The sequence below is a fragment of the Talpa europaea genome (genome assembly GCF_964194135.1).
Source record: "Talpa europaea genome assembly, chromosome: 7".
NCBI lineage: Eukaryota > Metazoa > Chordata > Mammalia > Eulipotyphla > Talpidae > Talpa > Talpa europaea.
Genome location: NC_140074.1, coordinates 120,668,328 through 120,739,401, shown reverse-complemented (window position 1 = coordinate 120,739,401; position 71,074 = coordinate 120,668,328). Strand labels below are relative to the sequence as shown.

The following is a 71,074-nucleotide window of genomic DNA, read 5'->3' as shown; positions in this document are numbered from 1 at the left end:
CAGAGACCAGGAACACCAGCCAGCTCAGCCTTTAGTGGGTGGGGTAGAGGGGGGCGGAGAATTGGGGATGCTAGGGGTGGATCAGGGAGACAATGTGGATTTGTTTTCCAGCAGCTGGGACTGTTTCCTGACTATTACCCACCCATTACCCTTAATCCCTCCCTAGCCCATCCACATTGTCTGAACTTAGAGAAAGGAGGGGCTCTCCACCCTTTGGTGGAGTGTGGGTAAGTATAAACTGGGAAGCTGTGAAGGAAGGCGCAGAACTCCATCTCCTTTATATCGGGCTACCAGGTAATTCTGGGTGAAGATGGACATAGAGGTAGAGAATTTAGATCTTAGGGTGTAGGAAATAGTATAAAAGACCATACGCATGTACGGGCAGGGAGAAATGATTGCAAAAAGAGACGCAAAATGTGCAACTGAAAATCTGAATGATCCTAAGAGAGGTTGGGACCTTCCTGCACTCAGAACAAGGAAAACACCCCTCCAATGCCTCTGTGAGTGATAAAAATCATGGGATTGGCAGAATGCTATAGATAGCACTTGAGAGTACTAAACCAGCTATGGCAGGTGGAGACTACAAGTCCCAGCATGCCCTGTGCCAGGTCACCTTGCCTGCTGGGAGGTGTAGTTGAGTAATGAGAGCCAGAGGTGGCTTGGTGCCCAGTTTGGGAGAAGAGGTGGAGCCAGCATTGCCTCTTTGTCCCTGCTAATGCTATTGACTGGGAGGGAAGGAAGTGGGGAGGGGGTGTTCCTAGTTTTCAATGTAAACCAGGAAACTCTGGGGGGATGTTGATGGGAGGGAAAAGGAAAGAAGTTGGGGGCTGGGGAAGGAATTTCTGTAGCAGGTGGTGCAGAGCTACCAAAGGGTCAGTGCGTGCATGTGTGTGTGTTTTGGAGCAAGGTCAGTACATGTTGCCTCAAAATTTTTTTGCAGATGGGATTTTCTTACAATTCTGGGAAACAACCTTCAGAAAACCCTTTAGAAAAATTCCTTTATTCCTTTTTCTGAAGTCCCTTAAGAGAGTCTCCAAAGAGGAGATCCAGTTATGTTTTGGGCTATGTTCCCTTTCCCATTCCATGCACAGCATCCCCTGCCTTTGGGGGGGGAGTATGGGTGTGGGAAGAAGGGGGTGACCCTAAGATTCTGGAATGTTGCCATAGAGTCAAATCTTGGAAAATCTTCCTGGAATGGAGAACAGTGCTGGTGCTTGGTCCTCCCAGGGGAAGAGGGAGGAACTGGCTCCCAGCTCCAGGATGTCAAGGAATCTGGGTTCACCATCCTGTTCCTGGCCACTTGAACTTCCATGGTGGGGGGGTGCAAGAATGGAAAAGTAATCCCTCCCTTCCCTTCCAAGGCAGGGAGGCCAGAACCAGAAGAAATGTCCAGGTCAGGTTGGGGAGAAAACATGTTCTTGGCTCCAAGTCAATTCTTCCTCTTCCCTTCCTCAATTTCTACACTGGAATGGGGAGTAAGGTGTGCCGCTTGGGCAGGGGGCCCAACTTGACAGGGCAGGGATGTTTGGTGGTGGTGGAGAATGACCACTCGGGCTGTCAAACAGTATAAAGAGGACAAACAGTGTAAGCATGTGCCTCAGACTGTTCTGCAGTGGTCTGAGGTCTGGGCGAGGCACCCCCTTTACCTTGACTTCAAAGCACTGTCTGGGGAGCCTCCTGAGCCTGGCAGTGGACTCACCCCGCTTCTCCTTAAGCTAAAGAAACTTCCCCAGCCCCTCTGCAGTTTGGCTTGGCTGCGGCAATGTGTGACTTAGCTCACCAGAGGGCGCTCTGTCCATTGCCAAAGTTACGCTGTGTTCCCTGCACGCGAAGGTTGCGCAGCGGTTTAAACGCATGGGCGCCGGCCAGCGACAGTATCGGAGGGCTGCAGAGGCTGGACCGAAGTGCAGTGATACTGCTGGCCAATCTCTGACCCAAAGCTCGGTCCCCGCCTCGACCTGTCTGTGCAGTTACCATCCACTCAGCACTTACCTGGCGCGCAGCAGGTGTCCCGCTCTGTGCCAGACGCCGGGGGTGCAACTGTGACCAAGCGCGGGCTGCTTATAGCTCCCCAGGAGGAGCAGCACCCTGACGCGGTTCGCCCAGCGTCCCCCCACCCCAAGCCCCCCGCGCAGCCCTGCTATCTGCCCCTGCTCATCTCTTGGTTCTGCCCTCCCTGTAGGATGAAGTGAAACTGCCAGCCAAACTGAGCATCAGCAAGTCCCTCAAAGAGTCGGAGGCACTGCCCGAGAAGGAGGGCGACGAGCTGGGCGAGGGCGAGCGGCCGGAGGAGGACGCGGGGGCCCTGGAGCTGTCCTCCGACGAGGCGGTCGAGGTGGAGGAGGTCATCGAGGAGTCGCGCGCAGAGCGCATCAAGCGCAGTGGCCTGCGGCGCGTGGACGACTTCAAGAAGGCCTTCTCCAAGGAGAAGATGGAGAAGACCAGGGTGCGCACCCGCGAGAACCTGGAGAAGACCCGCCTCAAGACCAAGGAGAACCTGGAGAAGACGCGGCACACCCTGGAGAAGCGCATGAACAAGCTGGGCACGCGCCTGGTGCCCGTGGAGCGGCGGGAGAAGCTCAAGACCTCGCGGGAGAAGCTGCGCAAATCCTTCACCCCCGACCACGTGGTCTACGCGCGCTCCAAGACCGCGGTGTACAAGGTGCCGCCCTTCACCTTCCACGTCAAGAAGATCCGCGAGGGCGAGGTGGAGGTGCTGAAGGCCACCGAGATGGTGGAGGTGGGCCCCGACGACGAGGAGGGCGGCATGGAGCGCGGCGAGGCCGCCGATCTGCTGCGCGGGAGCAGCCCCGACGTGCACACGCTGCTGGAGATCACCGAGGAGTCGGACGCCGTGCTGGTGGACAAGAGCGACAGCGACTGAGCGCTGGGCACGGGGCTGTGCCCAGGAGGCCGCGCCCCCCACCCCGCACCCCCGCCTCTCCCCGCCCCTGCCCCGGTCTTTTTCCTCTGAACTTTCTCTTGCGCATTCTGTCTCGGCCCCCAAACTGGCTGAGACATGTCCAAATTGACAGCCCCAACCCGCAGCGAGCACGCCTCCAAGCTGTTAAGACAGGAGTGGGATGCAGCCTCCGCAGGGGACAGCCCGGATTGGGCATTGCCTGGATGGAAATGGAAGGGGGAGCAGTCTGGTCCCTATCCAGGTGGTCCAAGTGGGGGATCCTAAAGGAAATTGTCATTTCCAGAGTTGCCCCGGCCCTAGCTGCCTTCTCCCCACCGTGCCTCTCACACTCACACCCAGCGCTGTCACCCTGCTCACTTTCTCATCCTGATTCCTGGAGACTCCAAAGCCAAAATGACCGTAAAAGGAGAGAGCGTCCCAAAGAGCACCCTTGCCTGCGGGGAGACTCCGGACTGGAAGGACTTGAAAGTGGCTTTTGGGAGAACCTGGGGCAGTGGGGGAGAGAGGGCAGTTGCCATGGCCCTGGATGAGGGGCGAGCACAGGCTGTCAGCTATAGGTCCCTGCAAGATAACCTGAAGCCCTGCAGAGCCCTGGAGGGGGTGGGGTGGGGAACACTTGCATGTTAGGGACCTGCACATGGTTATGGTTTTGGGAAGGAGGAAGAGAAAATAGAAGGTGGAAACTGGTGAAGGGAGGAGAAATCCTCTCAGTAGCAGCCTGAGAAACACAGGGCAAAAATCCATCTTACTGGGGTTCTCAGTGGTAGCAGGACAAGGGGAGTAGATGGTGTGAGAAAGCAAAACGATCCAAAGAGAAAGAGGTAAACGCACCTAACCCTCAACTGGGAGGCATCTGGTAACCACCCCCAGGGCCGCCATGTCTCAAAACCCAGAAAATTAGGTTCCAGGAGGGGGCAGCAGAGAGCTGGAAGTTAGGCCAGGACTGGAAAGAGGAGGTGCTGATGGCCAGGCCACCAAGCTGAGAGTCGGCCCCTTGTGCGGAGCAACCCAGCCGCTATCCTGGCAGTTTGTCCGGAAGACCCTTCCCCAGAGCTAGTATCAGAAAGTGGAAGCACTTGCCAAGACCCCTTTGGTTTTCTCGCCCACCCGGGTTCCTGTCCTGAGCCTTCGGAGGTAAGAGGGGTGCCACTTCAGCCCGAGGCTCTGGTTTCTGTAGGTCACTGACCAGGTTCTCCTCAGGACACTTCAGTCCCCCTGTTCCTCCCGTGTAAGGGCAGCTTGTCAGAGCAAGGCTAGCTCCCCTCCTCCACATCACAGGCCAGAGGAACTGAAGACATCCTCCTCCTTCTCCCCCGACCTCTCTGCCTTGTCTTCCTGCTCTGCTTTTTTAGAATTGCAGCTAATTGTTTTGTTTTTTTGGGGGGGGGAGGGAGCCTGGGGACATACACCTTTTTTACAATACAAGGCTTTGCTTTTTTTTTTTTTTTTTTTTTTTTCCCTTTTCTTGGTTCCCTTCTCTCCTCTGAATGGTTGGAGATGAGTCAGCTGAGGGAGGATGGGGATTGTGGGACAAGGTCCCTTGGTGCTGATGGGCTGAGGGGCCTGATGTGTGGGCAGACACAGTTTCCTGCAGGCTCTGGGGAGCCTCTCCTGTGACTGTGTCCTGGTGAACAGCCCGACCAATAAACCTGCTTTTCTAAAAGGATTTGTGTTGGGTTGTAATCTCCAAAGGTGCTTAGATATAAGGCTGCGTTACAGAAGACTGGAGGGAGCTTGGGAGGTAAGAGAGACTGTAGACTTGCCTCACTTGCCTTGGGTGGGGGAGTTGCATGGAGGGGAGGAATATTATCCCCACTTTGGTGATGAAGAAACATGGAGCTGGGGACCTAAGCAGGCAGCCTGGCTCCACAGTCTGGTAAGGGTCTCAGTGTGTCTGGATCCACTTCCCTGGCATCAGGCTTTAGCTTTCCAGATACTCCTGTTACTCTACTCAGTCTGAGCTGCCCCCAAAGACATACTTCAGACTCACAGGCCTATACGAGGTGGCCTAGGGGAGGGAAGAAGCTCGGACTGCTGAATATCATAGAGAAAGGCCTCTAGGCTTGTTAGATTGCCAGTCACAGCCACACAGCCCACAATCCTAACGTGGGCACCCGTTTCATCATGCAGCCTCTCAGGCTCCCCGCAGTGGTTCCACCTGCCTATAGGTGATGAATTTCCTAGAACAATGGGACCACATTCTCCTGTGGGATCTTCCTGTATCAGAATCACCTGGGAAGGGGTGTCCCTAATAAAAACAATGTCATTTCTTTTCTTTTTTAAAGATTTATTTTTATTTATTTATGCATGCAAGAACTGGAGTGCAGGCCAGAGGTGGGGTATGGGGGATGAGAGGATTCACTAGAGACAGAGTGGGGAGCAGAACAGATGGATCTACTGAAATGTACTGCTGAGGGGAGCAGTGGGCAAGGCAGGAGAGGTCTGCTGCACCATGGGGGTCAGCTCCCTGGCCAGGGATGGAACTCAGGCCAATGAGGTGACAGTGATGGAGGAAAGGAGATAGAAGGTTAAGAACCTAACTCACACAGGAGGTAGGGGTAGAAGGGATGAGCATAATACATTAACCCAGTTATAGAAACCAAGACCCTTAGGCATCAACACCCAGATCAGGAGGTGCAACACCCAGAAACTATCAGACTGCTATAGGGAGTGTCAGGGGCACAAACCATCCACCCACAAAAATGAGCCCCTCCCTGAAGATGGTAAAACTTAACACAGCCCTCACAACGGGGCAGCACGCCATCTGCCCACCTGTGACTATGCAGGTGCTTCCTTTCACCAACTTGCTCCCTCCGCAGGGCAGCAGCCACCTGCCTGCCCATGACCTGCCTGCCCATGCCGGGACTTCTCCTCACTCACCTCCCTCAGTGGAGGCAGTTCTCCTCAATGCTGCCCACCTGCAACCATGCAGGCCTCTCAGCAAACCTGTCCCTTTCAGGGCAGCTCTTCCTGCTCGCTTGTGTCTATGCAAGTGTCTTTTACTATCCTATCCCTTTTTTAATAAACCCGCTCTTTAAATATAGATATAGATATAGATATAGATATAGGTATAGACATATAGATATACCATCTGTCTCGTGGAGAAACCAGCTGTGTGCCGCCGAAACGGGAGCTCTGGTGAAATCTTTGCCAGCGTGAACCGAAGGACCCAGCACTCCAAGAAACCTTCAATAGCACTGAGGCTTAACCCCTAGGTCACCAGGGAGCACCCCCGCCACACCCCGCAAAATAATGTCATTTCTAGGGCTGGATCCCTGCCCCCTGCCACTAGCTCCAATAAGCGGAGTCCCTCCTCCTGAGCCACACATCTCCTCTGATTCTCCTGCCCTTGCTCCCAGCAGCAAACACAGCTGAGTTCAGAGTTCTAACTCTCCCACAGAAGGTTGGCTTCCCACCAAAGCAAATGGAAACTGGTGCTAAAAATTCAGGGCCTGGGAACTTCCCTTTTAGGAAAGACTTACCAAGACTCCTTCTTCCTCTGGGATCCAAATGTGCAGCTGTGTGAAGTAGGGAATGACATCAAGATACCAGTTGTGGAGTGATAAACCCAAGGGAAACCAGGAAAGGTCTAGAATATCAGGTCCTCCTGAACTTCTCTTACCCACAGTGATCAGGCTCCTGGCCCCTCCTCCTTTGCTTCCACAAGCCACCCTCCTCCCTAATCCACCAGACTCTCAATCCCACCAGAGCTCCTTGGCAGCACCTTCCCCACCCAGTTCCAGGCCGGCTGCCGCTTTGTTAAGAACAGTCCTCTGAACAACCACTTTCCTGCTGGCCCCCGCATCAAGCTATGCCCCTTTACATCACAGTGTCAGCCGTTCTCCCAGAGTCAGAAATGAGTCCTTCCCTCTCTACATGTGGCTCTAGGGAAGATGGCCGGTCTCTGGCATTAGTGAAATATTTAGCTGACGACCAATAGGATCTGCTGGGCATTCCCAGGTCCCACATTGCAAAACATCTCTCCCACCAACTGGGCATAGGCTTGCCCCCCCACCATTAGCATTGTTTCCCTGAGTTAGAATCAGACAATGATCAGGGGTACACACTCCCAAAGTTTCCTATTAAATGTGACCTGGGAGCTAAGGAAGTTCCTCTACAACCTCAGAGTGAGTAATCAGGGCTTTAAATGGTTAAGTCCTAAGTCCTTATCCCTAAGAGGTTTACTTTCCATGAGAGTCAGGAGACCCTCTTTTGTTACCTGGAGAATCTGAACTGACTTTAGGTGTTCTTTCCAACCCATTCCCCAGATTATTATATATATATATATATATATATATATGCACCTACATACATAACAAGCACAATAATCTATATTATGTGTAGTATACATATAAGTATAATAATTATATAATAACACTATAGGTATAATAATATAGTTATAATAATATATATGTATTAAAACATAACTAACAGTTTAAACACTTGCCTCAGTTCTTACTTGTATGTGTTTCAACAAACTCTTTAGTGAGTCTGTGCAGTAGAAATGAACCACATACTTTCAGACTGTGGGCCTTTGCTCAGACGTTCCCTCTCTCTGATGGCCTCCCCCTTTCCAGCGCCCCTCCTAAACTGTCTTCTGCAGCTCCTCTGTTATATTAATCATTTCCTTTTCAGGGATCCCTGAAGTGGTCATGTCTCTTCCCCTTCTAGAACCCACCTGAAGCACAGGTTTGGGGATGAAGGTAAGCTGACTTCCCAAAGGAAATTTGGGGTGCTGCTATCAACAGAAAGGGGGAGCGGATGGTGGCAGACATGGCAGCCAATGTTCTTGCCCAGCGATGTGTATGTGATACTGCACTAGGAACCAAGAGGCTGAAAAGGCAGCACAGCCAGCCCTTGCTTTTAAAGGGTTTGCAATTAGTGGGAGAGGCAGATATTTGAAATAGCTTAAGTGAAAAAAAAAAATCTTAAAGAGATGAGTCTAAGAGAGGTAAAGCAAAATGTAATGGCAATTCACTAGAGAGGGATTAAATCTGCTTGGGGAAAATGGGAAAACTGAATGGAGGAAGGGGCTGTTAAGTGGAGATTCTAAACATGGGTAGCATTTCAAATAGATATTGTTGGAGGGTAAAGAATAATTTACTTGCTCTAGCAGTGCTTCAAATACCACTGTGCTCCTTAATGCTATTTGGTTGAAAGTATAGGAAAGGGACATAGGCCAAAAGGGGAAAAGCAGCTTTCATAAGAAGGCTGCCAAGATACACCAAGGACTCTAGCAACCACTGCCCAGCGAGGCTAGAAGGAGTAGGACTGTGGGGCTCTCCAGGGACCTCCTAGAGGGATTGATGGATGGTCCTCTCTAAAGAGCTGACATTAATGGAACTCAGCTCCAAGGGCTCCCAGGTTCTATGTCTCTCAGTTTCAAATTCCCAATTCCTGGTAGAGAGAATCTGATTAAGTCAGTTAACATCCATGTGCACCCCGGATTTCATGATCTATGGGCAGGACAGGACCATGTAATCCGGGGACCCATTCCAGTATATGATCAGGGAGGGGGTGGGGAACAATTCCCAGGAAAGCAGGACATGTGGGGCCAGGCAGCATCCAAGACATACATGTTAAAACAGTAGGTACTCAGTATATGTTGATTAAATGAAAGCAGTGACGTGGTACAGGGACGGCTCTCCAGAGGAAACAGTATGAGGAAAGCAGGAAAGCAGAAGGCATGATGGAGGGACAGTTATCAGGTTGTGAATGTTAGAACTAAAAGGGGTCTTGGGCTTCCTGGTGGCTCAAGGGGTTAAATCTCAGCACCATAAAGCTATCAGCAGCCACTGCAGCTTGATCCCCAGGCCAGGGAGCTGATCCACATGGCTCAGCAGAACTCTCCTGTCTGGCCTGCTGCTCCCCTCAGCAGTGAATTTCAGTAGATCCATTTGTTATGCTCCCCACTCTGTCTCTGGTGAATCCTCTCACCTTACCACTCCCTGCTCCCCTGCACCTCTGGCCTCCATCCCAGCTCTTGTATGCATAAATAAATAAAATCTTTAAAAAAAAAAAGAACTAGGGTCTCCCCTGGTGGCGCAGCGGTTGAGTGCTGGGCCACGAAGCTGCTCGCAGCCTCTGCAGCTCTGGTTCCATCCCTGGCCACCAGTGAGGGTCCCACACGGCGCGCAGACCTCTCCTGCCTCCCGCTGCTCCCCTCAGCAGTGTATTTCATCAGTGTGCCTGTTCTCTTCCCCGCTCTGGCTCTGGTGAATTCTCTCACCCTCCCGAGCTTCTAACTGGACCCAGTGCTTGTATAAATAAATAAATAAAATCTTAAAAAAAAAAAAAGAACTAAAAGGGGTCTTGTTTTATAGATGAGGAGCCATTTTACAGGGGAAGCTGCTGGGGATCCAGGTAAGTCATTCATCTGCATGGAGTAAGACTCAGCAGGAGACGCACAGAAGGAAAGTGGTCCTTGACATGCTCAGATAGATGAGTTTGCCAGGGGAGGGAGTTAGGGAGAGAAGATGGAACTTAGATTAAGGACAGGAGTACCCACCTTTAAGGAGGGGGGTCTTGTGGGTGTGGAAGCAGCTAAGTAGATTATGGGATGGCAGGGAGGGGGAAGGACATCTTGCTTGGGCTCAGGGCACTTTCGTAAACGTTATTTCAGGTAACTCTCATATCAGGTCCCCTCGCCCCTCAGCTCCCCCACCCCACCCGGGCAAAGCCTGACCCCTCCCTCCGGGGTTTTGTCTCTGCAGGGGTGACCAGGATTCCCACGGGTGTCCACAGCTGCTTATCTAGGACATGTGGTCCTGTCTGGGTCAGTGAAACCCCCGGAGCCAGGGGTTTAGAATTTTGAGCCAACAACCAGAGGAGCTGAACGTTTTCAGTAGCAGCTTCAAGTCAAGTCCTGACAGGGAAGGGCAGAGCTACAGCGGGACATCCTATGAACGCCCTTTGCTGAGGTTCCTGGAATTGCTGTTCCCCAAGTGTGATTATCCAACTCTTTATTAGAATTTGGGAGAGGCCTTAGTTTCCCTCCTAGTCTCCCACACCCATCCTTTCTTCTTCTTCTTTTTTTTTTTTTTGAATAAGCTAGTAAAAGTGACATTAGATATAATTTTAACTTCAGAGAGGTTATGCAATTGATTCAGGGTCACAATGCTGAAGAGATGGTGTAACAGGGTGGTCCCCAGGAAAGGGGGAGGTTCCCTGCCCCACCCAAGGGAGGGTGGAGCTGAGCAGGAAAAAGCGAAGCTGAAGAAGAGACTGAGGAAGGAAGGAGCACGTAAAGAAACTGCGCTTGTCTTTTGGTCGTGGACTGGGTGACACAGATGTGGGTGAGACCCGTGGGGAGGTGACAATGGCAGCTTTTATCTTGATGTTGATTTTGCTCTTTTCCTTCCGGGCTTGTCCGGTTGTTTGTGACCTTTTTCTGTGGGTCCCCACTGGAAGATGCTTTAGACTTGTAGCAGGCTTTGGGGCCTTGTTCTGGGCCGATCCCATATGGATGGAGTTTTACCCACGTGGGGACGGGTAACTTTGGGTGCTTCATTTAAAAACTAGTCTCTTTGCCTTACCTGTATTGTTTCCTAGTTTTATTAAAGTTCCTTCCCATTAAAGTCTCATGTGTTTTGTGTTGATGCGGCGGATGGCAGAACCCATTTAGAATAGGCAGGTTTGCGGGGCTTGGGCTACCTCTCTTCCTGTCCTATAACAATGGGACAGCTGAACAGTAGACCCTTCCAGGGCCTGGGTCTAGCCTGCCATACCACACAGTTAACTTGAGAGTATCTCCCAATCAGAAGCACTTTAATACAAACTCACAAAGGTCAGAATTATTTTTTTTATTTTTTAAAAAAGATTTATTTATTTATACATACAAGAATTAGGGTATAGGCCAGAGATGGGGGGGGGGGTAGAGGTTTCACCAGAGACAAAGGAGAACAGAACAGGTGGATCTGCAACAGGGTGGTCCCCAGGAAAGGGGGAGGTTCCCTGCCCCACCCAAGGGAGGGTGGAGCTGAGCAGGAAGAAGAGAAGCTGCAGAAGAGACTGAGGAAGGAAGGAAGCAGGATGGAGCCAGGAGACCTGGAGGAGGCGCATGGAGCCTAGAGACACGTGAAGAAACTGCGCTTATCTTTTGGTCGTGGACTGGGTGACACAGATGTGGGTGAGACCCGTGGGGAGGTGACAATGGCAGCTTTTATCTTGATGTTGATTTTGCTCTTTTCCTTCCGGGCTTGTCCGGTTGTTTGTGACCCTTTTCTGTGGGTCCCCACTGGAAGATGCTTTAGACTTGTGGCAGGCTTTGGGGCCTTGTTCTGGGCCGATCCCATATGGATGGAGTTTTACCCACGAGGGGACGGGTAACTTTGGGTGCTTCATTTAGAAACTAGACTCTTTGCCTTTCCTGTATTGTTTCCTAGTTTTATTAAAGTTCCTTCCCATTAAAGTCCCATGTGTTTTGTGTTGATGCGGCGGATGGCAGAACCCATTTAGAATAGGCAGGTTTGCGGGGTTTGGGCTGCCCCTCTCCCTGTCCTATAACAGATCTACTGAAATGCACTGCTGAGGGGAGTAGCCGGTGAGACAGATAGGGGAGTTCTGCTGCACCATGTGGGTCAGCTCCCAGGCCAGAGATCAAACTCATGTCCAAGTGGCTGATGAGAGCTTGACAGAGCTGAGACTTTAACCCCCGGACCCCCAGGGAGGCCCATAAGCAAAGCTTTTGCATAAGAAATCCAGAGCACCAACTACATTTTTCTCATTGTATCATGCACTGGGGAAACAAGGGAGGACCAAATAGGCAAGATCTATTTTCCTGGAACTGATAGTATAATGAGAAAGATAGGTAAGAAACTATAAACAGATAAATAAAGTAAGGATTGTGAAAAAGTTCCATATGAAAGAGGATATAGAGATAAACCAGCTGCAGGTGACTTTAGGTGGGGTTAGTTAGACAAAGCCTGTCTAAGAAGTTGAGACCAGAAGGATAAGGAAATAACCATGCAAAAGCTGAAGAAGGAAAAAGGAGTGGCATATGCAAAAGGCCCTGTGGTGGGAAATGACTTGCTGGAATTTAGAGGACAGATGGAGGTTGGTGTGGGAGGTAGATCGTGAAGGGATCCTGAGTCCCCTAGGAAACCATTAAGAGAATGAGGGCCTCCTTGGTGACGCAAGGGGTTAAGCACAGCACCGTGAGGCTATCCACAGCCTCTGCAGCCCAAATTCAATCCCTGGCTGGCCAGAGAGCTGCCCATATGGTGCAGCGGACCTCTCTTGTCTCACCCACTACTCCCCTTAGCAGTGCATTTCAGTAAACCCATCTGTTCTGCTCCCTACTCTGTCTCTGGTGAGTCCTCTTACCCACTGTACCTCTAGCCTCGGCCCCTGTTCTTCTATGCAAAAATAAATAAAATCTTTAAAAAAACAAAATAATAGCATCATTCATTTTGCTTATGAATCTGTAATCTGGGGGAGGCTCAGTAAAAGTGGCTCATCTCTGTTCCATTTGCACTATAGGGATGGCTTGTAATTTAGGGACTGGAGTCACCTGCAAGCTGGTTCAGCTGTACCTGATGCTTGCTGTGTTGGGCCGTCACTAGACTGTTGCCAGGACACCTTCAGGTGGCTCAACAGATAGCTTGGGCTTCCTCACAACATGGTGGCTACATTCTAAGATGAGTGTCTCAAGAGAAAATCGCCTTCTATGACTTAACGTCAGAAGTCAAGCAATATCATTTCTACTGTACTCTGTTAGAAGTAAGTCACTCAGAGAAGGAATTAACTCTATGTTTTGATGAAATAGTGTCAAAGTATTTGTGGACATGTTTATAAATCACCATAATCTTGCCAGACTTCCACACTGCTGTTTTCCACTTGATGGGTGGAGAATGGAAGCTTTATCTTGGACCCTTCCTTGGGAATCCAAAAGGAAGGTTAGACCTGGAGATATAGTTAAGGAAAAACAACTATTCAGGTTCTTGAATTATTCCCACTTGGATTTAAATCCTGGCTGTGCCATTTACCAGCTTTGTGTTCTTGGGTAGGTCACTTAATGTTGGCTAAGCCTCACTTTCACCATCTGTAAAATCACAGTACCCTCCTCATGGGATTACTGTAAGGAGTAAATGAGTTTAGAGATGAGTTACACAGACATGCATAGAACAGTGAATAGTGCAGAGTAAACCACAAGTATTAGCAATTGCTGATATGATTAACACATTTATTGGTATTTAATGAACTCAGTCTTAGGTGAGTTCTGGGTAGATGCTAGATGCTGGGATTATGAACATGAGCACAAAGGAGTTCAAAATTTAGGGAGAGATGTTTTTCAAGCATGTGGGCAGAGGATCCAGGCTTTGGAGTGAGCCAGCCCTGGTTCTCATTCTGAGTACCTTAACTGTGGGACTCTAGACCAATCTTTCACTTTCCAAGTGTTATTATCCTCAGTTGAAAATGATCATAATAATTATACCTACTTTACTGGGTTCCGGTGAGAAAATCTATGTAAAAAGTTTAGCACAGTTCCTGGAACATGATGAGTACTTAATAAATGTTAATTATTACTTATATTTCTCAGGAAGTAGGCTGATAAATGGATTCATTACAGTTCAAGGTGTAGAATGCTTTATAGTCATATGTCACTGAATGATGGAGATCTTTCTGAGAGATACCTCCTTAGGCGATTTCCTCCTGTGAATGTCAGTGTGTCACTACACAGGCCTAGCTGGCAAAGCCTACTACACGCCTGGGCATATGTGGCATACACAGCCTGTTGGGATCACCATCACACACGTGGCCCATCCTTGAGTGGAACATCCTTAAAGGGTGCCTGACTGTACTAGCTGGGGAGACAACCTGCTCCAGAAGCCCAGCAGAAGAAGAAATGATGAACTTTGCTTCCTGGCAAAGTTCTAGGAAAGCCCAGACGAGGAGGTGTTGAAACTGGACTTTGAAGACAAGTGTTTTCAAGTGGGGAATGAGGAAAGAAGCTCGGCCAAGGCATGAAGGGACAGAAGGGCTTGACATGCTTGCAGGAGTGGTAAATTCAACACGGAAGCGTAAGGAGTGTAGGATGAGGGGGTGGCTCTGAAAGGGGAGTTCAGATCAAAGCATTGGCTCGAGTGCTGGGGTGCCCCTCTCCCTGCCCTGTAACAAGAAGATTCGAGAAACTGCCATCTTTAAGCCAATGGGACTAGACAGAGTATTGAGAAATGCCAGTGGCAAGCTCTGGAGAGAGGTTTTATAGGTGGAATAGATAAACTCAAGAGTAGATTTTACAAGTGAATGGGAGGGAATCAAGGTCAGCTGCTGAGGAGTCAAGGGAGGAGGACAGCATTTGAGTGGATGGACCAAGGTTAGGGGATGTAGATCCCAAAAGCTCTGGCTCTGAACGACCTGGCCTACATCTGAGTAACTCTACGATCTTGAAATTGTCATACCATTTTGGTCTTAGTTTTCTGTCAGTTAATACTTCGGCCTCTCCTATCTGCTGCACATAGTTGTTATGAGAAAGAAAAAAGTTAGCGAGTGTATAAGTGCTTTGAGTAAAAAAATTACTAGGCCCTATGTTATTCGGGAGGCAGGTGACTGCCTGGGATAGCTTAGCTAATGCAGTCAGGTCAGGTGGAAGGGGGGGGATACTTATTGTGGGTTGAAAATACACACAATGACCAACACTCATGCATTACAGATAACTACAGATAACTACAGTGATTTCCAGGCTGGGCTGGTCTAAGGAAGGGCAACGTGACTCTCAATCCCACCACCAGTTGCTCCTCTCACTTGGCTCTGAGTGGTCCAAACGTCCAAGTCCAGAATCTTGGGCCAGGTTTCAGGGATCTGGGAAAGCATGTGAATTTGTGAGTATACGTTCATGCTGTGTATTTCTGGGGCTGAAATCCATAGTCTCCAGCACACTCTTAGAAGGATTTGTGACTGCCCCAAAGGTTAAGTGTCATTGATTTTTCTCACCAGAAATTAATAAGAATAGCCATCCTTTGGGAGGTCTGGTGGGGAAAGGGAGATTTTAATTTTAATTTTTGACTTCTCTGAAAATTGTCTGGACCCTCCAGCCATGAGCATGTATTAGTTTTATTGAGAAAACAAAAACAAAAACAGGGGTTATTTAGGTGGTGAACAAAAGCTGTTTAGATTTCATCCTTACCTTTCTTTGTATTTAGCAAACAACAAACACTAATAGATGTTGTTTTTAAAACCCTGATAGCATCAGCACACACACACATACAAATCACTCAATTAATTATATAAAGTACCACCTCTATTATGTCAGGTAAAGTGCCCACATTTCCTATAAACTAGGGCTTCAAGGCAGTAAAACTTGGCGTTTGCAGGAGACCAGGTCAAAAGAAAAAGAGAGGCAAGTATTTCAACTCAGACGCATGACAACGTGTATACGTGTCAGTCTTCACAAGTACCGTTTCTGCTCTCTCGAGAACCAGCCAAGGGCGACCCGTGGGCCTTTGATGCTTGAAGCGACCGAACGCAGCAGGACAGGGTTAAATCCACTACCCTCTCCCCACGCACTCTAGTAATTACTCTATTTTCACGTCATGTTTCCGGCTGTGTGTGTCGCGGCTCACGCACCAGCGTAAGTTCAAAGCACAGAGGAGACACCCATGTTCTTCATGCAGTCGCCAGAAACCCAGAGCAGGCGTCGGGCCCCAGAGGACCCGGCGATGCCTGGGGACTGTCTCACTGGCTGACTCCCACGTGGTAAGTGGCTCCCAACCTCGCCCCCACGTGGGCCCTACCAAAGGCCAGGAAAAGGGAGCGCAGGCAGAAGAGAGCCGCCGCATCAGGGGCATTTAAAGTGTCTTGACGTCACGCACTGCCAGGAACTCAGCTGAGTTTTCAGCAGGACATTCCGGTCATCTTCCTTCCCTCCCCCTGGCTTCCGTGCCCAGGGCCTTGGCTCTGCCCCCGCCGTCGCGGAGGGAGGAGCAGCGGGCCCTCAGAACAGCCAGCGTGGGGGCGTTCCCAGCCGTCGGATGGCCCCGCCCTTTCTCCCAGGGGCTCTCCTCATTGGTCGGTGGGTGGGGCTTCCGGAGCGCCGTCCTTGAATCAGGACCGCTGGGTGGCCCACAAAACTGGCCGTCTGATTAATTATGCAGGAGCGGGGTGTCCCGGCCGGGCGGGGGCTGGGCGGGGATTGGCTGGAGGGGCTGTAATTCAGCGGTTTCCGGAGCTGCGGCGGCGTAGACGGGGAGGGGGAGCTGGGGGTTCCGACGTCGCGGCGAAGGCAGCGAGCCGAACCGGATCCGCGACGAGCACCCCGGCGAGGCGCTCTCTCGGCGTTGGCTCGGCGAGGCCCGCGACTCGAGGGAGCCCGGCGCCCGCACCCGGCGTGAGTGCTGCCCCGGCCTGTCGGGCCTCAGCCGGAGAAACAGGTGACGGGGCTGAAGGGTGGGGTCGCACCCCGGCCGCCCCCCAGCCCGGGCGCCCCGGGGGGGCGGGGGACCGGGGGTCTCCGGGGCGTTTGGGGGAGCTGTGGATGGACGCTTCAGCGGGGCGGGGGGGCACGAGGAGACGCGGGGGGCGCGCTGGAGGAGCAGCCCCCGGGGATGACAGGAGCGGGCCTGGGACGGGGCCGGGCGCTGGAAGGAAGTTTCGTTCTTCGGAAAAAGGGGGAGACGCCGGGGAAGAGACGGGGCTCGAGGGGGAGCGCCGTGGGGTGAGGGCACTTTAGGGTGGGGATAGCAGGAGTGAGGGACGTCCCCCGACTTCCTGCTCCCCGGGGCTCGGGGGACATTCCGGCCGCAGGGGCGACGGTCACTCCAGGGGAGCTCTCGGGGGGTGGGGGTTGAAGGGAGTCGCCTCCCCTCCTCCCCGCGGGCCGGGCAGCTCCTGGCTGAGCCACTTCCTGAGCCTGGCCCGATTCCGGCTTCTCCGGAGCCAGCCGTGCCCTTCTGGAGGTAGAGAGAGGTGTCTTCTCGCAGCCTCACCGGCTGTCTGGTTGTGGGTAGGATTATTGCATAAGAAGCAAGTTTCCTGTAGGGAAATTGACAGTCTTGTACTCTTTCTAAATTTCCTCCCGTCTTTTTCCAGGTTAAGCCTCGCTTCCCTCCCCTCTTAAAAAACAAAACCAAAATATGACCCCTATCAAGCCAGTTCTAGAATGATATAAATGAAATAAACCTATTTTTTTCTTCTTGACATTGTTCTTTTACAAACACCTGGTAAACTCGGCCGGTAGATAAATAATTGAGCTTTTGCTTTTACTGGATTGTGGTGTTGCTTAATTGCATAGGGCAGAACGAACCAATCCAGAGTGGGAGTTTTCTGTCTCAGAGCCAAGGTCTCGGGTAAATGCAGAGGAGAGGGAAACAAAGACTGGCTGGGCTTGGCAAAGCCATGTGTGCAAACTTTACCTGTGTTTGGGGGTGTGTGGTTGTGCCTAAATGAACAAAATCCAAACCGTCAGCCTACTTGTTTTTTCCGTGCTTAGTACATATCACACTTGTGTTCTGTCAAGTGGGTGTGTGGTGTTGACAGATTTTTTTCTTATTAAAAATATACATAGTGTGTACCTGCTGGTTTGTGTGTGTGCATCTAAAGGATATTCTGTGTATGCTTGTAAATTTAAAATCAGAACAGTAAATTATCTCAGTTTCTATGTGAATTTAGAATGTGGTATGCCTTGATTCAGCCAAAAGTCTATTTTCTATTAAATATGTCTGTGTTCCCTGAGCAACACATTTATTTCCTTATTATGTGTGCCAGACTGGAGTATTAGCAGAATTTTTTTGTCAGACATTTGCATGGTGGATGGGAAAAAGAGTTTGCAACATAGAAAAAAAATTGGGGGGGGTACATGTTGGAGGATTGATCTGTGTCTCTATATTTGTAGCACATTCACCACAAAGAACCACTAGCAAAGTCATGAATCTTATTTTCACATGAGGAAGAAGAGCTGTTTAAATATCTGCAGCTATGACTTGACCCATAAAGGGTAGATAGTTTATGTAATATTAGTCCCATTTTGCAGATGAGGAAAATTGAGGCCAAAGGAAACAGGTAGTTGCAGAAGGCTGTAGAGGTCCATAATGGTAGAACTTAAACCTTTTGCTTATTTCGTATTCTTTTGACTGTCTATGCTTAAGTATTAGGTCTTTTTAAAAAAAATTTTTTTTAAAGATTTATTTATTTATACAAGAACTGGGGTACAGTCAGAGGCGCAGGAGGGTGAGAGAATTCATCAGAGACAGAGCAGGGAGCAGAACAGGCAGACAGATTGAAAGCACTGCTGAGGGGAGCAGCGGGTGAGACAGGAGAGGTATGTTGCCCCATGTGGATAGCTCCCTGGCTGGCCGGGAATTGAACCCATGCTGCAGAGGCTGTGGACAGCTTCACAATGCAGCGCTCAACCCGCTGTGCCACCGGGGATGCCCCTAAGTATTAGATCTTGACTTACAATGAATTTGGCCTCCTGGGAAAGATGTCAGTGAAATTCTAACATTTATCTGGACAGTGAAAGAAGACTAAGACTCTACAGAAGATGTTTGAAAAACAGGTGGAAAACAAGTGTAAGGGTTAGCTTAGGTTGTCTTCCTATCTAGCAGCTGTGCCTAATTTAGGAAGTAATTAACTTTGTATTTGGCAGGGTTTGCCTTCAGAATTTAGCTATCTGCTAATGGAAGGAACTATTTATTTAGGCAAACTTACAGGTGAAGGACAGTTGTGACTTAAATGCATTTAAACCAAAGTGCTTTGTTGCTTTATTAGAACTCATTTATGTCTCCAGAAAGTTGCTTTTTCCTCCCTGCCTGTGTGTTTTCACATTCAGGATGTGGATGGGGCAGAAATAGAGACTATCAATCCAGATGTGAGTCCAAGGCAGGTGGTGTACAAATCAACAAATATTTTGCAACTTGCTCTGAAGAATAAGATGCCTTGTTCGTAGAACTTTCAATCTCCTGAGGACACTTGGTAAATGCTTTGTCCATACATAATGTCCTCAAGAGAATCATGCTAGTGGTGTCCAACAAGGTAGGCTACTATAGATTTAAAAAATACAGCCCAGATATAGAACATCTTTTTTTTTTAAAAAAAAAAAAAGATTTAGTTTTTATTTATGCATACAAGAACTGGGGTGTAGGCCAGAGATGTGGGGGGTGAGAAGGTTCACCAGAGACAATGGGAAGCAGAACAGGCAGATCTACTGAAATACACTGCTGAGGGGAACTTTGGGCTAGACAAGGTCTGCTACGCCATGTGGGTTAACTCCCCGGCTGGCCTGGGCTCAAACTCATGCTGCAGTGCCTGCAGATAGCTTAATAGCGCTCACTTTAACCCCTGTGCCACCAGGGAGGCCCCTAGAACGTTTCTTTTTTTATGGAAAGTTCTGTTGGACAGAGCTGTACTCTCTTGGCGCTATAGGTCTTCAGAGGAAAGAAAGGTTATGAGGCCTGGAGTTGTCTAGGAAGTTTTCTTGCCAAAGGAGAGATTTGTTCTGGGCTGGGATTAATGGTTGCGATTTGAATGGAATAAAGAATGTGGGGTGAGGAGGTATATGGGGTGAGAAAGTGATATGGTAACAACTAAACCTGGTAGATTAAGAGGATAATTAGGAGGGGAGTACCTACCTATAAAAGACCTTACTTGAATGCAAGCATAAGGAATTTCAGTTTTGTTCTTTTATAGGAGAAGCTTTTAAAAGCTTTTTGAGGCTGAGTACTGGCATTTAGTCATGTGCTCCTACTGTGTGTGAGCACAGACTTGGTTGGGGTAATTTGCCCAGTCAGTCAGTGCATGTGGTCTCCGCTTCGGGACTTGTGATTGAGGCTGCCTTGTAAACTGGGCCAGAACCCAAGGAGATGTGTTCTGATTTGGGTGCTGTGGAGGTGTGTTCTGAATTGATGCATAAGTGTGATTAAGTATATATTAAGTATAGAAGTGTTTCTGGAGTATTTTTAATCAGCTACAAATGATCACTCACATTTTGTCTTCCATATTTAAAAAATTTTACTGTGGCTTTTGGTTCATTCATAAAATACATCAAAAGAGCACTTGAGGGTTATCCCGAAGAACGCCTGGTGTCCTGGAGCAGCCTTGGTGTGGTCTAACTGGATGACATCACTGGGCTGTTTCAGTCTTTGCTGGTTATGGTAAGAAGAGTTACTATTGTGGTTTCAGACTTGTTGCTAGGAACCTTGGCTTAGTATGGTGCACTTTAGTTGGGAGGGCCAGATGGTAATTTGGTGAAAACTGAAATGTTTCCAGTTTTAAAAAGGAATAGCATATGGTAGAATGAATTCTACTATGGTCAGTTCCCATCATGTTAGGATTATTATGACCCTTAGCTCAGATCAGCAAACACTGTATATGGATAGCCAATTATTGTGCTAGGCAGGACCCATGGATAGTGAAAGATGGTGTCTGTTTTCATAGAATTGGAGGTGATGTTCTAGCTCCCAAGGTGTGTGCAGCGTAGGTATGGGCTCAGGGGCAGGGGAGATGATAGGGTAGTGGTTCAAGGCTCAGGCTCTGTGAGATAATGCCAGGGAAATGCTTAGCATAATGCCTGGCATACCTCAGAACTCCTTAAGTCTTAGTTTTTATTAAATGCTCAAGTAAAGAGCATCATTCTCTTTAAGGATGAGAGGAAGGCTTTATCATGGAAGGACTTTAGCAGATAGGAACACCTGAATAGGGCTTTATAGGATGAGTAGGAATTCTGGCAAAGCTGAGTGGTTATCAGTTGCATTCAAGGCTGAGGAACCATGTGTGTGCAGAGGTTTAAAACTGCATCGTATCTAAAACTTTTTTTAAAAAAGATTTATTTATTTATTTATACAAGCACTGGGTATAGTCAGAAGTACGGGAGGGTGAGAGAATTCACCAGAGCCAGAGCAGGGGGCAGAACAGGCAGACTGACGAAATACACTGCTGAGGGGAGCAGCAGGTGCGGCAGGAGAGGTCTGTGCGCTAACTCGGGATCGAACTGGCGCTGCAGAGGCTGCCGGCAGCTTCACAGCCCAGCGCTTAACCGCTGCACCACCAGGGAGGCCCTAAAACTTTTCTTAATTGAGGAGAACTGTGGGGAAAGGAAGGCTGCAGAGCTACAACCCTTAGTCCTTCTATTAATTATTAGGTTCACATGTCATTAAAATAAGTCACTTTGTCCTGCTCATAAAAGTAATAATTGCGGGGCCTCCCTGTTGGCGCAAGGTGTTAAGACGCAACCTGTGAAGCTATCTGCAGCCACTGCAGCACAAGTTCAATCTCCGGCCAGGAAGCTACCCACATGGTGCAACGGACCTCTCCTGACTTGTCTGCTGCTCCCTTCAGCAGTGTATTTCAGTCAGTCTGCCTGTTCTGTTCCCCACTCTGTCTCTGGTGAGTCACCTCCCGCAACCCCTCTCACCCCCCGCACTTCTAGCCTGCACCCTTTTCTTTTATACATAAATAAATTTTTAAAAAATAAATAAAAGTAATAATTGCTCTTGCAAAACAGTTTAAATGTATAGACATAGAAATTATGAATATCTTATATCCTGATAATAGTATGGTGTATATTTCTCCAGATGTTTTGCGACTTTCTCTACCGATCAATATGTCTTAGATAGATGTATCCCAAATTACTTTTTTTTTTTAATAGAGGCATGTTTTATTTATTTATTTGTTTGTTTGTTTGTTTATATATGCACTGGGTACAGTCAGAAGCACGGGAGGGTGAGAGAATTCACCAGAGCCAGAGCGGGGAGCAGAGCAGGCAGAAGGACCAAAGTATACCGCTGAGGGGAGCAGCGGGGGGCAGGAGAGGTCTGCGTTTGTGGGACCCTCCTCCGGTGGCCAGGAAGCAGCCGGGGATCGAACCGGCACCGCAGAGCCTGTGGGCAGCTTTGCAACCCAGCGCTCAACTGCTGTGCCACTGGGGAGGCCCCCAAATTACTTTTTAACAGCTTAGTACAAATAATAGAAAAGGCAGATCTGCCTCCCAAATTTGGTTTGGACTCTCTCTTTTCCACTACCCCTTCTAGGCTAAATGACTTTTCTGATCATTGAACTTTCTTTACCTGACCTTTGACTTTTTATTTTTTTTTTTAACTTTTTTTTTTTTAAGATTTATTTATACACGCACTGGGCACAGTCAGAAGAGCCGGAGGGTAAAAAATTCACCAGAGCCAGAGGGGAGAGCAGAGCAGGCAGACTGATGAAGTACACTGCTGAGGGGAGCAGCGGGCGGCAGGAGAGGTCTGCGCACCATGTGGGACCCTCGCCCCGCGGCCGGGGATCGAACTGGTGCTGCAGAGGCTGCGGGCAGCTTCGCAACCCCAGCGCTCAACTGCCGCGCCACTGGGGAGGCCCACCTTTGACTTTTTAACTATATAGGACAAGGAACTTATTTTTTGAGCTTTTCTAAGGTAACTGCTGTTGCTATGTCAAAATGCTTGGGCACCGTGTTTAAGGGGTTTCATGGTCCAAAGTGGCTACAGTAGTTAAAAAATATGGGCTGTGAGGTCAGACTCTTGGGCTCTCAACCCAGGTCCCCACCTCTTAGATCTTGGTACAGTTGCTTTAACTTCTCTGGATTTTAATTTCTCTAGTTATAAAAAATGCAGGTATCCAATCCTCTTGTAGGGTAGTCACGGGATTGATTAAACTAATTAATGCAACTACTTTGCACAGTAACTGGCAGATGGCAAAAATTCAAGTGCTAATATTTACTATTAAAAACTGCGGTATCTCTCTAACTACAAGGTCAGGCAAGTTATGACTCAGGGTAGGCATTAGTGACACAAAGGGAGGTAGGAGTAATTGGGAGAGTCTAACCTAATAGGAAAAAACAAAATGAACAGAGACCAGGGGTTTTTACATTGTGGTGGAGGAGATGGGGACTATCACGAAAAAGGCCAGGCAAACTCCGTAGTCCTGTTAACACATAGTCCTGTTAACACACAGTCTTGTTAACACGCAAAAGGCCAGGCAAACTCCATAGTCCTGGTAACACAAATACCCATGTAGCAAGTCTCTGCATCTTCCCAAAGCTATGATGGTGGCTCTTTTATTTTAAGTGATATTTATTTATTTTTGAAGATTTATTTATTTATGCATACAAGAACTGGGGTGGGGGTGAGAGGATTGATCAGAGACATAGCGGGGAACAGAACAGGCAGACTGACTGAAATACACTGCTGAGGGGAGCAGCGGGCGAGTCAGGAGAGGTCTGCTGTGCCATGTGGGTAGCTCCTTGGCTGACTGGGGAATCAAACTCGTATTGCAGGGCTGTGGATTGCTTCATGGTGCTGTCCTTAACCCCTTATGCCACCAGGAAGACCCTTAAGTGATATTTAGCACATATATTCCCACTAAGGGTTTTGAACAATTCTTTGGAGTTCTTCGTAATGTAAAAGAATGCAGATGATAGTGAAGGTTTGAGGGCTAGAGGAGTGGTTCAAGTTTGGTGTGTTTCAGGAAGTCAAAGGGGGAACCTTATTTTGAGTCAGGCAAGGAAGGTGGGACAGCATAAAGTTTGGGGGGAGGCAGCATCCTAGGTGGAGTGGATCATCTGTCTGAGGCTGGGAGGGGACGCAGTGTGTACCCCTGGGCTTTAATCAGGTACCCCTTCACGTCTGTGTGCATGTCAAAGAGTGCGCATGTTTTCGTTGGAGGAACAGTGCTCTGTTTTCCTGTCCTGTAACTTTCCTTTGCAAACTAATCCTGTATTCTAATAAGCCTGTGGTTAAGAAGAACCAGTCGGTTCCATGAAACCGGTTCTCTCACACCAAGTTTTGGATGGGGGAAGGCAAGAAAGGAAAGGCCTCCCAGTGACTTTTTTAGCAGAAATGTGGGGCGGGAGGAAGCCAGCAGAGCTTGAAAGAGAAAGTAAACTTTCTGGTAAATAAATGGCTTCCCTACTGTGGAGGAGGAGTGCAAATTATTGGGGGGATGTTTGGGTAGTTTTTGTAGACGCCATTTCTGAAAACTGATTGAGATTAGCGAAGGTGAGCCCAGTTAGGAAAACCCTGCCTGGACTGCTGTTAACCACCTGTTTTCCCGCTTTCTTGATCAATTTTATTAGTTTTCAGTGTCCCAGCTTGCATTCTTGTTATGAATTTTGAGGACTTGAGTCTGAATTTGAGCACCTGGTTAGGTGAAATCTTCCTAAAATGCATGGTTTTTCACAGCTTTTCTTGTGTTTTGTTTGTTTTATCTTTGAATTTTTCCCCTGATGTTAATTTTGTTTCTTTTTTTTAGTACTGTTTTTCTGACAGAATCTAAAAGCACTTTTCTTTTGTTCTCCCTTTCTCTTGCCCCAATCCACCCAAATGTTATCCTGGAAACCTCAAAACCCAGATGTTAGCTGTGTAATTACCTCTCCTATAAACCAAACAAAGTGCAATATTGCATTGACTTAGCACTAAAATAGTCAGCCTTCGAATTTTTTTCTTGTGGTTTAGACACAATAAATATTTAATCTCAGACTGACTTTGCCTGACAAATCAGTTTCATATTTGGCCTTTTATCAGTATGTTTAGGGAAAACAAATTTATTGAAACATTAACCAAAATAAACACAATTAGCATGATAACTTATGCAGAATGGCAAGTGGGGTATTGGAAATAGTCTGGTGCTGACTATCAATACTTAATCCCAGCTGCTTTTTCCCTGAGTTCCATCTGTTGTCCCTTCCCATTAGGGTGAATAAAAGCAGACTGTGGTAGATAGAACCACGTAGGACATTTTAAATCCTATGTTCTTGGAGCTAAGATTCCTGATTCTCAAATGTGCCCCTATGGTGGCAGGTCTGACAGTGAGGGAGGCTGTGCCTTTTGGGGTGGTGGGGGACACAGGGTTTATGGGCACTCTCTGTACTTCATATTCAGTTTTGCTGAACCTAAAACTGCTTTGAACCTAAAACTGCTCTGAAATGTAAAGTTCATTGGTACAGAAGATGTTGCATTTCTGCAGAAATATTCAAGGTGTCTTAGGTCAGAAGTGCGCAGCATATACCTTGAGAGTACTAACCCTTTATATCCAGTGGGAGTCTTTTCCAAGTGTGAAGGATGAGGTCTAGGGTCATTTTAGGAGGCTGCTGGGTATTATGATGCCGGTAGTCCGTGGTTTGAGAAAGGCTGTTCAAAGGGACCACAAGCTAGAAAGTCTTTTTCAGATTACTACAGTCATATCCACAGGATTCAGAAATCATTGCTGTTTTGGAGCTGGAAGTAAATATTAGAGTAGACTTGTAGCCTATTAAGGGAAAACGCATGGGAGATTTCTTTTTATTCTGTTTACTCTCCCTAGTATTTATGAGCTGAGTATTAATCAAGGATGGATTATGTCTAATCAAAAGAATAATGACTTTCCCAAACTAATGTTCAGCTTGGTTTTATTTTATTTTAAAGATTTATTTATTTATGCAGACAAGATCTGGGTGCAGAGGTACAGGGGGTGGGGGGTGAGAGGATTCACCAGAGACAGAGTGGGAAGTAGAACAGGTGGATCAACTGAAATACACTGCGGAGGGGAAAAAGGGATGAGACAGGAGAGGTCTGCTGCGCCATGTGGGTCAGCTCCCTGGCCCGGGACCAAACACGTGCTGCAGTAGCTGTGGATTGCTTCATAGTGCTGACACTTAACCCCTTGCGCCACCAGGGAGGTCCCCCAGCTTGGACTACCCATGAACATGTTAGGACTGTTTTTTGGACTAATTTCTAAAGATAATTCTGGTAAGAAGTGGTGTTCTGTTTCTGATGTGTGTTTATAATAATGTTAACTCTTATTGGTACATGTAAAATAAGTAGTGTTCTTTTTCCTTTCTTGTTTCTTCTTGTAATTGTAAAACAAATCCAAGGAGAACTTTACTAGTTGGAGAGAAGACTTAAAAACAGATAATTAGACTTCATTAGCCTGGGAGTTTGAAGACTACAGGTTTGTGTTCTGGCTATACTATGATCTGTGTAGTCACTTAACATTTCTCTCCTTATCTGTAAAGTGGAAACAACCACCTGCTTGCTAGAATTGTTAACATTAGCTTGGCTGCCTCAGGGCCAGTTTTAACTAACTGGGTGTGATTTTTAGAATTTAGATCATAAGCTAACCTAGTGCAAACTGGCGTGTTTCTTTCTAAATTCTTAATTAAAAAAACAAATTCTAGGTATTTATTCTTATCTGAGTTTTGACCCCTACCTCACTTACATTGTTGAATTATAGTTTCATAATCCAGCCTTTCCTTAACTTTCTTATGTGGCTGCTAATGGATAAGATGAAGTGTTCTCTGAAAAGTGCTTACATCATGCACAAATATGATGTGCAATGAGGTCACTTGTTTTTCTTTTCTTTTTTTTTTTTTAAAGATTTATTTATTTATTTACAAGCACTGAGTACAGTCAGAAGCGCGGGAGGGTAAGAGAATTCACCAGAGCCAGAGCGGGGAGCAGAGCAGGCAGAAGGACCGACGTACATTACTGAGGGGAGCAGCGGGCGGCAGGAGAGGTCTGCGCGCCATGCGGGACCCTCCGCCCGGGACCCTCCGCTGGTGGCCGGGATTGAACCGGCGCCACAGAGGCCGCGGGCAGCTTTGCAACCCAGTGCTCAACCGCTGCGCCACTGGGGAGGCCCTGGGGAGGCCCTGGGGAGGCCCTGTTTTTCTAAGTATTCATTTTAATAAGACTTTCATAGAAAAGCTTGTCTATTTGGGATGACAGTTCATTTCCATCTTGAATATAATATAAACTTTATGGATCAGATTTATTTTTTAATAGATTTATTTATTTATGCATACAAGAGCTGGGGTGTAGGCCAGAGGTACGGGGAGGGGGTGGCGAGAGGATTCACCAGAGACAGAGTGGGGAGCAGAACAGGTGAATCTACTGAAATACACTGGTGAGCGGAGCAGCAGGCGAGTCAGGAGAGGTCTGCTGTGCTATGTGGGTAGCTCCCTGGGATCAAACTCGTGCTGCAGTGACTGCAGATAGCTTCATAGTGCTGACACTTTAACCCCTTGTGCCACCAGGGAGGGCTCAGATTTATCTTTTAAAAATACATTCCATTAGGTTCAACTTATACACTTAAACTATTAATGGACTTAATTTTTAGGGCAGTTTTAGATTTACAGAAAAATTGAGCAGTTCCCATATACTTATCTCACCACCCCCTCCCAGTTTCTCCAATTGTTAACGTAGTTTACATTAGACTTCACTATGTTTTACTCTGTGAATTTTGACATGTATTAATGGCAGGCATTTTAGTATGGTGCAAAAGAGTTTCACTGTTTGAAAATCCCCTCTGCTCACCTACTTGTTCCTCCCCCAGCAATCCCCAAACCACTGACAACCACTGATCTTTTTTTTGCTATCTCCATAGCTTTGCCTTTTCCAGAATCTTGTATACTTGGAATCCTATCCTATGTAGTCCTTTTAGATTGCCTTCTTTAGCTTAGCAACATTCGTTCAAATATCTCCATATCTTTTTGTGGGCTGATAGCACATTCCTTTTTCATTGCCGAATGTTCCACTGTTTGTAGTACCGCAGGTAAAGGGACAATCCCTTTACCTATTGAAGGATGTTTTGATTGCTTCCAAGTTACGGCAAGTTGATAAAGCTGCTGGAAATATTTTGGGCAGGTTCATGTGTAGACATAAGTTTTCAACTCATTTAGGTAATTATCAAGGAGTGTGATTTCTGGATAGTATGTTAGAAATATGTTTGTTGGGTAAAAAATCACCAAGATGTGTTCAGAGTGGCTGTACCATTTTGCTTTCCCACCAACAATGAATGAGGGGCCCTGTTGCTCCATCCACATTCCTTAAAAGGGCTTGGTGTTCTCAGTGTCTTGGACTTTGGCTTTTCTGGTAGGCGTGTAGTGGTGTCTTATTGTTTTAATTTGCTATTTCCTAATGGCGCATGGTGTTGAGATGCCACCTGTCTGTCTTCTCTGATGAAGTGTCTGGTTAGCTTTTTTGCCCAATTTTCAATTGGGTGATTTGTTTTCCTGTTTTTTGGAGAGAGTTTTCAAAGTTCTTCTTTATTTTAGATTTATTCAATTTTTCTCCTTACAACCTTTTCATTTGGCATAAACTTCTCATCAGAATTCAAGTGTGCGCAAACAAACTTTGGGATCCTCATGGTAGCATGCTGGCGATAAGAAAATTCCATATTTGCCCTTTTTTCCTTCCCCAAATGTAATATTTAATTTAACTCTGGGGGGTCTAGATAGGACTGAGCAAAGGCCCATGGCCGAGAATACAGATTTAGTGATCTGTGTGTTCACGGTAATCTCCCTGCCTTTACATATAATATGCAGGATGTAATATTCGACTCCTCCTTAAGACCTGAGTATCCTGAGCCTAAGTGGATAGGATTAGTGGAGAAATACTGATGATTTCTCAGTCTTTTCCGGTGTAGAATCACTATTTCCACAAGCCATTCTTCTTGGGTTCTCTTTAATCACTGAAATTTGAACCTGAAAAGATCTGTTTTCTGTTTGGAGTCAAAACAAATGGCTATTTCCTCCAAGAAACCTTCTTGGACTACAGTGCGCCAGCCTGACCCCAATCACTCACTCTCCTGTGTCTTTACTGCTCTTATCACAAGTGGCAATGATCTTCCTAGTGTGCTTGCTTGCCTTCCTCCCACTCAAGGAGGGCATGTCTGCCTTCTTCACCACTCTGTGCCCCACCCTTGGCTCCAGACAGTGGCTTTTTTTTTTTTTTTTAAAGATTTATTTATGTATACAAGAACTAGGGTGTAGACCAGAGGTGCGGGGTTGGGGGGCGGTGAAAGGATTCACTGGAGACAGTGGGGAGCAGAACAGGTGGATCTGCTGAAACACTGCTGAGAGGAGCAGCAGGCTAGACAGGAGAGGTCTGCTGTGCCATGTGGGTCAGCTCCCTGGCCGGGATTGAACTATGCTGCAGTGGCTGGGGATAGCTTGATAGCATTGAGACTTTAACCCCTGCGCCACCAGGGAGACCCCTCCAGAGGCTTTTCTCTTCTGAATGAGTCCATTAAAGAGAAGATAAAATTATGTTGCCTAAATTTCATTTTCTTTGGTATTTTAATTTTTATCTAAGCAATGTGTACACATCATTAGAAATCAAAGAATACAGAAAAGCTTATCTTGTAAGCAGCAGTGCTCTGTCCCTTCCCTCTTCACCTCCAGCTGTTGCTGCTCAGAGGTGTCCACTTGCAGAACATTTAATTTTCCTTCTGGTATCGACTCCTGTGCTTCTAAGTAATGTGCATTTACTGCTTTTTTGATAAATCAACTCTTAGGTACCTTTTAACTTCCTATTATCATTGGTGAGGATTCTTTCTGTAACCACCACTATTCCTTCCCATACAGTAGAGTATACATCATAATATTTAAACCACTTTAGTTAACCCACTCAGTATCATTTTATGTTTTTTAAAATTTATTTTATTTATTTATGCATGGCAAGAGCTGGGGTATGGGCCAGAAATGCGGGGGGTGAGAGGATTCACTGGAGACAGAGTGGAGAACAGAACAGGCAGATTGACTGAAATACACTGCTGAGGGGAACAGCGAGAGTCAGGAGAGGGCTGCTGAGCCATGTGGGTTGCTCCCTGGCGGGAAAGGGATCGAACTCATGCTACAGAGGTTGCTATTGCTTTATAGTGCGGTGCTTAACCCCTTGTACCACCAGGGAGGCCCGTGTTTCATTTTCTTATACGTGTTGCTGACTTTCCCCCAAATATTTGGGTGGATCTCAAACCCCCTGTGTCTATATTTACACATAGACAAGCAAATCATTTTCTTGGCAATCCTGCTGCAATCTGGGTCTCCTTTTCACACTCTCCCGTGCTGGATTCTCTTTTTCCTGGATCCCACATCTTTCTCTTTCTGGCTTTACTGCTTCATTTGCTGAAACTCATATTTGAGTAAAATGCTATCAAGAAGAGGTGCATAGTACATTTTTCCTAGTTGTTGCCTATCTGAAATGTCTGTTCTCCCTTCACACTTGGATGACAGTTTGTGTGGGTGGGCATTGAATTATTTGCTCTTCATTTTGAAGGCATTGTTAGCTTAATAGGCTCTAAATCCTTTAGTGTTTGTGTTCAAAGTCTGATGCGCTTCTGATGTCTGAGCCTCTCCAAGTGACCTGGTCCTGGTTCTCGGGAAACTTGTAGAACTTCTTCACACTGTTCTGAAATTTGACAGGGCGTGCCTGGCTTCGGTGCACTTTTGGTCATGGGTTGGGTCCTGCAAGGAAGGTTCCCTTTCCAGCTGGAAAGGAGAATTTTTGATTATTTCTTTGACACTTCCAACCTAACAGGTTTTGTCTTCTCTCTCTGTGAATCCTCTTGGTCAGATATTGAATCTTCTGGGGAGATCATCTGGCTTTCGTTTTGCTTCCCCAGTATTTTTATTTTCCATCTTCTTTGTTGTGGGTTACATTCTAGGATTCTGGCTGTTGCCTTTTTCATCTTCATTTTTATGCTGTTCCTGGTTAATGGGTATAATTTGTCTCTGACAATATTTTGCTTTGTGACATTTTTGTACGTTCCTAGTACTCTCTGATTCCTATGTTCCTCTCTTGTTCATCTCTCTCATGTTGGAGGTTTTCTTTGAAAGTGTAGTAAAGTTGAAGGATCATGTACCTGCTGGGTTTGCTGTATGCTGGGCTTCACTGTTGGGTGGTTGGGGAGGCCCTGCTTGCCAGGGTACTGGGAGCTGATGTATCCAGCTTCTCACCTAATCTCTGTTTGAGTTCAGTGACTTGCTCCCCTCAGCCTGATGTCCCCAAGTGCAGACTTAGCTTTTTCTAAACAATAAGGGTGTTCTCTCCTGAGGAGTAGTTACCTAGAGAGTCCAAAAACTCTTCATACAGATGTTTCAACCAATTCTCTGGTTTTCAGCCAAGTCTTTTATCCCTGACTTCAGCCATACCTACCACATCCAACTTTGAGCTTTGGGAGTCACACAGCATACATCTGGTTGGAAATCCATTCTGTAGGTATTTACCAATCAGCGGTCTCAGTTGGCCCGGGTCAGTTACCATCTCTCCACTTTATGGGTTCCAGAAACTTGGTTGATGTCTTTGTCCATTTTCATCTTGTTTCCCACCTTTTTCCTTGTGGGTTTGTACTCATTACCCCTGCATTATTGTCACTTCAGCAGGTTTTTGCTTTATGTTTTACCAGAAGATCACTGTCACGTTCTCTTGAGCACTCCTGTCTTTGCCCATCTGTTCTCTCTACTTGGGCTGGTTCCCTTCCTCTCTGGCCACCGTCCCTCCTGTAGAGCCACTCTGCCTTGTCAAGTGCATGCCTTCTAGTGGAGCATTTTTTCATTTTCATAGAATTACCTTGTTATACCTCTGCCTTCTTTCAAAACTCCATCTTCATTGACAGTAGGGATCAGGTCGTGCAACTCAAGAACAACATTCACCTTTTTTTTTCTTTTAAAGATTTATTAATTTATTTATACAAGCACTGGGTACAGTCAGAAGCGCGGGAGGGTGAGAGAATTCACCAGAGCCAGAGTGGAGAACACAACAGGCAGACTGACGAAGTACACTGCTGAGGGGAGCAGTGGGTGGCAGGAGAGGTCTGCGCGCCATGTGGGACCCTTGCCCCACAGCCGGGGATCGAACCGGCACGGATCGAACTGGCGCTGCAGAGGCTGCGGGCAGCTTTGCAACCCAGCGCTCAACAGCTGTGCCACTGGGGAGGCCCCACATTGTTATTTTGGAGTTGTGTTCCAGGGGTGCCGCTGGAGTTGTGAATTCCTCTTGTCCCAGGAGGGACTATGAGTCCTCCAATTCTGTGTTCCTTTGGGCTTAGCACTCAGATGATCAGTAAGTCAATGACAGTGCTACACGTGGCCTCCTAAAATCACAGGTTAGCTAGAAAAGCTCTGAGTAATGATACAGTTTGTTTCTGTGCATTTTTTATTTACACAGACCACAGTTTTGTTATACATTTAAAAAAAAAATTTCAACAACAGAATACTTTTCTTCAGGAGCCTATAACTTTGACCGTTTTTCTATCTGCATAGATAATTCTCTCTTTGTAGTCAGGCTTTTTTTTTCCTCTCCCACCCCAACCAGATTTTTTCAGTTGTAAAGTCTAAGATTTGATCCTCCTAAGTCATCTTGTGGTGGGAAGGACCCTCACACCCATGTCTGTTTCCATGTCTGTACAGTGAGGAGGTTGGATTTTACATATTTTAACTCTGGTCAACAACAATAACAAGAACAGAAATGCTCTGGGTTATTGAGTTGGGGCCAGGTGTCTTGAGGGCAAAGCTTTGAAAGGCAGGCAGTGGATTTACTGTGTGAAGAAATTTACTATAACTGTAGGTTGGGTCTTAGAGCCTCACTTTGGGCATTTTCTTCAAAACAAACTTACTCATCCAAGTGATTTTCTGTTTTATGCAATGCCTCATTTTAGTGTCTACATGTCAATGCTTAATTATGGTATACTTCTTAGATTCCCAAATGCTATCATTTCCTTTTTCTTTTTTTTAAAGATTTATTTATTTATACAAGTGCTGGGTACAGTCAGAAGCGCAGGAGGGTGAGAGAATTCACCAGAGCAGGGAGCAGGGCAGGCAGAAGGACCGAAGTACACTGCTGAGGGGAGCAGCGGGCGGCGGGAGAGGTCTGCGCGCCATGCGGGACCCTCCTCCGGTGGCTGGGGAGCAGCTGGGGATCGAACCGGCGCTGCAGAGGCCGCGGGCAGCTTCGCAACCCAGCGCTCAACCGCTGCGCCACTGGGGAGGCCCCCAAATGCTATCATTTTCTATCTGGACAGATAATTCTCATGTCATGAAATGTCCTTTTTTAATTTACAGCAATGCTGAAGTGTCATTATTGCAATTTAAAGAGAAACAACTCTATTATGCTTTATAAGAAAAGTCTTATATTTAAACATTTTTTTCCCTTTGGAGATATAAATTTTAATATAAGTGTTTATATTGGGAAACTATCTATTTTTGTCATAGGCACACAGGGATGGCTTGTCTTTGCTCTGTAATAATGTCTGGGACTGGAACTTCTGGATGGAGTCATCATCTGGAGGTTGCTTTACTCACTTATCTGATGCAAAGGCCAACCTCAGCCAGGACTGTGGACCAGTGCCTCTGGCTGGCCTGTCTTGCCTTGGGCTTCTCGGAGAGTGGTGGCTGGGTGCGGATTCTAGGAGAATCCAGTGGAAGCAGAGAAGCAATAGATGCTGCATATGGACTTGCCACTCATGTTCTGTTGTTTGGAGCTGTCATGGCTCAGCCAGATTCAAGGGGAGGTGACAAAGACCCCCTCCTCTCAGCAGGAGGAATATCAAACTATTTGGGGCCATGTTTCACAAACACCTCAGATGCCCTTTGAATTTGAGGTTCTGCCCCTAAACATAGTTACTTTGAAGAAAGGAGTTCTAATTCAGGATTCATGTACATGGATTCTGAGCCCCAGTTATATACATTGCTCCATGCTAAGTAACTGGAATTTCCTCAGTATCTTCTAGAGGAAAAGTGATCTGAATAAATTTGAGAAAAACATCTTCCTTATCTTCAGTAAGTATTAAGCTATATTATGGGTCTGTGACATTTAGATTCAAAAATTCCCTTTTGCTGTTTTATTTCAGTGCCTGCCTTAGAAGAATATTAATAACTTACATTGCATTCTAGAACAATGGATACTTTTGTGTCTCTTTTATTTGGGCGTTGGCCAAAGGTAATAATACCCACAGTTTTTTTCCAGCAACTTGCCCTTCTTCTCCTTCCAGTTGCCCTCAGGCCTGGAAATTTTGACATGACACTTGCTGGCCCAACCTATAATTGCTTCTCAAAGTCTGTACTCCTTCTGCTTTGAAACACTGGCCGCCTACCTGATTATTGTTAGTATGAGTTCCTCGGCATTTGCAACTCATTGGAAGGTTACTTTGCTTCTCTTTAGAAAAGACTCCAAATCTAGAAAATCAATCCTTTGGGGGAGAGCCCATCTTGTTTTCTTCCACGTAGTTGCCATAACGATGTCATGCTCAGTCCTGTGATCATCAGTGTCTGTTCAGTAGACACTTGCAATGGAAGGGGAATTTATGTGTGTGTACAAATGTGAATAAAGGAAACGCTGAAGAAAATTATCACTCGGCATCTTCAGTGATTCATTTGGGAGCTCTAAATCAGAATGATACAGGAGAGTGGCCAGCAGAGTGATCCTCACGTGCAGGAAATGGAATCAATACAAGAAAAGCCTCAACTGCTCAGCACTGTATTGAAAGTTAAAGCAGAGGCTGGCCTGAAGTTGGGGTTGGGGATAGCCACTGTAACAGAGGCCGGAAGGGGCGGTATAATGCCACCAGCGAGAATGTTAGCTGGTGAGAAAGGAACAAAGTCTGCAGGGTCTGGGGACAGTGGTAAGGGGGAGATGAGATCTGTTGACTTGAAGGAAGATAGATTTTTTGAAAGTCATCTTGAGGCAGAATGCTGGACATGGCCAAAGTCGGCTGAGGAATTGGAGAACTTTAGCTGATGGTAATGGAAGGTTTTGGGTCAGTGAGAAGTTAGCATTTGTTTTTAAACTGGGGAGAATTCTGCGATTTTACCCTTCTTGAAAGGTCACTGACACATTATCCATGAGTTTTTCCAACAGCAAAATGGAAAGAGTTGGTCGGCTCCTGAGAATCTCTCTTACTGGATGCAGTGTTCTCTGGGAGACTGGCTCAGTGTAGTTATGGTTATACCAGCGGTTCATTCATTCAATACCTGGCTTTTGAGCACCAGTCCTGAGGGGGAACCTCTGTTGGATGCTGGGGGACGGGGGCAGACAAACCAGTGAGCAAAAGCCCAGGCTTTTCTGCCTGACTGGCGGCCCAGCTTGGCAGTTACAGGTGCCAGTTAAGCAGTTACAGTCCAAGTCCAAGTGATGGCAAAGATGACAGAAGGAAGGCATGTGCAGGAGGCCTGTTTTTGAGCAGCTGAAAGAAGAGCAGAGTCAGTGCCAGGAGCTCAGCCAGCAAGCCAGTGCCTGCCAATGCGGGAAAGGCAGGGCCAGCCACGTGACTGGTCATATTAATAACACTTGCCATACGTACCTACTATGTGCCAGCCGGTGCTGTGCATGCAGGAGCTCATTTAGTTCTTCTAGTGACCTGAGAGAAAAGTCCTCTGTTTTCTTCCCTTTTTACAGATGAAGAAGCTGAGGCACAAAGAGTTCTAAGTAGCTGGCACTAGCTCGTCTGCGTCAAGGGGTTAGAGCCAGGATTTGAGTCTGGGCACTTGGCTCCAGGTTCCATGCTGTCAGCGTAACGCTGTTCTGCCTTAAAACACACGTTTTGTTCCTCAGCCTGCGAACAATGCAGCCTCAGCCAGCAGCGGGGTTCTAAGTAGGGAAGGAGCAAGGTCAAGTCTGTCTTTGTTCGCAGCATGGAAAACAGACTGGAGGGGAGCAGGCAGATGTGGGGAGACAGCTAAAAGCTCTTGTGGCCGGGGTGCATTTTGACTGAGGTTTCGGACCCATGTTCTTTTGCCTTTGACTCCTTTTGTGTTTCTCAGTCAGCTGGAGTGCAAACCCCGGACCCTTTTGGCTAAAGATCAACTTACTATTTTTACCATAGCATTTGTTCTTGGATCACAGTCACTTGAATGTCTTGCGGGCATGAGCGTGATTGTGATTTGTAGAGAGACTAGTCTTTAGAGGTCATCTAGCCCAGTTGCTCTCTGGATGTTGGGGTTGCTGCTGTCACTTTCTCAGGGTGAGTGTCTGCCTGTCATTTGAACACCAAATTCAGCAGGAACGTGAAGGTTGTCCCTTGCACATCCTCTCTGAGTCATCTTTGCCCTTCAACCCGTCACTGAGTTATGCCACATCTTCCTCTTTAATATCTCTGTAGATGTTTCCCTCTCCTCAAGACACTTCTGATGCTGCTACACAAGATGGGGACACCACCATTGCTCACCTTGATGGCTGCAGCCTCGAGGAGTCTTTCTGCAGTGTAAATCACATTGTCATCTGTTTGCTTAAAGCTTTGAACTTCTCCATTGCCCTTGGGAGAGTCCACATTTTATGGTATGGTCTACATACATCCCCGGAGAATTTTCTCCAGCCTCATCTCATGCAGTCATCCCCTTATACCTCTGCTGTGTTCTGTTCCCTTGAAGCTGCTTGGATGCCACCCCTGGAGATTATAATATTCAGCACATTTGGAGTAAGGACCAGCATCTGGCCCCCTAGAACTGTTTCCTCAGATGATTCTGAGGTGCATTCAGAGGTGAGCCTCACTCTCTGCTCAAGCTTCTCAGTCTGGCCACATATTGGCACCATCTGACCATCACTGAAACCCGGTTCCCACCATCATCACTTGGTTTGGTTCCCAGGCATCCTTGTTTTACTATTATTCAAAAATCCACCCTCGTGATTCTAATCTGCAGGGTGGGGAACCTCTGTATACAAAGGGGATTGCTCCAGAGTCAAGCGTAGATGTTACAGGGAAACAGATTCTGCTTCTGGGGTGAGTCATCCTTCCATGTTCAGATTTCCCATTATTTGAAGAGCCTCTCTTCTGTTATTCATGTTTTCCTCTCCTAACCCCATTTCTTGTTCCCTAGGTCTGTTCTTCACTGGGCACAAGTGCAAGTTCTTGGGTGCCTCACATCCTAATTGCCCTTCCCTGAGTGTGTGTGTTTCTTAGGGGACCATTTAAAGTATAATATAGTTAGAATATCATTCTAAGGGTGGGCCACTTACAGTGGAATTATTAGGTCTTTGATTCAAGTACTTCATATGTTTGTTGAAATACTATAAGATCACATTGACGTGCTCTTGTGGTTGGTTCATGATATTTGAAAATCAATGAGAACTCCCACTCTGGCTTAGTAGTTGAGGGCAAAACAGACTCAGTAGGTTAGGATTCCAGCTTCATACCTTCTACCTGTATGACCTTGATGCGTGAGTCACTTAAAATTCTGTTCCTCAGTTTCCTAGTCTGTAAAAATGGGGATAGAAATAGTACCTGTCTCTTAGGGTTGTTGTGAAGATGAAATGAATAAATAAATAAAACAGTACCTGGCACTTAGTCAATAAATATTAGTGATAATCATTAGTTACTGGGACTGCTCTTAAGCCAAGTTTCTTATTTTTCATCTTTTTCTTTATCTTGGATATCAGTGTTTTCACTGGTAGTCTTTTTAGGACCTGGAGCTATCCATAGGTAGACTAGGTGTGGAGCTATTTCATCAGGGCACCAACCAGCCCTCCTGTCTCCCCTTCACACTGTCCCAAAGCACAGCTTTTCTGTTTTCAGGGTATGGGACACAGGCCCATTAAAAATGTATATATTATACAGATCAGGGAAAGTTGACTTTATCACTAACTTTCAATGATCTAATATGTTAATCTCATTCCTTTCAGGGCATTGAGGAAATGAATTTAGCATAAGAAATGATGAAAGGATGGCTTGGGGTAGAGGGTGGGGTGGGGAAGAACCATACCCCAGTGCTAGACACTCAGCACCTTGGATGAGGGATCTTTACTACAGTCCTTCAAGAGAAGGAAGCTTCCCCTTTTACTGAAGAGGCCTGTTCAGTAATCAAGTAATGTTACCAAAACAAACAGCTGATAAATGGTAGCCAGGATTTGCCAGTGTCCCAGGCTCATCCAGCGTCAGTCACTAGAATTCTGGGGGGAAAAGTTGTCTTATAAGGCTGCACCCGGACATCTTTGCCACCTTAGATATGGTGGAATGAAAATTAAAAGGGGGGATGGTAAACAGGGTGGTTCCCAGGGAAAGGGGAGGTTCTAGGTTCCCTGCCTCACTCAAGGCAGGGTGGAGCTGAGCCGGGAGGAGGAGAAGCTGGGGAGGAGACTGGAAAAGAAAGGAAGGATGTAGAGCTAGCAGGAGACCTGGAGGAGGCACATGGAGCAGAAGGACATGTGAAGAAGTGGTGCTTGCTTCTTGGTCTTGGGCTGGTTGAAACAAATGTGGGTGAGAGACCCGTGGGGAGGGTAACAATGGCAGCTTTTATCCTGTTTTCTTTTTAAAGATTTATTTTTATTTATACAAGAACTGGGGTACAGTCAGAGCCCCGGGAGGGTGAGAGAATTCACCAGAGACAGAGCAGGGAACAGAACAGGCAAATGGACCAAAGACACTGCTGAGGGGAGCAGCGGGTGAGGCAGGAGAGGTCTGGCACGCCATGTGGGTATCTCCCTGGTTGGCCGGGAATTGAACCGGCACTGCAGAGGCCGCCGACAGCTTCACAGCGCTGCGTTCAACCTGCTGCTCCACCGGGGAGGCCTGGCAGCTTTTATTTTGATTTGATTTTGCTCCTTGTTTTCCAGACGTGCTGGGCCCCTTCTGCCCTTTTCCTATGGATCCCCACCAGGAGGTGCCTTAGACTTGTGTCAGGCTTTCAGGCCTCAGTGGCCAACCTTGTTTGGCTGGCATTTACCCACAAGGGGATGGGTAACTTTGAGTGCGATTTGGAAACTATATACTTTGTCTTTTCTTTGTTGCACACTACTTGTATCAAAGTTCCTTCCCATTAAATGTCTGTCACTAGAGTATGTTTGTCCTTGATGTGGTGGATGGCAAAATCTATTTTGAGCAGGCAGGTTTGGGGGATCCGGGGTGCCCCTCCTGTGCCCTATCACACTCATACCACCACACTGAATCACAAGAGCAGGTCTGGTTGGTGGACTGGAAGTGTCACAAAATGGGGAGACTGTGTGACGCACAAATTTAGTTGTTTTGTGGTTTTCATCTAGAGCCACAGATGTGTTCTCAGGCACTTTTAACCATAAACTGCACACTCAGTGATTGACAAAGCATGTCTGATTTTCTTACTTTCAATTTAGAGGGAATTCTGTTTGATATGTTCTTGTTCCCTTAACCTGAAATATTTATCATATGTGGTGCCTCCCTCAAATTTTTTTTTTTTCTTGTATTTATTTATACAAGCACTGGGTACAGTCAGAAGCACGGGAGGGTGGAGAATTCACCAGAGACAGAGCGGAGAGCAGAACAGGCAGACTGACAAAGTACACTGCTGAGGGGAGCAGCGGGCGGCAGGAGAGGTCTGCGCGCCATGTGGGACCCTCACCCGGCGCTGCAGAGGCTGCGGGCAGCTTCGCAACCCAGCGCTCAACAGCTGCACCACCGGGGGCAGCTATATATTAATCTCTTAATATTATTAGTTTTGAAGTAATAAGAGTTCTTGGTAATCCACAGGTTTTGGCTTCTTTTCCTCAAAAATAGCTGGGTGAGCGCTCAATTCAGTGTAGTTGTTTTGGCTTTGTTTTTAAAATCTTGTCCTTTGTGGATCACAGCATCAGTTTTCTTTCGTTTTCACTGTTCACATTCCTGGTAATCTTTGCCTTTCAAAGTCAACTGTAAATCAGATACATTTCCCGCTCTATATTTCTGGATATAAATTAGGGAACTATACAGAGGTTGTGCTCGGCATAACACCTATGGCGTGTTAGGATTTGGAATGAAAACAAGAATATGCTTGGTGCAAGATTCTTTAACTCTTTCAAGAAGAATTAGTGTGAGGTAAGAGTGAGGGCTTAGTAGGATTTTTTTGGGGGGTAAGTGGGTGCCAAGTGTCATAAAAAACTGTTCTTTTCCTTACCTCTCTAAGCTCTGCCCCCAGTAGCTTGGGGCTTCTTCATATGTTCCACTTTGCCACATTAGTAGGGGAACTATAACTTGGGCCTCTTCTGTCTCAATGTCCCTTTTTGCAAAAAAAGAGTTAGTTTCTCCCTTTCAGGCAAATTCTATTTGTAACAGTGTATTTGAATATTATAGTAAGCCTAGTTCATGCATGTATTAGTATTTTGTATTTTGTAGGAAGTCAAACTAGATTTTCATATAGATTTGTTATTGTAAAGGCAAATGTTTAGTCTTAAACCTTGTAAAGATAATATTTTGATTTGTAAGCAATGAAATTATGTTTACCATACAAATATACTTATTTTGAATTACCATTTTTTAAATTTGAAATTCCTTTTTCTTAATATCTAGGGTAGTTATGAAGAGTTAAATTAATCAGTGGTTAAATGTACACTCCCTGCCATTCATTACAAGCTTTATCTTATTGTGACAATTTCATGAAGGTTGAGTTCTTTGTCTGGTATTAACTGTCTTTTATTTTTTTCTCATTTTTCCTCTTCCCTAATTTACTTTGAAGAGTTTGCAGCTACCTCAGATTATTTTTGGAATGTAGTATGGTGAGAATAAATAAACCAGAGCTTGCAAACATGAATAGTTCTGTGACCCTCAATGGAATTAGCATGATTGTCTTGAAAATACTAGTGGAACTCAAATCATTGTTTTGTGGGCTTTAAACAGAAATCTCTTTGTATAGAAAAATATTAACTGTATAATCAGCTTAAAAACACAAAGCTATAAAAATACTCTCATTCCAACTTTTAAAAAAGAAAAAGGTCTCTGCATGTGCTCTGAGATAGAGTTAAAGGAATGACATCAGCAGGTCAATTGCAGTTATAGAGAGTGGAATAACAGGATTTGGGTGATTTTATCTTCAGTTTCACCTCCCTATCCCCAAATTTCCACAGTGAACATTATATTCTTTCAAAAGTGTCTTGAAAAGACCACTAGTTTCTATTTCCATGTTACTTTATTTGGTTATCTTCGTCATGGGCCTCTCTTGACTGCAAAGAGAAGTTTAGTCTGGCCCACAGGTAAAAAAGGTATGCTGTATTTAAAACATAAGCGTATGGATAACACCCAGCATCAGACTTTCATGACAAGCTGCGGTTATCTGTAGGTCACTTTCTGTTCTATACTGTTGCATTGCACCTGGTTTTTATCCCTCCCTCAGTGTGGCCCCTTACTCCCTGGTGTATGGGTGGGAGGTAAAAGCTTTCATTTATAAAGCAACTTTATGAAAAGGAATCCCTTTTGTAAGTGGTCCTAACTCCGGTTTCTCAACACATCCCTTGGTTTCTTTAGATATAACTCTCAAGATGAAATTGTGACTTTGGATGAACTTTTTTAGTGATCTTTACAGTCACAACTTCCCCAATTAGACAATAGCTGTTTGCCTTATGACTTGTTGTTGGTAAATTATCCCCATGGGGTTGAGAAATTCCTGTTTTGAAAAGTCCAGAAAGTCTTTGGTAACTTGCTGTTTCACTTTTCATTTTTCTTTTCAGTTGCAGAAAATAAGGTCGCATTTAACTTTCCTTTATACCCTAACATCTGTCTGCTAACCTAAATTTAGCAAACACCTTAAGAGAATTAAACCCTGTGTCATGTCCTGGGCTGGCTACTGTGTGAAATAAACTGACTCCTCTCTTTTGTACCTATAACAACACTCAAATTGTTGCACAGATCATTTGTATTTTGGGGTTCAGTGAAAATGTTTATGAAGTCACAGGCTTAGAATTATTCTGTAGAGTAGAAATACTTCAGTTAGAATTTAGTAGTGTTTTGGAGCCTCCCTGGTGGCACAGGGGTTAAAGTCAGTGCTGTCAAGCTCTCCCCAGCCACTGCAGCATAAGTTGCATCCCCGGTCAGGGAGGGGACCCACATGGTGCAGCACACCTCTCCTTTTTCACCTGCTGCTCCCCTCAGTCCGCCTGTTCTGCTCCCCGCTCTGTCTCTGGTGAATCTGCTCACTGTGCCCCCCACCTCTGGCCTACACCCCAGCTCTTGTATGCATAAATAAATATATCTTTTAAAAAAAATTAGTAATGTTCTTTAGGTTAATTTGTAATTTGAAAACCCAGAAATAAGATTGTGAAATAAAGTGGACTTTAAAATTTTTTTTCTGATGAAGCAGTTACACAAAGCTAGTTGGCAGTGGTTTTCCTGGACAATTTAGCCAGTAATCTCTTAAGGATATGTTGTTCTTATAAAGAGCAGTGGTTTGATTGCCCTGTGGCTCCTGTTAGTTAAATATGATATGTAGCTAAGCAGTCTTTATGGTGATTACTGTTTGACTCTTTGCCTGTGTTCCCTTTGAAAATACCACCTCCTCTTTGGCTTTCATTTATGCCCTCCCCGCTGCACCAACAGGGAGGCCCAGGAGAAGATAACCTTTTTAATTACTGAATGTAGAGCAGCAGTGGTCAATAAAAATAGAATGCAATCAGATATGTAATGTTAAATTTTCTAGTAGCCCCAATAAAAGAAGTAAAAAGAAATGGGTGAAATTAATTTTAATAGCATCTTTAATGTAATTCTGTGTCTAAAATCAATCATTTCAACTTCAATGAGTTATTTACATTTTTTGTGCTGTCTTTATTTTTTTTTTAAGATTTATTTATTTATGCATAGAAGAACTGGGGTACAGGCCAGAGGGGTGGGGGGTGAGAGGATTCACCAGAGACAGAGCGGGGAACAGAACAGGCAGACTGACTGAAATACACTGACTGCTGAGCAGCAGGCGCGCGCAGGAGAGGTCTGCTGTGCCATGTGGGTTGCTCCCTGGCCGGGGATTGAACTGGTGCTGCAGAGGCTGTGGATAGCTTCATAGGTTGCATCTTAACCCCTTGCGCCACCAGGGAGGCCCCTGTGCTAAGTCTTTAAAACCCAGTGTGTATTTTGTATTACAGCAAGGCCGTCTCAGTTTGAGCCAGCCACATTTCAGGTGTTCAGCAGCCACACATGACTAAGTAACGACCATATTGAATCATGTAGGTCTCCAATTTCAGTACATTCACTCGCAGTAGAATCTACATCAAAAGGCATATTATACAAATTTCTATGCAAATCAGGTTCTGAGAAACACAGGACAGATCCTGATGCTTTTAGCCTGGGAGGCAGATCGTAACTTGACACTAATGCAAATAATGTAAGCGTTCTAATGGCTGTGGTTAAGATGCTTCTGCTTCAGCATGTGGCGTGTACTTAAGGCTGTTGCTTTCATTGCAGCCAGTGTTTGGTGTCCAAGTCCACTGCTCAAGCAGTGTCTGTCCTGTCTCAGGGTAGTCTTTGGGGTAGGCGATGGCTAGGAGGGTGGGAACTAAAGGAGCGGTAGCTGGAAATGTTTGGGAGATGCCTAAGAAGAAGGAAGACATTGTTAAAAAAAAAAATCCCCCACACCCTGAAACTTACTTAGCCCCCTCTAATACTGTTGGAAGATGGAGTTTATTTATGGGAATATATTCACCTGATTAAGGCAAATACTTCATTCTGACATTCTCAGTTTTTTGCTTTATTGAACTTTTTCACCTGTGAATTTAAGCCCCTGGTACCTGGGGAGGGAAATACCTTTGATCTGTGCTGTAAGTGTAAAGTACAGACCAGATTTAAAAAACTTTGGACAAAAAAGTACAAAGTACCTCAATAATTTTTGTGTGATTGAGAATGACGACATTTTAGGAGATAGCGGGTCAAATAATAAATATCGTCAGCAGGGCCTGACGTCCCCGATGGTGCAGCGGTTGAGCGCTGGGCTGCAAAGCTGCCTGCAGCCTCTGCAGCGCTTGTTCAATCCCCATGGTGCGCAGACCTCTCCTGCCACGCCCGCTGCTCCCCTCAGCAGTGTACTTTGTCAGTCTGCCTGCTCTGGCTCTGGTGAATTCTGTCACCCTCCCGTGCTTCTGACTGTACCCAGTGCTTATATAAATAAATAAATCTAAAAAAAAAAGGAAAAGAAAACCTCAAAAAAAATTGTCAGCATTAATTTTACTTAGTTCTTCTTTCTTTTTAAATATGTAGAAAATTTAGGGTCACAGCTGTGTCTTGGATGACATCTCTGTTGGTAGTGCTGCCTCCAGTTGTTAGGTATTCAGTGTAAAAGACTGCGGCAAAGGTGCTCCCTGTGCTTTCCTGAATGTTTGCGTGGGAGTGTGACTGACGCCATCATAGTAGTAACCCCGGGGGGTGATCTGAGTCTGTCTCCCCAAGAGACTGGGAGAACTGTGGCACTGCCACCTCAGGTTCTGTCAGAAGGTCTGATCCTGTACCACTTGGCAACCGTGAAGCTTGCTGCTCTGAGAATAGAAGATCTGTCTGTCTCGCCACCAGTTTGCGTGCTCTTTTTTATGAGAGGATCAGTATTTAGGTGTTGCTTATTGCTTTGTCTGAGAAGTAAATCAGGAACACTAGCTGAGTGTATGTGTTCATGTGTATTCAATTTCTCATCAAGTGTTCTCATTATCCCAGAAAACCATATCCGTATTCTTTGACCTGTGCGTACCTCCATCTTTGGCCATCCCTCGGGGTTAAGTATTTTTACAGCTTCTTAGGATGGGATCTGTGTTGATATTTCCATGACCCAAGCTATTCAGAAAGATGACCGAAGGTGACTAGATGGGTTGGCTTCTCATACCTGAGCATTTCACTGGAGTTTCGTGAGCCTGGGGGCAACTTGTATGCCTGGCATTTAGCTTGTCTACTTTCTCATCCAAGATGGAGAGATTTAAAAGTCAGATTTTGTCTGATTTTTCGTTCAGTGAGAAATTGGTCAGTGGAGAAGTCCCAGGTAGACCCTTACCTATATCTTTAAACTTGTAGTCTTGGAATTAGCTCTTCTCCCTTCACATCTTAGTTCAGGTTTATTGTCTATGCTCCCCAGCTTACTAAAAGGGGTGCAGAGTGGAAAGGAAGAAGCTACCATCTGTTGAACATCTGTTGTGTGCTGGGCACTGAGCTGGGAGCTTTAGAAATATTATTTCCACAGCCCTGGGGAATAGAAATGATGGGAAAGTTAAGTAATTTTTAAAGTCTCTTCACATCATGCCGACATTGTCATCCCAGTTTAGCAGAAGTGATGTAGTTCCAGAGGTAGAGCTTGAGAATGTGTGCGTGTATTGTTCTAAATTGGGAGAAACATGCAGGATCCTTTCCATACCAGCTTGTATTCCTCATCACAAACCTGACACATAATGTTAGAGAGACAGACGTTTCTAGATTGGGTTTGTAGTGACCCTGTGAACACTTCGGTTTACAGTTGGGACCCCTGATTCCAGCAGGATGGCCCAATGGAATCAGCTACAGCAGTTGGACACACGGTACCTGGAGCAGCTTCATCAGCTGTACAGTGACAGCTTCCCGATGGAGCTGCGGCAGTTTCTGGCTCCATGGATTGAGAGTCAAGATTGGTAAGTCCTTCTGGAGAAACTCCCAAATTGTTAGGTTTGGTTTGAGTCAAGAAGCGTGATCTGCTGTAGCATAACTCTTTGTTAGCTATTTCATGAAAAAAATCACAGTGGTATAGATAATAAAGAAGATCAGGAGATCAAGAGATACACTTTATTTTGTAAAACCTTTTTGATATTAGAAGGACGTGCAGACAGCTATATCTTGGCACATTGAAACAGCTGCTTGGTGGGAGATGTTTTGAAGGCTGATTTGGATCTCATTTACTTGGTGAGAATTTCTGTATGTTCTGACACTCCAGGGACAGACCACAGATATTTTTTATCTGAATGAGAGTTCTGTCAGAGGTAGAAGTTTGGGTTCATACTTATGATTCCCCCTTTTAAAGGAAAGAGACACAACATAAGGACAATAGGCTTAGTGATAAAGGAGATAATGGCCCAGAATTCCAAGAAGTATTTTTTCACTTTAAAGTATTCAGGCCCACCTACTAATTTTGGCCTGTGATCTAGCTTTTTCAGGTTTGGTGAGGGGCCAGGAAGTCATTTAGAGATGTAGGAAACAGACAATCTTAGCTTGGAATTGCTTATTCGCTACTTATAATCTGGCCCCAGAGTTACTGAGAATTTAAAGCAAAACAGCTTATCTGTCTGCTTCACTCAATTACAAGTATAGACTATGACAGTGAGTAATAATTATTAAATTGATGATATTTATTGTTATTGAGCATCATTGGCCTTGATTTTTTTTTCTTGTTTTTTTTTTTTTGGCCCTTTCTTGATGGTGATTTCTCTGTGTGTGTGTAGGTTTCAGAATCATTCTTTATCATTCTTCCTTTTCCTAGGGCATATGCAGCCAGCAAAGAATCCCACGCCACTTTGGTGTTTCATAACCTCTTGGGTGAAATTGATCAGCAGTACAGCCGCTTCCTACAAGAGTCAAATGTTCTCTATCAGCACAACCTGCGAAGAATCAAGCAGTTCCTTCAGGTGTGATTATTCACTGAGAGGAGAAACTGAACCTGCAGAAATAGGGTTTACCTTTCCTGGAAGTTTTCTTTTCTAATTTGACTCACGAGAACCTATTGTGTTCTTAGAATCAAAGAAGTTATTAGCCCTTTGTCAAATCTCAGTTTACTCGTAACCTTTTAGCCTCATTGCCTGAAATACACTTCTTTTGTCAGTTGTAATACTGTGATTGTTATGTTGATCATATTTTGTTAGCATGTAAAAAATAACATAATCCTAACTAGGTCCCCTCATACGGAGGTGGTAAAGGTTTGACCATAACTGGATGCTGCTTGACAGAGACCAGTCTCTCTCCTTTGTGAAAACCAGGATAACATACTGTCCAAAGACTGACCAAGGCGCCTTCTCTCACAGAAGCACATCTTTCTGTGGCTGCTTTTCTTCTCGGTTTCCTTTTATCCCCTACTGATGGCAGCCAGGCTCTGAGACCTTGGTTCTGTTGTTCTGTGTAGTAAATGGGCTGGTTTCCTCAATTTATGAGATAGCCAGCTTTAAATTTGCCAAGTTGAGCCCACATCACCACAGTACTGCTTTTCATCCTCTGTCTTTCCTCTTTATAGAGCAGGTATCTGGAGAAGCCCATGGAGATCGCTCGGATCGTGGCCCGGTGCCTGTGGGAAGAGTCCCGCCTCCTCCAGACTGCAGCCACTGCGGCCCAGGTGAGGCCTGGGGGAAAACAGGTGCCACGGAAGCGCGCTTGCTTCCTTGAGCACAAAGATAAACTCACTCTCAGATGGTCATTCGGGTGTCCACTGACCTCCAGGATAGAAGTGGGTGCTTTGGGTTTTTAAGTTTTCTGTTGGATTGTTAGAAGTCATGACTATTTTTTTCTGTTTTTCAAGCAAAAAAATGTGTCATGACTTTTCCAACAACCAAGTATAATGGAAATAGTATTATTTCTCCCCAAGTATACAATGCATGCTCCTTTAAAAATTAAAACTGTACAGAAGTATAAGTAAGAAAGTTTGTTTAAATTCTGAAATATCATTCCCTTTCATTATCTCTCGCCCCAAGAGACCAACATTAATCACCAGTATATATTCACTCTCGAGGATCACTTGAACTATAGAAAACCCACACACAGACACAACATTTAAATGGGTTTACTTCTCTGCATCTTGATTTTTTCATTAATAGTATAAATCTTTTTCACTAATAGTATGTCATTAATAGTGTAAATCTTTCTAAGTCAAGCAGTATAGAGCCAACTCAAAATACTCTGTGGCGGTGATTTGCTGTAACTTGTTCAGTCACCTCCCCTTTGATATGTAGTCATTTCATTCAGATTGTTTTCCATTATAGATACCACTGCAGTGTCTGCCTATATATCTTGATGTACTGATGCTTTTCATTTTGTTAGGATAAATTCCCAGAAAGGAGTTGCTAGATCAAACTGTGTGTGTGTGTGTAAATATATACGTATATATGTATATGTATATATGTATATATGTGTATATATATTTGTATTTTTATATATGTATATATTTATATATATACATACATATACACACACACATATCATATACATATTCTTAATTTTATACGTAGTTCTGGATTGCTTTCCACAAAGGCTGTAATAGTTCACATTTGTTCCAGAAGGGTATGTTATTGTGCTGTTTTGGGGAGCCATCTTGGAGATAGGTTGGAATTGAACCATTGGGTTCTTATGCGTTTCTCTTTTGTAGTTAAATTTGAGGATACCCTCACTAGAACTGCAGATAAATTATTATTAAAATATACTAAAATACTTTTTTGCTTTCTCTCAGGGTTTTATTTTCATATGCTATAATCAAGACAATGTTTTCTTTTCTAAAATTGTAGTAAAATACATACAACAAGATTTACCATCTTAACCATTTTTTAATGGTTAAACCATTTTTTAATGGTTTACCATCTTAACCATTTTTTAATGTCCTGCTCAGCAGTCAGATTTATTTACATTGTTATATAACCCATCTCCAAAGCTCTTTTCATCTTGCAAAACTAAAATTGTACCTACCCTCTCCCCATAACTACCATTCTACTTTTTGTCTATGGATTTGACTGCTCATATTCCTAATGTGTTTGTCTTTTTTGTGACTTCACTTAGCCTAATGTCCTCAGGGTTCATCTAGGTTGTAGCACGTGTCAGAAATGTCTTCCTTTCAAATGCTGAATACTGTCCCACTGTGTGTACACACCACCTTTCGTTTGTCCATTTATTGTGGATGGACATTTAGCAGTGTCCATCTTTTGGCTATTGTGAATAATGCTGCAATGAGCACAGCGTACATTTTTTCACTTTTAAAAGGTAAAATTGTATCAGAACATGGAAGAAAGAATGTGTGAGTTTAAGTGAGGAGTTGGGGAAGGCATCAGAGAGAAAGGAAAGGTAGTGACTGAGTTGGGACTTCAGGCAGATGAGAAGAGAGAACTGCAGGTAGACAGAAGGTCGTGTTCAAGCAGGGAATCAGAGCACCTGTCTTCTTGGGATCAGTGTGGAAAACTCAGCCTGGCTGGGTCTGGGAGGACAGTTTAAGTTAAGGACTGCATCATGAAAATCTTTTGTTTTTAAGTCATGCCTTGCAACTCGACCTTGGAAGAACAATTTACACAAGGGCCCTGGGGACCAGACTAGCAGGACCCATAGCCTTGTCATGTGCTGTGTAAACCTAGGCAAACTCTCTCTGCCACCCTCCAGTGGCAATGCCAGTTCCTTGGAGGGCTGGATCAACTCATATATAAAATGCCTAGAAGAGTTCCTGACACACATGTGCAAAATGTTAACTACTTTTTGCTGCTGCTCTCATCATCATTGCCACTATCACCACTACCGTAGGAAATGGGACCCACTAAAGAATTTTAAGCAGAAATGGATAGGCTTAGATGTGGTGAAGGGGAGCTGATTTCACTCACCGTTTGAGAACCTGCAGATAGGGAGGTGAGCAGAGCTGCTTATTTGTGCATCATGGGGGTTCTCTGTTGTGGACAACCTTTGCTTTCATCTTGACATATAAGATCAACATACTCACTGTAAGGAGATTTGGACAGAGGCTCCTCCATTGCTGGGAGAGGGTAGGAAAGAAGATGTCAAGAGGATGTTTCTAGTCATGTATATCGGGGTTAGCAGACTATGCCCTGGGTCATGTCCACCCTGCCGCCTGTTTCTATAAATGATGGGTATTGAAATATGCCCACACGCTCGCTCTTGTAGGCATTGGCTGTGGTGCTTTCATGCTGTGGTAGCTCAGTTTCTACCACAGAGACCATCTGACCCAGAAAGCCAAAATTATTTACCACTAGGACCTTAGGAAAAAAAACTTGCAGCCCTCAACCCAGGCCTCACTGTTAGTTTATCTGTTAAACTCTGGTATAGTCTTAAGTCTCATCTAAGGGTAAAGCACCGGGAGCTTGGAAGATGAATGGATGTGATACCTTCTAGCAGGGCTCTTGATCTGGTTGGGATGAGTGGTGCAGATACTCAAAGTGACAACAGCATGGAAGAGAATGTCAATAACATTGCTGGGTAGATTGAGCAGGTTCCACAGGAGAGCAAACATTTGCATGGAGTCTGAGTGGATGAGTTAGGGTGCACTTGGGCAGAAGCATGTGCCAGGCTGAATGGACATCATGTGGGGAGCTAGAGCATGAAAATGTAGGGGAAGAGTAGGTAGTTTGGGGAGACTGAAGCATAGGGGAGGAGAGGTTGAAGTTGTCATCAGATTGTGTTATCATATTCTGTGCTGGGCTGAGATGTTTATACCCAGAAGCAACAGTTCTTGCACAGGTATTAGAGGTGGGTTCTGTGGGTGATAATGATATTCCCCTGCCCCCCTTCTGTATTCTACCAATTGAGAAGTAGACATGGCCTTGAATAGAGATTAAAAAACTCTTGCTGTGTTATTGGTCAAGCAAGTCTGAGAAGCGTGGCTTGGATGGTCAGCAGAGAGGCTTTTTGATGCCTGAGTTAGATCTTGGGGTGCAGAGTAGCACTTACCGAGTCATCCATACGGAGCTTCAGAGACCACTGAATGGAGAGATCTTAGTGGGGCTTCAGAACTGCTTCTAGAAACCAGGCCCTTGCTACTACTCCAAGTGTGTACCAGAAGGCAAGTTGGATGGAGAGAGGCCCAGCTGGAAAGTGCCAGGTTCTCCAGTGATCTCAGAGTCTTCTCCTAATCTTACAAATCAGCTGAGTCACTGTGAGGAAATAAATATGGGTGGAGGCCACCTTCCCAGCTCTCCTAAGGGAAGTTTGTATTTTGTGGGCTTAGAGAGGGCCCGTGGGAGAGGGAGATGATGGTTCCCTCAAAACTGGCATGTTCAGATCTACTTTGGAAACTTCTGGTAGCAGCATAGAGAACAAATTGGAAGTGACAGATTATTGGCAAAGGCCTCAGCAGGTGGGGCATGAACTGTCATTATATCTAGAGATTGATTTGAGAGATTACCGAATATGGAGGCAGGAGAATTTGGTGACTCAGTGTGAAATCAAAGTACTGAATGTTTCTAACTTGGAAGACTGGGTATGTCATGTCTTCCTGAACTCTCAGTTCTGTCCCATTAATTGATTTCTCTCCTCATACCTGTAACACACTGTCCTGATCACTGTCCTTGGCTTTGTCGTCAAAGGATGTCCTATTATTTCACAACATGTATTTTAAGTTTCACCTGCTATTTGACCTTTTCACGGTACCAGCATCCCCTTCTTCTCTCCAAAGAGAATATCTACATAGGAATTTCCTTGCTGAGACAGAGTGGTTTTTTCTTATCCTGTAGAAATATATTGATCACCATGTTTAAATAGGGACCCAACATCTGCTGTCATGAATGGTTCTGAATTTTTTCACATACTTACCTAGAATGAGCTTTGAAGGCAGGGACCATGTCTTAGCTCAGCATGCTGTCTCCTGGGGGCCTCAAAAACCGGGTTTATAGTCTAATCTAGATGTAAAAAAAAACAAGGATGCAGGTAGCACCGCGTTGGCGCTTCCTGGACACCACGGTGGCAGCAGCACCATTGGCCACACAGTTAGTGGACAGGGAGGGATGGGGACTGGGCACAGGTCTTCCTCGCCTCATGTATCCTGCCTCCACTTGTGTGTTGGCTTCCTTTTTGGCAGCAAGGGGGTCAGGCCAACCACCCCACGGCCGCTGTGGTGACGGAGAAGCAGCAGATGCTGGAGCAGCACCTACAGGATGTTCGGAAGCGTGTCCAGGTGAAGCAAGTGTCGGGTGGGAAGCCTGTACTGGGGGGTATTGCCTGTGGGTCCTGCGTGGGTCTTCTTTGAGGTTTTGGCTTTGTTTTAATTCTTCTTAGAAACTTTCTTTTCCCGTTCCCCAGAAAACTCCTTTTTACTTCTGGTTCTGTTTTATTTGTTTGTTTGAAACAGGATCTAGAACAGAAAATGAAAGTGGTGGAGAATCTCCAGGATGATTTTGATTTCAACTACAAAACCCTCAAGAGTCAAGGAGGCAAGTGAATATTAGACATTGCAACCCCCTATAGAAAGTGAGTGTGGGGTCCTTGAGCTCAGGGCTTGTGTGTCTCACCTTTGCATTTAGTCTTTTTTTTTTTTTTAAAGATTTATTTATTTATGCATACAAGAGCTCCGGTATAGGCCAGAGTTGTGGGGGGTAGGGGGATGAGAGGGGTGAGAGGATTCACCAGAGACAGCAGGCAACAGAACAGGCAAATCGACTGAAATACACTGCTGAGGGGAGCAGCGGGCGAGTCAGGAGAGGTCTGCTGCGCCATGTAGGTCAGCTTCATGCCGCAGTGGCTGAAGATAAGTTTGATAGCACTGAGATTTTAACCCCTTGTGCCACCAGGGAGGCGCCCTCTGTGTTCAGTCCTGGTGGGGTGCTCAGGGACCTTTGGTGCTTAAGGAGCCTTATTGCAAAGGGTCAGCGTATTCCCTCGGTCAAGGTTTCCCTTCCTCCACAGACATGCAGGATCTGAATGGAAACAACCAGTCAGTGACCAGGCAGAAGATGCAGCAGCTGGAACAGATGCTCACTGCACTGGACCAGATGCGGCGGGTGAGCCTCTGCCCACCCCGGTTCCCCTGCGTGTCGCTCACCTGTGGGATCTTGGCCTCTCCTGGCAGAACTTGCCTGGCTTCTAGTTAGTTCCTTCTCTGGGACTGACTGAAGAATGTGGTTAGAGACCGTCTGTTTTCTGACTTTGTTTTGGTTTCCAACCAGAGCATTGTGAGTGAGTTGGCGGGGCTTTTGTCAGCCATGGAGTATGTGCAGAAAACTCTCACAGACGAAGAGTTGGCAGACTGGAAGAGGCGGCAGCAGATTGCTTGCATCGGAGGCCCTCCCAACATCTGCCTAGACCGGCTAGAAAATTGGTAAAAGAAGACAGAGAAATCTTTCCTTTCTTTCTAGAGAGTTGTACAAAATGATGGGCCTAACCGTAGGCCCAGAGAATTGGTTCTGTATCTCAAAGGTGGGGACTTTTCTATATTCAGATTTAATCTAAGAGTTAAAGCTTATTTACTTCATTTAGATAATTTTTTCAAATAGAAACATATTTCTATTACTATTTTTATTTTATAAGGGGAAACACTTCAAATATAGAAATTAATAAAGGGCCTCCCTGGTGGCGCAAGGGGTTAAACACCGCACTATGGAGCAAGCCACAGCCTCTGCAACAGGAGTTCGATCCCCGGGCCAGCCAGGGAGAAACCCACATGGCGCAGCAGACCTCTCCTGTCTCGCCCACTGCTCCCCTCAGCAGTGTATTTCAGTCAGTCTGCCTGTTCTGTTCGCTGCTCTGTCTCTGGTGAATCCTCTCACCCCCACACCTCTGGCCTATACCCCAGTTCTTGTATGCATACATAAATAAATCTTTAAAAAAAAAAAAAAAAAAAAACCTACTCTAAAAAAAAAAAAAAAAAAGAAATTAATAAAGACGAAAAATCTCTTTTTTTTAAAAAAGATATATTTTATTTATGCGTGCAAGAACTAGGGTGTAGGCCAGAGATGCAGGGAGTGAGAGGATTCACTAGAGACAGAGTGAGGAGCAGAACAGGTGGACTGACTGAAATACACTGCTGAGGGGAGCAGTGGGTAAGACATGAGAGGTCTGTTGCGCCATGTGGTCAGCTCTCTGGCTGGGGATCAAACTCATGCCACAGTGGCTGGCAATAGCTTGATAGCACTGAGACTTTAACCCCTGTGCCACCAGGGACGCCCAAGAAGAAACATCTCTTAAAATCAAATCATCCAGCAGTAAACTTTTGGTGACCATCACTTTAGACAGCTGTAATTGTACATAAACATACAAAGAGAAAAATCTATACATTTCCACCTTAGTAGGATCATGCTTCATATGCTCTTCTACAATTAGCTCTTTTCCTTTCATTCATTCAGCAAATCTTTATGGAAACTAGGAGAAACTTGGCATGAAGGAGAGTCCAGATACATGAAATTGGAAATTTAGGACAACTCTACCTTAGAGTGCCTGTCTGCTCATATCCTCACTAACTCTTGAATTTTGTTAATTTACTGAAAGCAGGTTAAGTGCTTTCTGATGAGGGGACCTAAAAGCTCCTGTTTGAGGAATGAGAGAATGTAAGTGCTAGAAGGGAGTCAGCAGTCCAGAAGTCTCAGCTGTTGCCCGCCCTGACCTTTCACCCTCTCTTTGAGGCCATTTAGTCTTTGTTGAACTTGTGTTAGACCATCAAAGGGAGACGCTGGTAATATTCTCTGTTCTTAGGAATAGGCCTAACCAGGCTTTGTGTCCCTGTCCACTCCTGCATGCATGTTATCAGGATGCTGCAACAGAATGTCATGTCATATCCAGTGAAGGTTGACATTGGAAGGCCTACACAAGGGGACCAGGCCAGGGACACTGAGGCCTGTGATGTGAGGGGCCTGGCCAAGCCCGCAGGTAGTGTCAGAGCTAGCTCACACCCTCTTCTTAGACTGTTTTTTCCTCCAGATACCAGGACAAGTTGAGAAAGGTGAGTGCCAGATCCTCTATGGTGGACTCCACAGCTGGGTCCTAATGCTTGTCACTTTCCCGTGATAGTTCCCTGAGTGCCTCCTTGTGTATAAGTTTTATACCTAGCAGTATAAATTCTTCCTCCATGCCCACTCCCTCTTAAAATGTAAACATTTTAAGAAAGAGCTATAAAAAAAACAAAATAAATTTCCCATTTCTTATATAATGCCACTGAATGCATACTGTGTATACACTTAGGAATGGTACATTTTTTGCTATGTATATTTTACTACAATAAAAAATCCCCTCTTAGTGGAGGGGGCTGCATCATGATGTTTACATCTATGATATTCTCCTTCTCCAGTTCTTCTGTATACACTCACTTACTTAGGTAACTTCATTTATTTTTTATTGGTAGGATAACCTCATTAGCAGAATCTCAACTTCAGACCCGCCAACAAATTAAGAAACTGGAGGAATTGCAGCAAAAAGTTTCCTACAAAGGGGACCCCATTGTACAGCACCGGCCAATGCTGGAGGAGAGAATTGTGGAGTTGTTTAGAAACTTAATGAAAAGGTAACTATAATCCCTCCCCGCGCCCCCCATCAGAGACTGGCTCACCTCAGAGGATTTAGACACACTAGGGTGCACCGCCTGGTGTGTGAGCTGCTGCCATTCTCTTTCCCTTCCAGTGCCTTCGTGGTGGAGCGGCAGCCCTGCATGCCCATGCATCCCGACCGGCCACTGGTCATCAAGACTGGGGTCCAGTTTACTACAAAAGTCAGGTGGGCTTCCACACTTCCTCTTTGGGTAGCTGCTCTATTAAGGCTCTCTCTTCGCTCGGCAGCTGAGGTGCGGGCCTGGGTGGTTCATCACAGGCTTCCTGTGCATTACGATGGTAGGGATGGAATTTGGTGGCATGATCCTGGCTCTTTGGTTCTTATATCAAAAACTCATGAGTGGTAAAGTTATGGAGGTGATCCGGGCACATCCCTGTGTTTCCAGGCCTAGAGCCTTAGGCCACAATGTCTCCAGCCCTGCAAAAGAGGCAAAGTCATGCCAGTCATTGAATTTTCTTTGAGCCAACTTTTCCTTGAGGATTTCAAGGGAAAGAATAAGACTTAGTGACACTGAAGCTCAGAGACCACAGGGCAGGTGGGAGATGGGACTGTGTGAGTGTTACTTTCACACCCAACTCAAAGCAGGTATTTTGGGGTAACCCTTCCGCAGTACGGTTTCTCTCTTTAGATACTCAGTGTACTCTTGAGTTTCAGGGTCAATAGAAAGAATACCAGCTGCAGCTCATGTGTTCTTGTAATCTTTTCCATAGAGTGACTTTTACTTATTATCCTTTTATGACTCTCTCACAACTTGGTCCAAGTTCCTTATTCTTAGGCTTTTTTTTTTTTAAAGATTTATTTATTTATGCATACAAGAACTGGGTACAGGCCAGAGGTGCTGGGGTTGAGAGGATTCACCAGAGACAGAGTGGGGAACAGAACAGGCGGATCTACTGAAATACACTGCTGAGGGGAGCAGCGGGTGAGACAGGAGAGGTCTGCTGCGCCATGTGTGTATCTCCCTGGCCGGCCGGGAATCGAAATCATGCTGCAGAGGCTGCAGATAGCTTCACAGTGCTGTGCTTAACCCCTTTGCACCACCAAGGAGACCCTCTTAGGCTTTGTTTTAGTATCTTTTATCCTGAAGGGGCGATGCTCAACTTAGAATCAGAGACAGCACTGGCAGGAGGAGCGATCTGTGATTTATTTACCTCTTTAGAAGTGAAGAATTAATGGATTTCATATTTCTTCAACCATATGGTAACTGGGGGGGAGCCTGCTGATGTTCTTTTAAACTGGAGTTTTGTTTTTCTTTGCTCAGAATTTTTTTTCCTTTTTTGAAATAGATTGCTGGTCAAATTCCCCGAGTTAAATTATCAGCTTAAAATTAAAGTGTGCATTGACAAGTAAGTACACCTTATCTTAGCTCTGTCTTTAGTTTTTTGCAAGTGAGAGCAAAATGAGAACTTTGACAGATGTCATGTGGCCTGAGGGGCTTTATCTCCATTCAGAGATCTTCTTTTTTTGAACAAAAGTTTTCAAAAGCCTTATAGTGTGTTGTCATTACGTGCCTGAACAAACCACAAAGTCCGTGGCAAAGATCTGAGTTGTGATAGCTGTTGTGACCTTGAATCTCTCTTTTTCTTTATTTAGTTTTTTTCTTATAAATGTAGTTTATGCATATTATGCAAAACAAATGTGTGGGAAAGATGAACTCTTTTTATTACTCCACACCTCACCACTTTTCAAAACCTGACAGTGCTTCTCAAAAATTAAAACAACATATCTTTTGAAGAGATAAGGAAAGAGAAAATGTATGTTTATTTTTAGGTGACTTATTTATCAGGGACTTTCATTAGTATGAACTAAAAAATAATTCCTAAATTGCTAAGGAAATAGCAGACCCAAGGAAGGTGGTAGCTTTAATAAATAAGCAAAAGTTAATAACTACATGTACTGGTATTAACCAATTATAAATTGTAATAGAACAAATGAGTTTTGCAATGAGTAATAAAAGTAACAAATATAGCAAAAATATTTAAGATCTGTTTGAAGAAAACCATGGAGTTTCAAGGAGAAATGGATATTTTGAAAAGTGATGAGACAAATCATCTTCTGGATTGCAGACTTTTTATTATAAAGGAGCTCATTTCTTCCCAGTTAATACAACACCAAACAAAATATGAAAAGGATTTTTTAAACCCATGACTTGATTTTCAAGTTGTATCTCAAGTGAAAAAAACAAAGATAGCAAAAAAGAAATTTATTTTTACTTATAGTAGAAAAAATTAAGATGAAACTCATGGTCTTAACCATTTTTAAGTATCTGGGTCAGTAGTGTTGAGGACATTCTCATGGTTGTGCAACAAATCTCCAGGACTTTTTCATCTTGCAAAATCGAAACTATCTATTAAATAACAAATCCCTTACTTCCCTTTCCCTCCAGGCCTGGCACCACCATTCCACTTTGCAAAAATCATTTTTTAAAAATAAATAAAAATAATGGGACAAGATGTGGGAAGCTACCCTGCCAGATACTAAAACATGACTAAGTTTCAGTTACTAAATGAATGTCTTAGTAGGGCAGGAATAAAGTGGGTGATGATTAAAACAAAATCTGAAGTCCATAAATAGACTTCAAGTTTCTGTAAGGAAATGTATTTTCACAAGCACACCTGAAAAATCAGTGAGTGAGGAAAGGGTGGATCATTCAATAAAGTAATGTTGGGACAACTTGATATTGGGTGAATTAAGAATTTTACTTTTACTGTCCATCAGAATGAAGTCCAGATGTATGTACATGTTTAAAAGCATGGGTGAATGTGAGGGATAAGGTGGTAAAATGACAAAATGGCATAACCACTTTGAAAAAGTTTGGAAATGTAAATAGTTAAATACGCCCCTATCCTATGGCCCAACCATTCCACTCCGAGGAATTAATCCAAGAGAAGTGAAAGCATATATCCAGACAAAGGGTTGTATGCAAATGTTCATTAAAAGGTAGCTGCCCACTCACAGGTCAACGGATAAACAGCTGGTGGTGTATTTCATTCCATGGAATGTTACCAACATCCTGGAATAGGGCCTTGATACATGAATAAATCGCAAAATAATTATGTTGAGTGAAAGCCAGACCAAGAATAAAAAATGTACACTATATATTTCCATTTATATAAATTTTAGAAATGCACATGAATCTATAACCGAAAGCAATTCAGTGTTGTCCTGTGACATGGGGCAGGGAGGTGTGGCTCAGGAAATGGATTACCAGTGGGTATTCGGAAACTTTGGGGGTTATGGATACATTATCCTGACCGTGCTAATGATCTCATGGGTGTGTCTAGTACATATACATGTGTACATGTATAAAGACACATTTATTAAGTCATCGAATTATACATTTTAATAGTACAGTTTATTGTTTATCAGTTATACATCAAAGCTATGATACAAAAAAGGGTTAAAAAAGAAAATATAGATAAAAAATTCATCTGTCTTAATCTGTAAACCCACATGGAACATACTTCTTAATAAATAGTTGTTGCTATTAATTCTAAAAGCATAAGGGAATCCATAGTGACAGAGAAGGACTTTTTAAAAAAAGTTTTATTTTTATTTATGCATATAAGAACTGGGGTATAGGCCAGAGGTGTGAGGAAGGTGAGAGGATTTACCAGAGATAGAATGGGGAGCAGAACAGGTGGAGCTACCGAAATACACTGCTGAGGGGAGCAGCGGGCGAGGCAGGAGAGGTCTGCTGTACCATGTGGCCGGGGATCCATTGAACTCCTGCCACAGTGGCTGGCAATAGCTTGATGAGACTTTAATCCCTGCACTACCAGGGAGGCCCAGAGAAGGACATTTTTTTTTTTTAACAGTACTCAAATAATAAAATGAAAGAAAAGGGAAAGACTGAGAGATGTGACTATATAAAATACTCTCTATTCAAAAACACAGAGTCAAAAGGTAGTCAACACTCTGGGAAGGAAGAATCTTTCCTGCTCTATCATAGGGGCTGCTCTGAGTTACAGGTAACAGTAAACCTTAACAGAAAACCAAGCCAGTGTGGATGAAATAATAAGGAAATTTGCAACCCTGTATAACTGGAAATGCAGTGAGGGCCCATTCCTGGTGGCGAAGTCGGTGACTCACTAATGGCATCAAGGACCCAGAGCCTTCGACTCTGTGACCTTAAGTATCATCTGGTTCTGTGGTTCCCTTCCGGGTTGCAACACAATTGCTTGTAGCTCTCAAGGCGACAGGACTAATCCCAGCCTGGGGTGTAGTTCCTTCCTAGGCTGTTAGAGGCATGTAAATCAGTGTTCTCATCACCCTGTGCCATTATGCTGGGGGCTTACTGTGTGCTGATGGACTTAACCCTCAGGATCCCCTGGAGGTGGGGAGGTGAAGGATACCTTAGTTGGATCAAAGTCCTGCTAGCAAAGGGGAGCAGATGTCAGGTAGGCAGCCAGCTATGTTTATGACTTAAGCATGTACAGGGTGGTTATATTTAACATCTAAAATGTAACTGAATAGTTTGCAGAATTGTCCAGGAGCACAGCAATTTGTCCATGAGCCTGAATAACAGGTGGTCAAAGTAGACTGTTGGAAAACACTCGGTGCCTGTTTGTTAACACTGATTTGTGTTCTTAACAGAGACTCTGGTGACGTGGCAGCTCTCAGAGGGTAAGTTCAGCCTGAAGGCTTCCTTGTGCTCTGTTTAATCTAACTCCGTCCTCTGGCCACTCGGTCACCTATGTGATTGTTTGATCTTCCTTGATTCAGATCCCGGAAATTTAACATCCTGGGCACCAACACAAAGGTGATGAACATGGAAGAGTCCAACAATGGCAGCCTCTCCGCAGAGTTCAAGCACTTGGTACGGGGAGAAGCCTGCCCCCCTTCTCCGTGCACGTGGTAGAGGGAGAGATTAGGGGAGTCCCCACTGACAGGTGTTCTTTGCTTTTCTTGCAGACCCTGAGAGAGCAAAGATGTGGTAACGGTGGCCGAGCCAACTGTGACGTAAGTTTTGCTGGGAGGGAAAGTGAAATGGGAGGGTTTTCATTGAGGGGGAGAGAAAAAGGGCCCTCACACTGCCCAGAATTAGAGGTGGCAGCTGTAGTCATGCAGAGAAGTCACGGCAGCCCCTGTGATGTGGCCAGATGTGGCCTCTGCCACAGAATCCTCTGATAGAAGCATTTCCCTCGTTGTCCCAGGAGTCAGCTCATCTTAAGGAGCACTGGAAAGTCCCTTGCCGGATTACCACACCCATCTGGTAGAAAAGCCTTCCACCTTGCCTGGGGCTTTCCAAATTCCCCTTCCAACATTTGCTGGCAGACACTACTTGACTCCATTTTTGGTGACCCATTTTTCTCACTGAGGTGGGTTAGAAGATTGTAACATACAGGAGTGACTGAAAAAAATAGAGGGGGCAGGGGTGGGGCTAGGTCAGGAATGTGACAAGATGCTGGAGCTGCCGTGGCTGATGCACATGGTGTGTGCACAAGTGGGGGTGAGGGTGTGCTCCCAAAATTTCACATTTATGTAAACGATTGGCAAATCAGTAAACTTTTTTGTTAGGTTTTTTTTTTTTTTGTTAGTTTGTTTTTTAAGAGAACTTTTTTTTTTTTTAAGATTTATTTATTTATTTATACAAGCACTGGGTACAGTCAGAAGCGCGGGAGGGTGAGAGAATTCACCAGAGCCAGAGCGGGGAGCAGAACAGGCAGACTGACAAATACACTGCTGAGGGGAGCAGCGGGTGGCCGGAGAGGTCTGCACGCCATGTGGGACCCTTGCCGGCGGCCGGTGATCGAACCGGCACTGCAGAGGCTGCGGGCAGCTTTGCAGCCCAGCCCTCAACTGCTGCGCCACTGGGGAGGCCCGAGAACTTATTTTTTTTTTTTAAGATTTTTAAATTTATTTTTATACAAGAGCTGGGGTACAGGCCAGAGACGTGGGAGACAGAGCTAGGAGCAGAACAGGTAGAAGAGCGAAATACACTGCTGAGGGAAGCAGTGGGCACAACAGGAGAGGTCTGCTGCGCCATGAGGGAATCTCCCTGGCCGGCCGGGAATCGAACCCACGCTGCAGAGGCTACAGATAGCTTCATTGCGCTGTGCTCAACTACCTGTGCCAAAGGGGAGACCCGCTTCTTTGTTTTTTAAATCCAAGTTAAGGATTAAAATGAATGAGAAAGAAAACCTGTCTTGTTCTTTAATTCCTCTTATTTCTTCTTTACTACCTCCCATTGATTCAGATTATTGGGTTCTTAGTATCAAGAATAAACTTAAATAGGTAAATGCAACCAAAACTAGTTTTTAATCTTTTTAAAAAATTGTAACATTCCATTCTTTTTCTGATATTTGTCCTCTGAGCTGTACTTCCTTCTCTAAAATATAATAGGTCTTTTAAAAAAATAAATTGACTTTTAATACTTGACAGTCATTAGAATGAGATGTAGTCTATATACAATGATATGGAAAAATATATGTTGCATATTTGTTTTGTAAAAGCAAAATGCAAGAATAATTTGAGTACAAAGTGTATTTGTTCTAAAAACACACCACAGTTTTATGTTTTCATGAATGCATTAAATAATTTGAGAGGAATTTATACCAGACACTGCTTATGTATTCGTGCTACTCTTAGTATGTGAGGCTACTCTATACCATGTCTGTAATATTTGCATTCTACACAGAATGCATATTACTTTTTCAGAAAGAAATGTTTTAAAAATGAATTGGAATTCTGTTTCTGAGAATTCTTTGGTAATTCTTGTGCTGTATTGCTCGTAAAGTATAAATTGATATATTTGGCATTTAAACATGGCATTATAAATGTGGCATTATAAAAATGAACATACCTGGTAAGTTAACCACTCCCAGGATTTGACAATAAAAAAATCTTTGCACATTTCTGTCAGAAGACATGAACAAAATGTCACTGCAGCCTTATTGTAAGTCTCAACATAACCTGAACTAACACCCATTAACAATAGAATGGGTCAGTGAGTTGTGGTATATCCTTAGGATGGACTACTACACAGCTGTGGAAAGGGATAAATTGCAGGTCTCACATTGCATGGATGTGAAAGTGAGCGTCAGAAGAATGGATAAGCTATAACTCCATGCGAATAAACTTCACAGAGACCCAAATCTACATACATTGTTCAGAGACATAAATGTGGCAAAACTATAAAGAAAGGCTAGGAATGGTAAATCCAAAAGGCAAAATGGAGTAGTGACATCTGAGAGAGGCGGTCAGGGCTGGGCCCGGGGATGGGTACCTGGGGACTCACAGTGACGGTGTTTCCTTAACTGGCGCTGTGTGCACAGGTGTTCATTGTTTTCTTATCTGTGCCTTATAACTAACCTATTGGACCCCTGTGATATAATAAAAGCAGTAATAGATCAGGTTTAGGATCATAGCGTGAGTCTCGTGTTGAAGAGGACAGGTGTCTGCGTTCTGCTCATGGCACTTTGTCTGAGGCAATGTGGCTGTGGCCTGTCACTCTCAGCTGGGGCCGTTGGCACCAAATGTCATTCTCATTCTTGTAGGCCTCCCTGATTGTGACGGAGGAGCTGCACCTGATCACCTTTGAGACTGAAGTGTATCACCAAGGCCTCAAGATTGACCTCGAGGTAAGTTCTACCGTAGGGGGCTGGGGGTAGGACCACGTGCAGAGGTGACTCAGGGCAGGAATGTCTAGCTGGGCTTTTTACAGCAGAAGGTGGAGTGCTGGCACTTGATGAAGCGTGCTCTCTGTCTCTCTCTCTCTCTCTCTCTCTCTCTCTCTCTCTCTATATATATATATATATATATATATATATATATATATATATATTAAAGGAAAAAACCCTTACTATCCATTTGAGAGCAAAGTCTTATTTGAATACTAGAATGACACATGTACTCAACTTTCAGCCAACTTGATAAAAATTATATTTATAAATTGATTATAGGGCCTCTCTGGTGGCACAGGGGTTAAGTCTCAGTACTAACAAACTTTCGCCAGCCACTGAAGCATGACATGAGTTTGATCCTCAGCCAGGGAGCTGACCCACATGGCACAGCAGACCTTTCCTGTCTCGTCCGCTGCTCTCCTCAGCAGTGTATTTTGGTAGATCCGCCTGTTATATGCATAAATCAAATAAATCTTAAAAAGCAATTGATTATAGTTGACTTTATAAAGTTTGGGCAAGAGTCTTTAACTGGTCAGTGTTTTTAGTATATAGAAAATCATGCATTCTCTTTTCCCAACTTTTTTGATCTTTAAAGAGATCAAAGTGGGAATGCTAGTCTTTTGGGACCTTTGTCCAATCCACAGCTTGGATTCCTGGAGAATGCCTTCCAGGTTTTACAAGGTGAGGGCTGGGGGAGCTGTGCCTTGTGAATCCATCTTTGGGCAAGTCAGATGTTATAGGCGTCTGGTGATATTCAGGTAGTCCCCGAGGCCCATGGCCTGGGCTCGGCACGCCTTCCAGGTGACTTGGTCATTCTCTGCCCTGAGAGTGGGTAGTAGGGTGGTTTACAGTGTGTCCTTTCATTCCGAACCATGCGAGAGATGGGTGAAGAGGTGGTGGAAGCCACGAGGCCTCTCTGCCTCTCCAGCTCATCCCCTGCTTGCTCCACAGACCCACTCCTTGCCAGTTGTGGTGATCTCCAACATCTGTCAGATGCCAAATGCCTGGGCATCGATCCTGTGGTACAACATGCTGACTAACAACCCCAAGGTGAGTGACCCGTGCCCTTGTGACTTCTGGGTGCCCAGAGGTGGTCATGCAGCTGACAAGCTCAGTAGGTCCCGCCATCTAAATGCGCAAATGTGGTTTTTTCAACAGAACGTGAACTTTTTCACCAAGCCCCCAATTGGCACCTGGGATCAAGTGGCCGAGGTGCTGAGCTGGCAATTCTCCTCCACCACAAAGCGAGGGCTGAGCATCGAGCAGTTGACCACGCTGGCAGAGAAACTCCTAGGTGGGCCCTTTACCTCTTCCCACTCTTGCCCACCTTAGAAAAGGAATCTGGCCTATGGGGCTAATCATTCAGGACTATTTGCGGAGCAGAATGCTGGGGGGATGTGGAGGGCTAAGAGGGGGGCTGTCAGGATGCAGAGGAAGTTTGCACCTGGTAGGGAGGAGAGCTCTTTTTTCTTGGTGGTACTTTCCCTTGCCCTTCTAGGGCACTGTTTTTTGGTACTTCTAGCCACTTACTAACCTTAGCAAGATACTTTAAGTGCATACAAGAAGGTAGTGCCAGGGGCTTGACACTCCAATCCATGAATTTACCTCAATGAACCGTAGACTTGTTTTTAACTTTTCCCCTAGAAACAAAGTTTAGTAGTATCATACATGCACTACTTGCACTGTAAGTGGTTCTGTCCTGTGGTCCACCAGGTGTGATGCTCTCTGACACCAGTGGCTCAGCATGTGGCCGCTCCCTGGACGTGAGGGGGGAGAGCAGGAGTCCCTGAGTACATCAGCCCCACCTCTCCAGGCTAAGAGGCTGGCAGGGGTTCAATGGTGGGGTGGGGTGCACGTGTATACACGCAGTGGTGACAGCCTGCACGTTCATGCAACCAGTCATTTCCCAGCCCATGCTGAAACAAATGTGCATGCATATGTTCTGCTTTAAGAAATAAGACTTGATTCAGAGCCAAAAATGATACTACTTTCTTTCCTTCAGGACCTGGTGTTAACTACTCCGGGTGTCAGATCACGTGGGCTAAATTTTGCAAAGTAAGCCATCTTGTTAACTCCTGTGGTCACCTCTTAGGTGTGGGAGTGGGAGGGCACACTCTCCTGAATGCCCTGGACTCTTGGATTCCTCGTCCTGTGGCCAGTGAGACCTGCCTGAGGGTTTGGGTGCCACCGTGCCCCTCGCAAAGTCGAGGCTGGAATGGTGGTGGATTTGGCTTTTCCTTTATTCTTTTCTCCAGGAAAACATGGCTGGCAAGGGCTTTTCCTTCTGGGTCTGGCTAGACAATATCATAGACCTTGTGAAAAAATACATCCTGGCCCTCTGGAATGAAGGGTAGGTTGGCACTCTACTGTCTGCAGCAAGTCACCTGCTCTCAGCAGCCAGTGGCAGGGGAACCCCCAGCCCAAACTTTGTGGTCCTTTTTGGTTCCAGGTACATAATGGGCTTTATCAGTAAGGAGAGAGAGAGGGCCATCTTGAGCACCAAACCCCCAGGAACCTTCCTGCTAAGATTCAGTGAAAGCAGCAAAGAAGGAGGAGTCACCTTCACTTGGGTGGAGAAGGACATCAGTGGTAAGCTTGGCTCTCACCCACCCCACCTGGTGGCAATTGCTGCTGCCACTGAGGCCACTACTAGTCTCAAGCACCTGCTGCCCCCTCGTGGGGAGGACTGGCCTTGCACCCCCTGCCTGGGACTCCTAATACACAGGTCACTTCTCTCTAATTCTTTCCTGCTGAAGGATTGGCTTGCCAGTTTTGTTTTGCTTGCTTCAGGGGCTATTTACCTATAAATTTATAATTTAAATTCTTTTCTCCACCTCCTTTAACACATACCCTGATAATACACATTATGCAGGTAGTTTCTGAGTATTTTGCTTGTGAATCACCTGGATAGCCTCTCCAGAAACTGCTTGGACATTTCCACAGCACCAGGTGACCAGGCAGGATATTCAGGGCCTCAAGTACCTGCTTGACATAAGTCTTTCCCTTCTAAGGAACATAAATCAGGGGGCTTTCTCTGAGATTTCCGGCCATAGGCACCATCCGCTTTCCTTCCCATACCCCGTGACAGGTAAAACTCAGATCCAGTCTGTGGAGCCATATACCAAGCAGCAGCTGAACAGCATGTCGTTTGCTGAAATCATCATGGGCTATAAGATCATGGATGCTACCAATATCCTGGTGTCTCCGCTTGTCTACCTCTACCCCGACATTCCTAAGGAGGAGGCATTTGGAAAGTACTGTCGGCCAGAGAGCCAGGAGCACCCTGAAGCAGACCCAGGTAGTTGTTGATTTTCCACGTCAGGCGTTGGAATACGGGGGAATGTGGGAAATCGCAGGGTGCTTGGAAGACAGACAGGTAGATGCCTGCATGACCCACTGGCCCTCACTCCTCCCTAGGGAGGGACCCCCCACTTTGCACGGGGTCAGTGAGGGTGGAGAAAGGAGAGGACTCCGAGTTGCAGTCTGCCCCACAGGGAGCACACCCATATAAAGGGGGAACTGCACACACACACATACACACACACTCACACCCCAAAACACACCTGACACATTGCGAAGAGAAAGCAAGGACAACATTCTCCCGTGCCCAGATGCCCCGCTAGCAGGGTGCTGCTTATGCCGCAGACACTGGGAGGTTTGCAACGCAGACTTCAGTCTAGCATGCTTCCTCTCCCCGTCACCAAGTGGGACGAAGAAAGGCTCTGGAGGAAATGAGTGTTAGCAGCCTGGCACACGGTTTCAGAGCAGAGCGGGGAGAGTGGGCATGAAGGGGAAGACCGTAACTGCTGGGGCAGGGGGTTGGTAGTGAGGATGTGCAGCTGTTGGAAAGACATTTTTCATGTGCTTAGGTGTTTATGTAAGTTACATATTTTCCACTAGACATTTCCTCTCCAAGGCTGGCCTAGCATGGAGGACAGGGCCCTCCGGTCTATTCCCATCTGCACTTGCTGTCCTGATGCTCGGGCTTCTCTGTCCAGAGCCTGATAAGGAGGCTCTGATTTGCCATCCTTTGTTGTACTTGACTTTTCTTAATCCTGGAGCCAGCAGCTGGCTCTTTAAAAGCACTCCTTTGAGGTGACCTTCCCTCTGCTGCTTTTTTAAAAACTCTATATAGAGAGTTCACGTGTGGGCCCGTCAACTTCTCTTCTGCTTTTTCATAGGAATTCCCACTAAGGAGTTCTTGGGATGGGGAGAATAGGACTTAGGCTTCGAGCTACTTGGCAATTGACTTTCCTCTCCTTTGTTCTGGTGTTGCGTTTGGTTCATACGGGGGAGAGCTTAACTCTCGTTTCCTGTCTGCTGCTTATCTCTCCTTCCACATCGAGCTTCAGTTAGGAGATCTGTTTATCAGCGCCTGTCACACTACTCTCTGTTCCTTCTGCCGAGGACTTTAGGTCCACGTGCAGGGCCTTTGACTAGTTTTGCTTTCAAGATCCAGTTTCCCAATCTGAGGCTGTGAGTTCCATTGCCATCACCCCTCCTGTGTGACCAAGAGACAAGGTCCTCTCCTGCCTGGAGACCTCCGTGTTTCCTCAGGGGTGAGATGCTAACTGTGAGAAAGGAGCTGGTAACTCCAAAGCTTTGCCTGCCTCCTGGAGAGGCCAGAGTAAGACATGGACACTGAGCAGCTAGGTGGGTCTGTGAGGTGGGGGAGGGGCAAGAAAGTAAGGTGAAGCCCCCCAGGAGTTCTCAGGGGGATGGTCTGCAGCTATTCCCTCTGTTTCCACCTGGAAGGCCTTGTCCCCCAGAGAGAGTGTGTCTTCCTAGATCTCTTCCCGCCTTACTTCTCCACAGAAGCCCACACAGTGTTTCCTTATGACTTGAGGGAGAAATTCCCCTCCGAGAAGTGGCAAATCCTGAACCTTAGAGATTGGGTCCGTACAGTGACCACCCTCTGTGGAGCCGTAAGTCGGCGCAGCATCTGTTTCCTTTGGCTTTACTGTCCCTTCCCTGACTGAAGCTATTTTTCTCGGCTACCTTGATCACTGGGGAGTGAAATCCTTTTCTCTTTGGGAGGTTGTCTCCCCTTAAGTCTGGGGCAAAAGGGTTAGATTTATAAGACCTCTTTATCAGGGTAACTTTGGTGGATTTGACTGAACGACTATTAAATGACAAACCCAGATGGCAGCCTAGGGTGCCCTATACTTGGCGATGCCTCTTCTCAGATTATCATCATACATTCTGAACCCCCAGCTTCTTCATAAGCGCCAAGCTTTATAACTTGCTTTTCAGGGCGCTTGCTTTTCACTCCTACCCAGCCCTAAGTAAGGATTTGTTCACCCAAATCCCCCCCATTTTCATGGCAGTGTCTCCAAGTCACCTTGACCTTGGGATAAGCATTTAGCATCTGAAATTCACGTATTCCAATCTTCACATTGCTACTGATAGAGCAGGAATTATAAGCAACAGATACCCTAGACAGCGGGCCTCTCCTCCCCCGCTCTTTAATACCTCAGCCAGAAGGTGCCTGTCTCCCAGGTCCCTTCGCTGTTGAAGACATAAGACCCGTACCTCCTATTCCCAGCCCAGAGCTGACTGTACTGCACCCCAAGTCATGTTCCCCATATATAGAGGCTGCTTTTTGTGTGATGTAGTTACTCAATGTGGGGTTATTTAATACCTCGCCTCAGAATGTACTAGAAGCAGACCAGTGCTGATAGTGGAAGGTGAGACCAGTGGTTTAGGAGCCACAAGGTAGCAGTTTTCACATTCTCTTGGGGCATTGGTGTTTGAGCCCAGATAGCGCAGGCTCTGGCCCTGCAGGCTGATGAGCTCTCTAAGAGACACGACCGAGGCACGACTTGGCCGGCTCGAGCTCCTCAGAGCGCGTTCTGGCCCTTAAAATTTGTTAAACGGTTGCATGATCTGGGGAAAGTATGAGCACCCGCTGGCACCAGATCAGAAGGGACACAGGTATTTGGAGAGTCTGCAGTTTGGGAGACCTTGGTAAAAAGAACTAAACCCCGGCCCCAAGCTGCAAGCCCCAGACTGTCAATTACATACAGGGAGTGGGAGCGGAGCCTCCAAACAGCACGTGTGTGAGCACAGGGTGGGTTTCACCTCAGCCTGGTAAGGCCACTGGTCCCCCCCCCCCCGCCGCAGCCCAGGGCGGGGGTCACAATCAGTAAGCCCCCCTGTTCTTCTTCCCAGGTGCTGCCCCGTATCTGAAGACCAAGTTTATCTGTGTGACACCGTAAGTGGCTTCCTTTCCCAGTTTTGCCTTCATTTCTGACATCCTCAGTGATCCCCGGGAATAGCGGGGTGAGCGTGACCCTGTGAAGGGTTGGAGGCCCTGGGCTATGTTTTGCACTCAAGTGACCTTGTGTGTTGAAAAAGCTTGAGCTTTTATTTTTCTGTTGGAGACCAGAGTTTGATGGCTTGTGTGTGTATGTTTTGTTTTTTTTTTCTCCATTGTGTCTTGTCAACCCGGCCCTCTCCCCTCCTGCTGCTCCCCTTTCCTACAGAACGACCTGCAGCAATACCATTGACCTGCCGATGTCCCCCCGCACTTTAGATTCATTGATGCAGTTTGGAAATAATGGTGAAGGTGCTGAGCCCTCAGCAGGAGGGCAGTTCGGTGAGTGAGTGGATGGCACACTTTGTCCCTGTCAGGGAAACTGGTCCCCTTGCTGTGCTGTGTCCAGGGCCAAGAGCTGGTCACACGGGTTGGTTCCTACCGGGTTCCTAGCAGGTTCTAGAGCTGCATGCTCCAGTAGGGACAGCTCTCGGGCCTGAGTGTAAGTGTACGTGTTCTAGTCACCACATTAAAAACTGTGCAGAGAAATAGGTGACCATCATTTCACATTCGCAATCTTGTCACTTCAGTGTGTAAGAGAAAGGTACTGATGTTTTTCGTACCAAATCTTTGACATCTGCTGAGTGCCTTGGGGGAGTTATCCGTGTGTCTTAGGGTGGCCCCACCTCAGGTGCGCAGTAGCCACCGTGGCTGGGGCTGCCACGTCCACAGGGCACCTCGGAGCTTTTTTAAGCGGGAATAGTTGGGAATGAGTTCAGGAAGGAAAAGAGACTGAGCCGCTCTGGAGGCAGGACCCTGGAGGGAGGGTAGTGAGCCTGGATGACCCCACCTGGCTGTCACAAGGGAGACCGGGCAGCGGCCTGAGCCTCTGTCCTCTGCAGGGCGAGGGCGTGGGCCCTGCCAGATGTAGGCATCCGGCGACTGACCAGCTCCCCGTCTGTCCTCCAGAGTCCCTCACCTTCGACATGGAGCTGACCTCGGAGTGTGCCACCTCCCCCATGTGAGGAGCCAGGATGGAAGCTGCAGAGAGGATGGCGGCACCTGCCCCCGTTCCACCACCCTTAGCCGGCCACACCCCAGACCATTTGAAATGCCTAACTTTGTGGTTCCAGATTTTTTTTATCTCCTACTTCTGCTATCATTGAACAATCTGGGCACTTTTTAAAATAGAGAAATGAGTGAATGTGGGTGATACGCTTTTATCTGAATGCAAATAAGGATGCGAACTCTGAGACTGTGATGGGGGATGTGGAAGGGGCAGCAAGAAGGAGAGAAAGGAAGCGTCTCGGTCCCACCCCCCTGCCCCCCTCCAGCCCTCCTTTCTCAGCCTCTTTCTGTTGTTAGACAAGTGCCTCCCGGTGCCAGCTACGTCCCTCGCCTTCTGTAAGCGAATGCCATAGGCTGCCTCTAGCTGCATACTCCTGGCATTGCACTTTTAACCTCCTTGCTAATGTCCAAATAGAAGGTAGGATTTTCAAAGCCCTTAGATTTCTTTTTAAATTAAAAAAAAAAAAAAAATTTAAGGGCTAAAAACACTGTATCGGCCTAGCCTTTTCTGTATTTAAGAAAACTCAGTTAACAGCCTCCTTGGTGCTTTAGGCATTCAACTTTCTTCAGGCTGATAGTTTATGTGAAGCCTAAAATGGGCTTCAAATTCAACCCTTGCAAGACACCTGAGGTTTGGCCTTTGGTTTTAAAATAGGAAGGTTTAAGGAGAACCTAAACATTCTAGACTTTTTTAAGAAGCAGAGCTATTTCCCCCTTGAATGCTGTGGGCTTGTGAGTAGGTAAGGCTGCGGGTGGGGGTGCTTGCAGCCTCACTCCCTACTCTAAGGTCCTAACACAGGACCTTAGCTCCTGTGTCAGAGCCTGGGTTGTTACTGTGGGTGCCTTATAAGGGACGGGACAATTCTTCCTTTTCCCCAACCCCTGCCCCTCAGCCCCCTGTGGCATGTTTCCTTCAGTGTCTAAAGGTCCCTTGTCCTGTTGGCTTTAGAAATCCAGGCTGGAGACCTCCTGGAATAAGGGGGAGAGTTACAGGTGGAACCTGGCTCAGACTATGGAGCCTCAGCTGAGAGTCTAGTTGAGCTCAGGGAATATGGTTCTTATCCCAGTTTCTTGGTGATTTCCCACGGCACCTGGGACCTCGTCACGTGGTTAACCCAGGAGCAAAGGCTCACTGATAAACTCAAGGTCTGTCCCTCTTGTGAGCGAGTCACTGGCCTCCCCCAGCCAAGGCTGGTGACTGCTTCCCATCGGGGCTCCAGGATAAAGCAGAACAGCTGGCTTTTACTGTGTTCTGGAATGCTTAGCCACGTGCAGGGTGGTCTCTGATGCTGGGTCTGCTCAGACAGAGGCACATCTAGGTCCCGCACCACCTCGCTCCCTCGATCAGACTTCAATGTGGAATGCTATTTCTTAAACCCAGAGTAGCCAGTTTCTGAATTAAGGGGTGAGAACCTTCTCTCCAAGACAAGCAAGGCTTGTCCTCGGCCATCCCTGTCCCCCTGTCCAGGATGGCTGAAGAGTCGGGATGGCTGAAGAGTCGGGGCTCCCCCTTCTCCAGAGACACTCTCCTGTTCACAATAAGCTTAACTCCTAAACCGAGGGAAGGGTAGGTTGTAAGGACCTGGGACAAGGATCCGGGCTTCTCTGGAGCAGACACTGGGAAGTTCCAGACTTTTAGGTAGCATGTGTAACTGA

General features: G+C 45.8%; 2 protein-coding genes across 12 annotated transcripts in view; both read left to right on the top strand.

Annotated features, from left to right (window-relative positions):
• Window positions 1–2,884, top strand: part of CAVIN1 (caveolae associated protein 1) — a gene marked incomplete at both ends in the record, with an annotated part of 11,003 nt that extends 8,119 nt beyond the window's left edge. The window contains one exon of the mRNA XM_084239362.1: window positions 2,183–2,884. Within this exon, the coding sequence (XP_084095488.1) occupies window positions 2,183–2,884 (702 nt within the window). The remainder of the gene's footprint in view (window positions 1–2,182) is intronic.
• A 20,825-nt stretch (window positions 2,885–23,709) lies between these two features.
• STAT3 (signal transducer and activator of transcription 3) lies at window positions 23,710–69,375 on the top strand (the record flags this gene model as incomplete). Of its 11 annotated transcripts, XM_084239329.1 has the most annotated exons (24): window positions 23,710–23,743; window positions 44,736–44,886; window positions 45,729–45,873; window positions 46,473–46,571; window positions 51,015–51,110; window positions 51,285–51,366; window positions 51,839–51,933; window positions 52,099–52,250; window positions 54,267–54,425; window positions 54,542–54,634; window positions 55,756–55,815; window positions 59,066–59,095; window positions 59,195–59,288; window positions 59,384–59,431; window positions 61,969–62,052; window positions 63,046–63,144; window positions 63,253–63,388; window positions 64,097–64,149; window positions 64,350–64,444; window positions 64,544–64,683; window positions 65,183–65,392; window positions 68,266–68,308; window positions 68,580–68,692; window positions 69,320–69,375. In XM_084239329.1, the coding sequence occupies 23 exons, from the start codon at window positions 44,759–44,761 to the stop codon at window positions 69,373–69,375; spliced, it is 2,310 nt and encodes a 769-aa protein (XP_084095455.1). The 11 variants fall into 11 exon arrangements, with proteins under 11 accessions (XP_084095455.1, XP_084095461.1, XP_084095457.1 ...); XM_084239335.1 differs by lacking the exon at window positions 23,710–23,743 and having other exon boundaries at window positions 44,759–44,886; window positions 46,551–46,571; window positions 65,183–65,395; XM_084239331.1 differs by lacking the exon at window positions 23,710–23,743 and having other exon boundaries at window positions 44,759–44,886; window positions 63,274–63,388; window positions 65,183–65,395.
• Between the last annotated feature and the right edge of the window lie 1,699 nt (window positions 69,376–71,074).